General features: G+C 49.0%; 2 protein-coding genes and 1 long non-coding RNA gene across 8 annotated transcripts; 2 read left to right on the plus strand and 1 right to left on the minus strand.

Moving 5' to 3' along the window:
• The first annotated feature begins 3480 nt into the window (after nt 1-3480).
• On the plus strand, nt 3481-27454 carry BLCAP (BLCAP apoptosis inducing factor). Of its 5 annotated transcripts, none has more exons than XR_003427106.1 (6): nt 3490-3619; nt 11970-12088; nt 17527-18109; nt 18769-18966; nt 25779-25996; nt 27022-27454. XR_003427106.1 is itself a non-coding variant. In XM_027078333.1 (2 exons), the coding sequence occupies exon 2, from the start codon at nt 12146-12148 to the stop codon at nt 12407-12409; it is 264 nt and encodes an 87-aa protein (XP_026934134.1). In that variant the 5' UTR covers nt 3481-3619; nt 11970-12145; the 3' UTR covers nt 12410-15048. The 5 variants fall into 5 exon arrangements, 1 of the variants encoding a protein (XP_026934134.1); XR_003427108.1 differs by having other exon boundaries at nt 17527-17741; XR_003427107.1 differs by lacking the exon at nt 17527-18109.
• NNAT (neuronatin) lies at nt 7606-10173 on the minus strand. Of its 2 annotated transcripts, none has more exons than XM_027078336.1 (3): nt 9976-10173; nt 8969-9044; nt 7606-8734 (listed from the first exon to the last, which is right to left on the minus strand). In XM_027078336.1, the coding sequence occupies exons 1-3, from the start codon at nt 10045-10047 to the stop codon at nt 8505-8507; spliced, it is 378 nt and encodes a 125-aa protein (XP_026934137.1). In that variant the 5' UTR covers nt 10048-10173; the 3' UTR covers nt 7606-8504. The 2 variants fall into 2 exon arrangements, with proteins under 2 accessions (XP_026934137.1, XP_026934135.1); XM_027078334.1 differs by having other exon boundaries at nt 7721-8734; nt 8964-9044.
• A 2370-nt stretch (nt 27455-29824) lies between the features above and the next one.
• On the plus strand, nt 29825-31645 carry LOC113605218 (uncharacterized). Its single transcript, XR_003427110.1, has 2 exons — nt 29825-30089; nt 31485-31645. It is a non-coding gene; the product is annotated as an uncharacterized LOC113605218 (long non-coding RNA).
• The last annotated feature ends 38507 nt before the right edge of the window (nt 31646-70152 follow it).

Consider the following 70152-nt stretch of genomic DNA (forward strand, 5'->3'; position numbering starts at 1 on the left):
ACCTTCTGATTCTTCCTCAGCAGCACACATCACACGCCATGGATGGCAGGACCTCCTCCTTTCTTATTATATTTTATTTTTCTCGGGGTATAACATACATAAAGTACGTAAAGTCCTCTAATCTTAAGGTACAACTTGAATTTTTGCCCATGTAATTACCAACCAGACTAAGATATGGACCTTTTCCAGCACCCCAGAAAAGTCCCTATTGCTCTTCCCCCATCTCTATCTCCCCCTCCCCCAGCCCCCTCCGACCCAGGTGGCTTCTGATTTCTAGAACCATAGATTAGTTTTGCCTGCCCTTGAACCTTCTGTGAATGGAATCATACAATATGTACTGTTTCTGTGTCTGGACTCTTTTAGTCCACATACCATATGTGAGTATAATCTATAGTGTCATGTGTCAGCAATTTGTACTTTTTTTTCTTATGCCATGCCGGACGGCTTGCGGGTTCTCATTTCCCTGACCAGGGATTGAACCCGGACCACGGCAGTGAAAGCCCAGAATCTGAAACACTAGTCCACCAGGGAACTCCCAGCAATTTGTACTTTTATATGTAAAACATAGTAGTCCATTGGATGGACATGCCGTATTTTGTTTATCCATTCTCCTGTTGATGAACATTGGGCTATATCCATGTTGAGCTCTGAGTAAATCTGCTATGAAAATCCTTGCCCAAGTCTGCTTGTAATAGCCACTTATTTCTCCTGGAATGAAAAGCTAAGAGTGGAAATTCTAGTCACAGCGTAAGTGTCTGTTTACATTTAGTGGAAACTGCCAGTTTTCTGAAGTGGTTGTACCAGTTTCCTCTCATGGGCAGTGTGCAAGAATTTCCACATCCTTGCCAACGCCCAGCCTTTCTCTTTTCTAAACAAGAGTTTCCACTGTGAGACTCCTCTTTTCCTCCAGTGTTGGATATTGGGTGTGCCTGGTATGAGTGCGTAGATCCCTCAGCCCAGAAGCAGCAAGACAGAGGTCACATCTAGTTTGTTTGAGTCTCAGCTACAGGAGGAATGGTCATCTCCTTGATGTGGATGAGACCCCAGGAACTGGGGTGGCAATCTTATGACCACGAGCATGAAACCAACATGAGGACAGCACAGCAGAGATGAAATGAACCTAAGAGATGGAATGTTTGTGATGACGTGGTCAAGCCACTCAACTAACCTGCCACTGAGTGGCAGGGTATATTTATTTTTTTAAGCCAAGTGATTTAGGGTCTTGTTTTTGGAACTTGAATCATAAAGGATACAGTCCCTAAGCCCCCCCTTGTAACCAGACCGAATGGTGCCATTTCTGTCCTCCATAGCAGTCATCTCCACTGAGCATTCTTTCCTTCCTGAAACCTCCTCTCTGGGATCCCATGCTCACCTGGTCCTCCTCCTACCCCACGGGTCACTGCTTCTCAGCCTCCTTTCCTGGCTCTTCCTCTGCCTACTTATTAATCTACCTTCACTTTCTTAGGACCTCATCCAGCACCATGATGTGTGTACTGTGTGCTGATGTTACTGAAATATGTATCTCCAGCCCAGATCTCTCTTCTGAGCACCAGTCTCATATAAAGCGGCCTATTGACCCTCTCCACCCAACCATTGCCCAGGCTTTTCAAACTTACCTTCTTAGCCAAACTCTTGATCTTCCCCCTCAATTTGAGCCTGCTGCAGGCTTTACCACCTTAGTCAAGGGCTCTTTCATTCTTTCATACTCAAGGCAAAGATCTAGGTGTCTTTGCCAATGCCTCAACACCCACCCACATTCCATCTTACATTCTCTACTTCTCCACCTTCCAGGGTCACCATTCCTTTGCACTTGGAAACCTACAACAGCCTTCTGGCTGGTCTCCCCACACCCGCTCGAAAGTGCTTTCCAAGCCATGTAGGGTGGACTTTCAGAGACCCAAACCTGGTATCATTCCCCTGATGAAAATGATAAAAAGATAAAGATAAAATCCAAATTCATTAGGTAGCACTACCTGCCCTACTTGCTCCTTCCTCACCCTCAGCTGCTGCTTCCCACCTCCACATCTGGGACAAGTGGTTCTTTCTGCCTACAACATTTCCCCTCTCACTCTTGCCCTACAAAACTATCTTTGGTTTTTAAGCCTAAATGCCAGCTTCCCAAGGAGTTTCCACCCTTACCCTTCCCACTACATGAGGGTTCCATTAATTTTTTTTTTTGGCCAGACTGCGCAGCCTTCAAGATCTTAATTTCCCAACCAGGGATCGAACCCGCGCGTTCGGCAGTGAGAACATGGAGTCCTAACCACCAAACTGCCAGGGAATTCCCCTCCATTAATTTTTCATAGCACTCTTCATATTCCCCCACAGCATTTCCCATCATGCATAATTATATATTGATTTGATTTAAATTATTAACAGATAGTGATCATTTGATGATTAAAAAAATTTATTTTATTGACGTATAGTTGCTTTACAATGTTGTGTTAATTTCTGCTGTACAGCAAAGTGATTCAGTTATACCTATATATACATTTCTTTTTCATATTCTCTTCCATTACGGTGTATCACAGGATATTGAACACAGTTCCCTGTGCTATACAGTGGGACCTTGTTTATCCATTCTATATACAGTATAATAGTTTGCATCTGCTAATCCCCAGCTCCCAATCCATCCCTCCCCCACCCCCTCCGCCTTGGCAACCACAAGTCTGTTCTCTATGAGTCTGTTTCGTACATATGTTCATTTGTGTCATATTTTAGATTGCACATATAAGTAATCTGATGATTGCTTTTCCACCCCTCCCCCACTCTCCCCCAGTAGCCGGGCATCTCCTTGAATTAGAACAGCGCCTATTTCACGCTCCATTCTATCCTCTTGCCTTTAGCACTGCATTTACACACAGTAAGCGCTCAAGGAATGTGCTTATTTAGCTAATAAATCGATACATTGACTCATTTAATCCCTATAACAACCCTGTGAAGTAGGCATTTCATCAGATTCGGGGAAGCTAACAGTCGGGGTGGGCAAGTGGCTCGCCTAAAGTACAGGGCAAGAAGAAGAGTCAGGTCCTGACCCAAGTCAAATCCTAAATTCTGAGCCGGAATATTTCCGCTCCTGATCTTTGGCCTTGGTAAAGGGGCCAGGGAGGAGGCGGACTTTGAGCCACGGGAACGTTTTCACAGATTACACGGGTCATCCACGAGGACCAAAGCGAACAATCGTTCACCTACAGAGACTAGGATACGCCCCCTCTGCTCTAAATGTGTAAAGATCACAATCCACTGCATATGTATGAGGGGACCAAGGCGGGGGGGCGTGATTCGGAGCTGTCCTGGATGCGCCTGATCAAAAATTCTTCGGATTTGAAGACTTCAGAACCCCCAGATTTCTGAACACATTAGCAAAAAGTCTTCAGATGGTCATCTGTGGCACACGTTAGGAGGATATCGGGCATAGAAGACCCCCCCAATTTAGGTCGTATTATCAGGCATCTGCCGTAGGCAGCCCGACCCCAGAAGGGGTCCTCGGTCGGCTCGACTAGAAGACGAAGGGGGCGTCTCCCCTGCTTCCTGCGGCATCGGAGGCGAGTTGAGGTGGTGGCAGGCTGCGGCTACGAAGGCGTCAGCGGTGGCGGCGGCGCCATGGCAGGGCTCGCAGGTACCGTGGCGTCGGCCTCTTGGGGGCGGGATGAGAGGCCCTTAATGCGGCCGCGCCGCCATGTTGTCCCTTCGGGGTCACCTTAGGCGTCGTCCGGTCCCTCTCTGGGGTTTTCCTTCCGCGCACCCTGAGGGCCGCCCCTGTCCGGTGTCACGTGATTGCCCTGTTTGGCCCCCCAGCCTGGGCCTTGGGGGGTCTCTTCGTGGCCCGAGGGCAGGGCACTGGACTCCTGGGTTCTCGTTCAGGCCTCCAAGGTCAGCACTCGCCTGTCTGCTTCTGGGATGGGGCAGGCAGAGCTGGGGAGCTCGGGGCTGGGGGTGCGACAACCTTTTCTCCGGCCCCGGTGCACGTGGCAGGGGGCCCAGCTTCTGAGATGCCTGTCACTCTGTCCCCGCCACTTAAGTTACCTTTTTTTTTTTTTTTTTAAACCAGAAGGGGCGTGGGGGAGAGGAGAGAAAAGGGTCTCCCTCCCCGGGTCCCCGCCTTGGTGTCTGGGGTGATAGGTTGACGCTCTGCTTTGGGTCGCGGGTGCTTCTTACTCTCTCTAATTTTACACCAAGTCCGGACACCCATTCCCTTTCCTACAGTATATGTGGGGAGTGGCCCTCAAGGGCAGCTGAAGGAATGGGTTGCCTGGCACACTAATGGCCTGGAGAGAAGAATGGGGGATGGGGGACAGTTGCTTTTTCCTTCCCTCTTCCACACCTTATTTAATTTCCTTCCAGGCCTCCGTGTCCCTTTTCAACGCTAAATGTTGGGGCAGACTGGGGTCTGTCCTGGGAAAGAAACGGCCTTTCTGTTTATAGGTTCGGATCATGTTTTATCCCTTTCAGGGAACTGGTGTTTTGGGGACAGCTTCTGTTTGCCCTGCTTGACATGGTACAGCCATCCCCTCAGCCTTCTGGACGGCAACACTAAAGCCAGGAGAGACACACACACACACACACACACACACACACGTTCCAGCTTAAGTGCTAATGCCAAGTGTTAGATCTTGTTTGTTTGTTTGTTTGTTTGAAATCAGAGACTAATTAATGTCAGCGAATCTGTTGAAAGATTGCCGAGCCCTGGTCGGTTTCCAGTGACCAGATCACTTCCGTATCTGAAATTGGTCTTGTTAGAATTGCTGCCAAAAACAGTTTAACCTTTTATCTGTAACATGTTGTTTCAAAGAGGAATCTGGAAGGCTGGGTTTGGCTGTCTTTTTCTGTTGTTGTTCTCTTATCTTTGAAACATATGCATTCCATTTCAAGCCTGTCGCTGTATGATATACCAAGGACCATGTGTTGCCTGCCTCTCTGACTTCCTGTTCTGGGAATGCTCTGGAATCTGGATCCTGCTGGGGAATGGGCCCCGTGGGAGGGAGAAAAGGAGGCGGAGGGGAAGCAGGATCATAACCAGAGAAGATGGTGACATGTCTCTGGGGCATATAGAGGAAATCAGATGTCTCCAGGGAAAAAGAGGCTGTTGTTAGACTAATGTTTTGTATATATGTGCACGTTTAAATCTCTGGGGGAAAACTCACTGCAAATTCAGAATCTCACTGTAGGGTACTGGCTTCTGAGTAGATAGAAGTTTGAAAATAAATGTCTGGCAAATGACTCACAGCACACCTGCTCCCTCATCCAATCCTACCCAACCCACATGCAATAAGCTGTTGCTGTCCTGCAGCGGAAGCTCAAGAAACTTGTCCTTCATTCGCAATCCAGATATTCCACAGGTAGAGGTAACAGTGTCACATAGCACCACACACTTCCGACAGTCATGATACCTAGACCCCTCTGCGGTTTAACCTCAACTGGTTAGGCTAAGAAACTAACATCCTTTGGGGGCATTAGTCCCAAGAGTCTTGCCTGTTGCTGGAGTCTCACAAAGCCATTCCAGTTCCCTCATAACTCAACTGCTCGATCCTTGGCCTCGTGGGGGCAAAGTCTTGAGGATGTGGTAGAGAAAATTTAAGCGAAGGGGGGGCCTGTGGACTAAGGGCTTTGCAACAAAACTGTAGTCATTTTCAACTCTTTTTGTTGCTCTCTATCAGAATAAAATGTTTTAATGGTATTGCTTCTGGAAAAAATGTTATAAACAAGATGTGTTTGGACTAGATTTCTAAGCATTGCACAGGAATAGAAAGTGAACACATTCCTTCCATCTTCTCTGGTGGACTGTGTTTCCTGCCATAACATGAGGGTTTGGATGGGGCATGAAAGGGGGGAGTGGACATTGCACATTCAAGCCACCCATGCGGGTGCAGCCCATCAGGGCAGCCCTTGCCTGGAAGTCTGTCATTTCATCATGCCACACTCAGAGCCCTGCTGATGGATGGATGGAGAAAGCCCTGCAGTTGGGCTTTGCCAAGATCATCTGGAAAGCCCTAGGGCTGCCAGCAGCCTCCTGCCTTTTAAAAGGGGGCCTACAGTGTCGAGAGCAGCCAGACACTTCAATGCTGCTGCAGCCTGTCCCCCTGAACCCAGCTACCTTATAACTGGGCTGAGATTAGAGCATCTGGGGCATTGGGGCTGTGGGTACACCCCTTGAGGGCTCTGAGGGGAGGGGCACCCTTTATTGAGAACACATGTTGAAATATGTTCATGGTTCTCTGCATTTAGTGTGGAAAACCACAGAAACTCCCAGTCTTGAGGCTTGCCAAGATACAGGCTTCAGAAGGGAGGTGTGGGCATTGCCTGCTGCTGAGTCACCCTGGGGCAAGAGGAGACCTACCCCACCAATAGGCTACAGTAGGGGCTGGAACCACCCAGCCTGAGGAAGATGAGGCTCCGATCGCCCATCCGCACCCTAGTCCCATTGAGTCCTGATTGCCACTTTGATGGCAGAATGTTTCTAGTATGTTGGGGTTCACTGGATCTTAGCAGTCCTTTTACAGAGGAGAACCGAAGGTGGCTAGGAGTGACCTGACCAGGTTCCCTGGGCTGACTGATAGCAAAGCCAATACTGGAATTGAGGTCTACACCCTCCACCTCCATAATTCTCTTATCTTGAACTGAAGTTATAGGTGCCTCTAAAGGTGCTAGTGGTTGGGCTGAGAAACGCTAGGACCCTAGCGCAGGGGCGGGTAACATCAGGCTCAACGGATTGAGGTCCTTTGTGCTCCAGAATTGTTTGTGACAACTGTGACTAAGGGATTTGAGGAAGTGGCAGAAAGATTTATAGCCCTCCAACTCACGCCCTGGATGTTGACCCAGGAACAGGTGTGTGGTGACAGGGGCACACAAAGCCAGAGACAAGGCTGAACAGGCGGCAGGGCCATTTGGTGAAGCAGTCAGCTGACCCCACGTAAAAGAAGCCCTGACTCACTGAGGAGTGGGAGAGAGAACTTGGGAGCCGAGCAGGCAGCCCACCCTACCACCGTGGCATGATGGCAGGGGAGAGCCCAGGGCCCGGGACCTGGTAAGCACGCTTAAGGATATGGAGGCTCGTGCTGGGAGAAGCAGAGGACCCAGTAGTGGGGAGAGTGAGCTGGAGAGAGGTTCCTGAGGGTGGGGGAGGAGACCCTGGGAAAGTAGGCGGGCCTGGCAGGATGCCCTTGTAGTGGTTCTGGTAGAGGTGATAGGGCTGGGAGGGATGAGCTGGGTGGGGGAGGTGCCACACCACACCTTTTACCCCATAGTCATTGTCCAAACCAGTGCCCCCCCCCCCTCCCCCACCCGCCCTGCTCATTTCCTTGGGGATCTTGGATGGAGATAAGACTGTGTTCTGAATTCCTGATCACTCTCTTGGTCCCTAGTACCTCCGTTTTGAGGGCTCGTCCCACTTTCCCCCCTCCTATCTTTTCCCTCCTTCCATCTTTCCCACTGATTACTTGCCAGAGCCCCTTATTCCAGGAAAACTGAAGGCACCCACACCTTTGGGCAGGTATAAGTGGTCCCTTATTCCGAGACCACAAGTGAAGATGTCCACCTTTTTCTTTGGGTGTTGGTGCGGGCATGCGGTCCTTTATCTCAGGACAGTGTTGAGATGGAACTGGGTGTGTGAAGGTTTATTCCCATTTTGTTGCTTCCCCTCCGTCCCTCTCCCAAGTACAGTGCACATCAGCCCAGTCTTAGAAGTATGTGTTGAAGCCGGAAAAGAAGTCACAGGAGACAAAACTTTTTGGTGCGCCTCCACCGCCCCGCAGGGTCCTGGGACACTGTGCGAGACAGGGGAGGTACTTTTTTTAATTTTTTTGTAGAGGCGGTCCCTGTCCTCCAGGAGCTTACAATCTAGCCGGGGAGACACAACTAATGCACACTTATACAATCATTACAATTAGCAATTACCACAATATTGACCACAATTGCGTGAGACCTGGGGGATGCAAGATCAGTGAGGGGTTGGGGGCTTGGAGAAGGTGTTTTGGTAAAGATGGGATTCGTTTTCTTGTTCAGTAGGTCCAAATTGAGTGACACATTTCTTTTGGGTGGGAGTGGGGCGAAAGAGGAACTGAGGGAGCAAAGGCAGCAAGGCTGGAATGCACATGCTGTAGGCAAGGGACAGTGAGAGGGCCCCGCTCTGTTTCTTAACCCTCCTCCCTCACCCTCTGCCCTCCAGCCCCGCCACACAGGCACGCAGTTGTCACTTGTCTGCTGCACGGAGATTCAGGGCTTCGGCTGGTGAAGTTGGAATGTCCATTCTGCTGGCTGGTGTGGTTGTCTGGATCTCTGTGGTGCGGCCTGCTGGCATGGCCGTGGCTGTGGGGCTGGGATGGTGCTGTCCCGATTTGGTCCAGATCTGAATGCGTTGCCTGTGCCCAGATCTCAGGGGTCTGCTCCCCCCATTCCCCCCTCCTCCCTCTACCGCCACCCGCAGTAGGATGGGTGCAAAGGGGTGGGGAAGGGATCTGGTGTTGTCGTCATTGTCGGTGCTGCTTCTCCGGGAGCCTACCGGCCCCTCACTGACCTTGGCAAGTGCTCCTCTGGCGAGAGGGCACAGGGGACGCCCCATTCCTGCGCGGCACTGGCTCCCATGCTGGTGGAACTGCACAGGAGCACCTGGTGACAGGGCCGCCCAGGGGAGGGGGCTGGAGCCTCAGTTGGGGGCCCGCTGGCGGCGCTCTCCCAGCACCTGCCGTCCGGTTCTCGACACGGTGTACGCCAGCTTCTGCAGGGAGTACCTGAACACCTGTGGAGAGAGAGAGAGACCCAGGACCTGCCCTTAGAGGCGAGCACCCGCAGCGTGTCTGTAGTGCTGCCGTGCCCGCCCCCGCCCCGCCCCCTGCCCCGCCCGCCTGTCCAATGAGGAGAGGCGGGTGCGGGCGCAGCTTGTCCACGAGTCAGGGCAGCTGGAGCTTTTCCAACTGTGCTGAAGGCTGCATGGCCGCAAGCTGATTGGACCCACAACTTAGGTATACCTCACTTCTCGCAATGGGCTGTGTCCCTGGAGGATTTCGAAAAGCGAATCCTACCCAGTAAATGCAGCATTCCAGGAACACCTTGAAGGAAATATGCGATTCCTTTGGCAAAGGATTCCTTTAGCAGGGAATTCTTCCTGCAAGGGGTGCTTTTAGGGTAGATGATTTTATGGGCAAAGCAATTTCTTCTGATTTATTTCTTTTTACACAAAGCGCTTTGCCTCTATTTGATTTTTTTTTTTTAATAAAGCGAACTGTCCTTTTTCGGAAGCGCTTTTTTTCTGTTCTATTTTTCCTGCAAAGAACCTTTTCCTCTAATTGTTTTCTTCAAAGCGCTCTTATCGATTCATAGTTTGTTAGCTCCTTTGTCTAATATTTTTTCTGCAAGGCGCTTTTTATCTAATGCATTTTTTTCTGCCAAGTGCTTTTGTCTGATTTATTCTTCCTGCAATGCGCATTTTCTCTAATTCATTTTTTCCCGCGAATTTTTCTGATTTGTTATAATCTTGTTTGCGAAGTGCTGTTTTTGTTTTTCCCCTGAGAAGTGCCTTTTTCTAACTTATTTTTTGTCCCACCCCCGCAAGTACTATATTTTCTAAAGGAAAATTTCCCCGCAATGCGCAATTTTTTTAAGGCGGAAAAATTCCGCTGTGTGAGCGGTAAAGTCTCTTTTCGCAAAACAGAAGTGCCCCGCCTCCCTCCTGGGGTCGAGTCTCACGTAGCGGTATTTTCTTACCACGTTGGTCGCTAAGAGCCTCGGCGATCGTCCGCGGCTGGCGCCCGCCGCGCCCCAACTCTTTGTTCCCAGGCGGGCGCATTGGGAAGGGTCTACGCGAGGAGGAGGGCGCAGGGGACGGGCGGGGGCGTGCGGTGCCGGCCGCGGCACTTGGGTGGGCAGGGATCGCGGCAATCAGGACAGGACGGGTCGGGATGCGGCAATTGTGACGCGGGCTTGCCGGTTCAGGGGGCGCACATCGCGACCCTCTCCCACCCAGCACCCGGGCACACTTACCTGCAGCAGCACGCGGAAAATGTACCAGCCGATGATGAGCAGTTCAGCCGAGGCTGCTGCCACTGCTGCCATGGTTCCGAGAGTGGTGGGTGGGTGGTTGAGAGCGAGTGCTGCCGGTTCCGAGGTCCGTTCGCCTCTCGGAGTCCGCTGTTGGGCGCACTGCCGCAGCCGCGGTGGCCGCGCCTTAAGTATCCGCCCACCGCCCAAGTGCGCATGCGCGCTTGGGGGGGGGTCCGTGAGGAGGGGTGGCCGGGGGCGCTCCTCATTCGTCAGGAGAGGAAAAAAAATAATCCATCTGTTCTTTCCACACCGACCCCCGCCTCCTGAGTTCATCTTAGCCCCTTTCCAGAAGATTCCGCTGTGCCCGCGTTTGAATTTTAATGTAAAATGGAGGGGAAATGCAACTCTGAGTTAGCGCATAGGGTAAGAGTACTGGTGCGCACCCCTTAGTAGCGGAGCCCATCTCTCCAAGCCCGGGCCTGCAAATTCGAGCCCAGTGTCCGGTGCCACGCCAGATCACACCTGGGCAAGGATGGAAAAGCAGAGGGACCTAATTTAGAGAGGGATCATCTGCCCCGCGGAGCAAAAACAGGTGCCCCTTCCAGAAGCCTTGGCTTCACAGGCCCCCCCGCTCAGCACTCTTTTTCTAATATTCGTTGTATTAGAAGACCACGTCCTCTGCTTTGCGAGAGCCTCTGAGCGCGGAACCTTTCCCTGATGCCCGCATCCCGCTTCTTACGGTTGCTAGATCTACAGCGGTGGCAGCTGTAGGGAGCCGAGCCAGGGCACTGAGCCCTAGATGCAAAAGCGATAGTCATCGGGTGTCTACCCTGTAGGAGGGATGGCGCCTTTGTATGCACGGAAGGGATGGGATGAGCTCTCCAAAGAAGTGGTCTGAATGCGCTCTGGGATAGTTTTCTGCTAGGCGGGTAATTCAACCTCTGCTCCCCTACCCCCCAGGCGCTGGTAGGTCTTCCTCAGCCAGCGAGGTTCTTTGTACCCGTTGCGCTGGGCGTCTGGAGCTTGGAGGAGGGTTTTGCTACCGCCGCCAGAGGGTCGTGGCTGCTGCCGCTCCGATTCTTGGCGCGGCACGAAGACCGGAATGCGGTCTGCGAGCGCGGCCCTGGCGCACCGGTGGCCCGCTGCTCGAGAGCACCACTTCTCTCCAGCAAACTGCCTGGCACAGGGGCCAACTGGCATTTGCCCCTATGTGAATAGAAAATTAATTTTGATTAAAAGCTCATAGAAGTCAAGTTCTATACAGTGCCGGCAGCAGATGGAGAGCACAAGGCAACCCAGAGAGGTCAGTTTGGACTAAGTAGCATGGTGATTTTTTTCCCTCTACATTGACTTTCGAAGAAGTTGGCCGATTTTAATAAAATGACGCCGGATTATTTGAAAAAGGCAAGCTCATTCTAGGCTGCCATCTTAAAACAAAATATTCGGTGATGCTGCCGCGGCACCTTCCCAGAGCTTGCAAGGATCCATTGCCGGCAATCTCCCGCCGGCAGTGCGCCACTAACTACTTTAACTCTCCACTGAGCACCTGCTGTGAGAGATACTAGATACAGAATCCTTTTCTTATTCCTCAGGGGTCACAGCATGGAGCCCATGGCCGTCTGGTGGCAACCACAGGGCGGTATTGTGAGGTCTGGGTCCCTTGAGGACGGGCCGCAGCCCCAGGAGGCGATACATGATCTCTGCTGGGCAGGGCCCAGGCAAAGCCAGGCCACTGTGCGGGACCTGCCTAGAGCCCTCTGGCCTAGCCCCAAGAAGGGGAGACACCCAGGATGCTTCTGGAAAGGGTGACTTGGAGAGGAGTAGACTTCCATGGGTGGGCAGGGAGGAAGGGGCATTCACATTTGCTGTTGTTAACCATGATCCATTTTTCCAAATAAGTATACATTCTGTTCCTGTTTTTTTTTTTTTTTTTTTTTTTTGTCTGTCTGTCTGTTTCGTGTCTGTTTGTCTGTTGTGTTGACTTTTCTCTTCAGGATCCCTGCTGCCTTGGTGATCCCGGGCTGACAGCCAGAGACCACAGCGGCTCAGCTCCTGGAGAGCGAGGGTTGAAGAAAGCAGAGGGCAGCCGCCCGCGCCCGCTGGCTCCCATTAGGTCGGTTCCTGCAGCGGTGCCCGGTGGCCTTGGCGAAGGCCCTGTCCAGCAGAGATCATGTATTGCCTCCAGTGGCTGCTGCCCGTCCTCCTCATCCCCAAGCCCCTCAACCCCGCCCTGTGGTTCAGCCACTCCATGTTCATGGGCTTCTACCTGCTCAGCTTCCTCCTGGAACGGAAGCCTTGCACAATTTGTGCCTTGGTTTTCCTGGCAGCCCTGTTCCTCATCTGCTATAGCTGCTGGGGAAACTGTTTCCTGTACCACTGCTCCGATTCCCCGCTTCCGGAATCGGCACACGACCCCGGCGTTGTGGGCACCTAACAGCCAGCCCAGTTAGCTTTCCAAGGAAGCAGAAGACGGGAGGGGAGGCATTGACATAGGTCATAAAGCATTGGAGTTTCAAATCCCGCGGCCCTGTGGGGGCCACATTCCTGATGGCGCCTTTCTGGCCTGTGACGTTTTATCCTTATAATGTGAATAATAGCACTGACCGGTGCTTTTATCGTAGAGTCCTGTAGTCGTGGGTGGTCTCGTGGTTGTGTGTGTTCTGTCCCCATCTTGGACCCTGACTGGCAGGATGGCCACCCCCCTCGCCTCATTCCCACGAGGAGCCTGCACCCATCCTGGTCAACTGCCCCAGCATGATCCGGGCAGATAAAATGCCAGTCTCATTGTCACCTCTGTGACCCTTCCTTGTCAGAGTGTTACTGACTCCTCCGTCCCTCTCTTGGCTTCCTGTTAGTTCTCCTTAGCCCTTTCCTTTTTTGGGGAGCACCTGTCCAAGACAGGGCTCAGTTCTGCACTTATCTCGAATATAAAGAGATTGCTGATGCCCGAGAGCCTCGCTTTTTCATTCTTCTTCCCTGGCCGGCGGGCTAGACAGAATTGTGTCTTGACTGCTGTCCACAAATCTTCAGTATTTTCCCCACGTCATTTTGAAGGAAGAAGTAACAGATACATGTTGCTCTTTCACCTGGGGGTCTGGGCTCCTGCTCAGCAGCCCAGCTTCGTTTCCTCTGCCCTTCCTCCTGCCTGTCTCAACTGTCGCAAGGAGGGGGCCTCATTTTGTCTCCCATGCATGCTCTGCAGGATTGATGTGTGGTGTGTTTACGTAGATCTAGCAGTCCCCAGCCGAGTGAATGGGAGAGTACTTGTGTGTTGCATAACAGCCACGATCCCCTGATAGGTGTTTGGATATTTTTTGGTGTGGTGTGCCGTGCGTGCGCGTGTGTGTATACGTACGTGTACAAGTACATGTGTAAATCCTTTTTAAAGAAGCTTTATCGAACGTGTTGTGATTTTGAGGTGTAGCAATAGCTAGCTTGTAGGGGCCGCTACAGTTGGTATTTAGTATGGGGATTGCAGAGTGACCAGCACACTGGACTCCGAGGTGGTTCAGACGAGACAGAGGGGAGCGGTGGCCATCGTCCTCATGCCAGGAGCTTCTCCGGTCCTGCGCGTATAGACTGTATACGTTACGAAGAATACACGGGAAGACTTTGTGACTGTCACTTGCTTTTTTCTTTTTCTGCGCTTCAGTAAAAGTGTTGGCACATGACACTGTCTCCTGGCCCCTGCCCGCTGGGGATCAGCATGGTTGTCCTTCCAGTCTAAACCATCCATCTTTCTCTTGGCTGAAGGGGGAGGGAGGTGGGCCAGGCAGAGGACAGAACTGGAGGCAGTCCATCTAGGGGACGGGACTGCGGGGCCACACTTGTGGAACATTTGGACTGCTATTCTGGAGCTTTTATTTCTGGTGTGTTCGTTGCACAGCTGTTTGAAATGTTTAATAAAGCTTTATAAACTTTCCTCTGTGGTTTTATGTGGCTGCAGTCCCTGTGGGTCGTGGTGTTGGATTTCTGAGTTGGTGGGGGGCAGCGGGTAGCATGGAGGGGCTGAGGCCTTGGCGCCACAGTACCTTAGGCTGAAAATTTGATCTGCTCTCTGGAGAGCAGATGGTGGGATTGGGGGCGGGGGAGCAGGGGGCAGGCCAGGCGGTGAACAGGAGGGAGTCTGAAAGTTTTCAGAGATGAGACATTTGCGTTTCTCAGCTCCCATGGCTTCTCGCCTGAAACTGTTTCCCTCCGTAGGAGATTTGAGTAACCGATCCCTTGACAAACAACTTAAGACAGCTGGAGCTCTAATCATCAAGAATTTTTATGGTGCTGCTTTTGAAGTAAAAATAAAGTGAAACCCCTTATGGCATTTCAAGTGGAAAAATAAATAAGGTTGGCCGTCCACGTAGGGGGCTCCGGGCGATGGCTGGAAGTGCGGGAGTGGCGTGGTTCTGTGCCGTCAATGTGCACGTGCTCCCATGGCCGTGACCTTTGAGACAAAGCTGGGTGGCTTGCCAGGGCCCTGTGCTGGGTGTCCACCTCTCCATCTCTTCTCCTTCTAGAAAACATAACAGGAACACTGCCTGTCCAAGGCACAGGGCTGTTGTCAGAGTTTATTGTTGTAAAAGGGCTTGGGTGGTTTCATAAAAGGTCATCTGTTATACCTAGATTGGTAATTTATTGCTATGAAGTTTTGTGTAGTTTTCTCCTGCCCTTTGCAATCTCCGCATCGTCAGTGTATCCCTTTTTTCATTCCCACCATCGCCTATCAGTGCTTTTCCTTTTTTCGTCAAAACTTGCCAAAGGTTTGTTCATTTTGAAGGTGTTTTCAGAGAACCAAGCTTACTGATTATGTCTGCTGGGTATTTTCCCTATCTGATGCTTTTGTGTTTTTACCTCTGCATTCTTTTGTTTCCTGCGTTTCTGGATGTATTTTGTGGTTCAGCAAAGTCTTGACAAGTTGAGGAGTGTTACACGTGGAAAGGATGGTTTGTTCAGCAAACATTGAGCCCCTGTACTGGGCTTGCTGGGGATTTCAGGGGTAAGACCCAGGCCTGACTCTCCAGGAGCGCATGACTCTAGCCTAGTGGGAAGACTTAAGAAAATAGACACCTGCAAATTCCAGACACAAAACAAACAAACAAGGCTTTTGTGGCCACGCTCTCCTGTGGAGGCACCTGGATGATAAATGAAGCCAAGATTATTGCTTGCTTTGCTCTCCCTCAGAAAGCCGCTTTCTGTCATAGGTCAAGCTCGCTAAAGAGTCACAAACAGGCCTCCCTCTGAAAGATTTGTGGCCCTTTGCAGCAGGGAGCCTGCAGCCCACCCTTTCCAAGGTGATGCCACATCAGCGTTCTGTCTGCCCAGCACTGCTCTCCACCTGCCAAGGCAGCACCAGCAGCACCCTGCCCCCTCTGCCTGAAATGCCTTTCAGGAAAATGAGAAGTGGATACCTCTTCTGGAAAAGAGCAGGGTACCAGGTCTTAGAAAACCACACCCTGCAATTCTGCCAGTCGCCGCGGCTCCTAGTGTTGCTCGTGTGGTACCTGGTAACCACAAGATCCCATGAGGCCTAGGTCTGGGCTTCTTTAGGAACTGGTCTGTGCCCTGCTCTGCGCCTCAGTTTCCTTGTAGGTAAGATGTGGGCTTTGGAGCAAACACAGTCTTCCTACCCCTAATATACTGGGAATCCTTTCTCCGAGGATCTTCGGGTCCTCCTGGATGCATTTGAGGGAAGGTGATTGAGCTCTGGGAAGGTGGCACTGCCCTTGCAGGGCAGCCTGCATATGCCTTATGCTTTAATGATTGTACCACATGCGCCTAGATATGCCTCTGTCAGGAAGCCTTCCTGGACTCTTCCCTCTCCCTAGAGATCCAGTTGCCTAGATGACTTCACCCAGCCCTCTGTTGAGTGCTAGTGGTCATGCAGACTTTCTCTTTCGCAGTGATTGGGCTCCCCTGACCTCCCTAGGGGGCTTGCATTGTTATTTAATCTGAGGTACTTGTCAGAATCCTGTACAGGACCAGGCCTTGGGGTCACACAGTGGACAGGGTGGACCATCTCTGCCATCAGGGAGTCATCCAAGCTAATGGGAAAGGGGATGACCTTGGGCAGAAAATCCCACAGATAGATATAATATGGACTGTGGCAGGTGCCCTAAGAGCAGTCTAGGGGGCACCTGGTGTGGGCTGGGGAGGATTGATGTTCAGGCTGAGACCTGAGGACGAGTGTAAATGTTGGAGCAGTGAAATAACAAATGAGATGTTATTTCTCACCATCTAATCAAGCATCTCTGCTTACAGCTGAAGAGACTGGGCTGAAAGCAAAATGAAGGACCACCAGTATCTGGCTGCCCTGGAGGGCTGTATTGGGAGATAGTAAGGGGGGTTGAAGGTTGACGTGTTGGTGGCGGTCCCCCAAACCCAGTCCTGAGTGAGAAGTCTTCAGTTTCCAACTGACTGGAACCATCACAGACAAGGATCTGATGGGAGTAGGGGGTGACCCAATCAGAACAGCATTTAATTTAAGGTGGGATTTTTTTCAGTAGGGAACAGGATAGCATTTGAGCAGTAACAGCAGCAGGACTGTCAAGAAGGTCACTGCCCTGTCTAGATCATTGGGAATGGGGAGAAGTAGATCCAAGGAGCCATGGTGGGTGAGGAAGGGAAGGCAGGAGAAAGAGCGGGCTGGGGAGGAGGACAGAGAAAGATGAGAGACTCCCATTGAATAGCTGCAGGAAGTGAGGTCAGGGAGGGGTCATCCCTTGTGTTCAGTTGGCTGCGGGAGCCAGAACCCAGTCTCCTGGCGTCTATTGCAAAGCTCACCCCTCATCTCCCAGCCCCCTAAAGGGAGAAAGGGTCACTGCTCTGAAAAGAGGGAGGAACTAAGCAGTGCTGTCCTCAGCAAGCCAGGGAAGGTGATCCTGACTAAAAGCCAGAAGAGGGGCAGAGTTTGGTCTGCCAGGCTTCAGGGAGAGAATTCCACATCGCGAGAAAAACTTTGATTAGAGCGGGCTCAAGATGAAGGGGAGGAGCTGGCCGAGCAGCAGCTGGAGGCTTCAGACAGAAGCCCTGGGTCTCCCTCTCCGGCTCAGTGGGCGGGGACTTGGGGAACACTTTAGGACCGACAAACCTTGAGCGACAAGGTTTCAGGGAGCCCGGGCCCTATGCCCCCACCTCTTTGACCACACGTCCCTGAGCCTCAGTTTCCTCACTGGCAAAATAGAGATGGTAACACCCCCTGTAGCCTGGCTCAAGGCCAAGTCTTCACAAATGTTACTGCCTCTCTTCTCTGCCCTACCACCCTCCACCGACCCTTACTGGGCTCAGGCTTCATAGGGATGTGGTATGATCGTCCAGCTCTCCCGCTCATTCATTCCTGCAGGGAGCATTGCCAGGCCCTGCGCCCAGCCCAGAACCTGATAAGACCATGCCCTCCGTGAGGAGCTCCTGCGGCAGCAGCGGGGAGGGCATCGAGGCAGTCCTGCAGGCACATGATCACTGTGCTGTGTCATTGGGGCCGTGTGGAGTTAGGGAGAGACCTCATTTGCGAGGCCGGATGTCAGCACCTCAACATGAATTCCCTTAATTATTTTTTACAAGCCCCGAAATGACAAGATCCTAAAAGGGAAAGGAACACCTAGACGGTGCTCTTTCCTGAGAGGCCAGAACCCTGGCTTTGCATCCCTGCTTGGCCACCAGCTCGCCTAGGACCGTCCATGGATTTTTCCCTCTTGGAAAGAAATCACTGCCCATTCGGCCTCCTCCTCATGAGGAACTGGTGCGGGGATGTTTGAGAGTGCCCTGTCAGATACGGGGTAAGCACGAACCTTCTCCACAGACTAACCCTTTGAGCGGTTCTGGCCTCTCACCTCTTTTCCTGGACAACCTGTGGAGAGTCTACAGGGGGACGCCTCACTGCTTCTTCCGAAGCTAAACTCTGCCGATCCCCGCCCCACACTGCTAGTGGCCGCCCTCTAGGGCAGGGCGGGGAGCTGAGCCCTGGGCCTGATCCCCACCCCCTTGCCACGTGACCTTGCTCTCCTCTGCTCATTCTTCTCCAGGCACCGCCCCCCAACGCCCATCTGTTCACCTAGGAGGGGTTGGCCCAGGAAGTCTTTAACGTTCGAAAGCCATCTTCTGTGAAATATCAGTGAACTTTATCCTTGTTACTTCAGTCTTAAAGGTATTGGTTGAAAGAAAGTATGTTAAGACAAGCAAGCATTTAATCAAAGGGTTTTTTGCATTAAAGAATAAACTTTACATCTCTGGGGTGCAGAAGTGTCAAGAATCTTAGAGTCAAAGCAGACTCGGGAGGGTCTCTGAGGGAGGAAGACAAACATAACCCTTCCTTGGTTCCCTGTTGCTTGTGGTCCTGACTCAGCTTGGCTGTCAAAGCCCTGAACCACCCTTGAGGGTGGGGGCTTGATCTTTGTCCCTTGACCAGGCACAGCACCTGTCTGACCAGGCCTGGATAGAACCTGCTGGTTGGCTGGCCAGGGCCGTGGATGGCTGGAAGGCTCAGTCAATCTCCAGACCCCCTAAGGAGCTGAGTGGCCCTCACTCTCCTAGAAGTGAGGGAATTCAATGTGCCTCCCAAGGCTCCTCTTGGCAACTCTGAAGTGGCAGTATTTTCCAGCCTCTAGGGTCATATTTTACACACAGATATCACAGACACTAACATGTCACAAAAGATACGTGAGAAGAACCTTGTAAAAGGCTCTATAGCCTGGTATCCTTCCTGTGGCAACAGGTGGCTGTGAATCACCTCCCCTCCCTGGGCCTCAGTTTCCCCATGTGTAAAATGAAGCAGTTGGACTAGATAATCCTTGAGTTCCTTTCTAGCTCTAGCATCACCCTCAGATGCCCTGGTACCCAGAACAGTAATTGGACAAGGGGCATGGTGACCCCAGGATCTGGGTCAGTCCACATCTTGGAGCATGGCGGAACCGATGGCTGCAGCCCCCTGGAAGCTGAACGTGGCAGGAACTGGCTGAGAGATTTTTTTGCTGATGGTGAAATGTCCTGGCAGAGTCTATGCAGGTAGGTTGATACAGGTGAGGGGAGGGGTTGGGCTGTCCCTCCCTTGTGGTCCCCAAGTAACATATCCTTGCAGAGTCAGAAGCTTCCAGGACTGTTTGCTGGGTGCCAGCTAGATTCAGCCACTCATATTGGCAAAGTGGGTGAACCGTCTTTCCGCACACTGTCCTGGCAGGGCTTGCAGAAAGACTTTCTGCTGCCACCCTTAAATGCTTCCCTGCAATTCATCGTTATTGTGTCTAGAATCATACCTTCCTATAGCCTTTTGGTTCCCTGTCCAGGTGGCATATTCTCTGAGGATGTTGTGGTCCTGATGCCATAATCAGCCAGGAATAACTTAGCTCAGTGTCAGAGCCACAAGGGGAAGACTTGTCCAAAGTTGGAACTCTGACTATTGAAAGAAAAATAATAATCCATTTTCAACCTCACCTCAGAGCACACCCCCAAATTCAAAAACTTTTGATCAGAAAGGAGACATAAACCCATTAAAAACCAGAGAGAAAAAAAAAAAAAAACAGAGAGAAAAGGAATTGGATATTTAAAGTGTCTGAAAGGGGGAGCCCCTCTAAGCTAAAAAGCAACAAAATGCAAGAAGGCAAAGACCGACCAATTTGAATACATCAAAACTAAGTATTTCCAAAGTCAAACAATATCACAAGCAGAACCAAAAGGCAGAGTGGGTAAACTGTTTGCAGATCCATACTGTGTAGAAGATCACACGCAAAAGCTTAACAGTGAAAATGCAACAGATAGGTATGTAATTCATGTAAACAGCTCACAGAAGAGGAAATAGAACTGACAAAATTTTTTGAAAAAATATTCAATTTCACTAATAACAGAAGATCAAAGATAAAAAACAAAAAAGAAGCACTAGTTTTCACCAACAAATTAGGGGAAAAATGTTTAAGAATACTCAATGCTGATGAGGATACAGTGGAAGAGGCACTAGGTGCGAAGGGGAGTGTGAATTGGTGTAAGTTTTTGGAAAGTAATATGATAGTCAAAGAGAGGAGAGAGATGAAAGTTTCAAGAAAGGGCAAATGGCCTATATATTTATACAACATTTATTGAGTGTCTACTTTGTGTCAGCCATGGTGCTGGGTGTTAAAATGTGAAGATAAGATATATTGTCTGCTCTTGGGCACACAGTCAAAGAGGTAGAAAAACACAGATTCTAAAATGATATGTAGTAAGAAGGCCAGAGCTATGCTTGGGACACATGCAAAGCATGGAGCAGCTGGGGTGGGTGGTACAAGTGTGAAGCTTTATGGGAGTATCCAGGGAGGTTCCTAGAAGAGGTGCCTGGATGAGTAGGAGTTATTCAGGTAGAGGACAGAGACAGAAGTGAGAGGCATCATGGATGAACTCATAGACAGGGTTGCCAAAGTGTGAAATAAGAGGCAGGGGATGGAGAAGGCGGGACCGGATCACCTAGTGCCATGACTGTCTAATTGAAGAGTTTGGTCTTTTTCCTCTTGACAACAGGGAGTCACTGAAGCATTTTGAGTGGGCACGTGCCATGGTAAGATTTCTGTTTTAAGATGATGACTCTGGTTACTTGGAGACATTTGGAGGTGTGAGAACCAGTGAGGAGATGATTGCTTTGGTCCAGGTAGAGAGGGCAAGGCCTGAATTAGGGTGGGGGCCAAGAGGATGAAGAGAAGGTAAAGTTAGGAGAAGCTGCTGACTGACTGTTGCTGGGGTCAAAGAAAGAGAGTCAAGGATGCCTCCCCTGTTTGTGTCTTGGGCGGATAGGAGAATACCCAGGAGAAAGAGCAGGCTTGGGGGGGCTAGAAGAGGATCGTTGAGCTCCATTTTGGACAAGTTGAATGAAAGGTGGGCATCCAGGTGGAGATGGCCTGTGAGGAGCTAGGAGAGAGCTTGGATCCCAGCAGAGATTTGAATGAAAGATTTGGGTTGTGACTGATGGCAGTTGTAGCCATGGACTTTTGTGAGCTGCCCTAGGAGAATGGCAGCTGAGAAGAGAAAGGGGGTCTAAGACAGAGAACCTCTCCCCCATTTAAGGGTGGGCAGAGAGAAAGAAAAGCTCACAAAGGCAAAAGAGAAAGCAGAAAGATATGGAAAAAGCACCTGGAGCCTGTGTTGGCATGGAAACCCAGGGATGTGGAGCGTTTCCAAGAGAGAATAATCAGCCGACAAAAGAGAAAAGCCAGTTAAGTAAGGACTGAGGGCCTGGCTGGAGCAATTAGGGGCCCCTAGATCCTCACAGGGGCAGTTCCTGTGAGAGGTGGGTCAGAAGCCCCCACAAGGTGGGCAGAGGAAAGTGAAAGGGGGAGGCAAAGCAGGCAGCATGGCACCTGTCCTGGGGAGTTCGGAATATGGGGGAGAAGCTGCTAGGGCTATGATTTGAGTCAGGATGAAATTCTGGGCTGGGCTGAGAGGAAACAAGGATAGACATGATGGAAAAGAGGTTGAAAGGGCTGTCACCTAAAGTCCTCTTGTCTGTATAAATCAGAGGCAAGATCAAAGGGCATGGGTGGTAAGGAGGAATAATGGCTATTGGTGACCTTGACTAGAGCTGTTGTCAAGTAAGAAAGTCTACATGCCAGTTTGGAGCTCACAGAGGAAGTGTGGACATCTCCCTAGGGGGTAGATGGAGAACTAGGAGAAGGTGCAGAGTTCATGGAGCAGGGCCAGACTCAGCTGTGACTGACACTTCAGGGATGGATGCAGGAAGAGGATGCTGCTGCGGAGACTGAGAAGCAGTGGCCGGAGGAGAGGACCGAAAAAGTGGGGGCCCTAGAAGCCCAGGGAGGAGAGCGTTTCCAGAGGTCAGGGTGGCCATTTATGTGCCAGATGCACAGAAGTCAGGGGAGGTGAGAGCATCCCGTGGACCTGGTCTTTGGGGACCCCTGCCATAGCAACTCTGGGGGAGGGGGAGAAGCCCAACTGGGTGGGGGTGATCTGGAGACTGGCTGAGAAAGCAGGAGGGAAAAGGGAGACCTGAGAGGACAGAAGTTTCTAGAAGGTGCTGTTTCTTACACACTGACATTTGGAGGGAGGAGGGCTATGCGAGGACAGAAGAGCAGGGACAGGTAATGAACGGGGCCCCGGGAGCAGTGGGATTAAGTGTATAGGTGAAGGGATTAGTTGTGTTCGTGGAAAGGGGAAAAATTAAATCATGTACATTTTACCAAGTAACCTGATCTCTGTGTTTTTCTGGAGGTTGTTTTTATGCCCTCCCAGTACTGACTACAGCTCTAATTAGCAGTAGTTTCATCCTGCCTGATGTCTGGGGCTGTGTCTTATTCATTTTTGTACCTTTCGGTACCTAGCAACAGGCAGCGAGCTAGGTAGAGACAGAATAATTGTTTTCTGCTTGAAATCAAATGTCTGAAATGGAGGTTCAGAATTTTTTAACCACAAAGATTTTGTGACAAATACCAAGGAATTAACAGACAGGGAAATAAGAGTCAAGCTGTCTGTATGTGAGGCTGTCTGGGTCTCAGGAAATGCACTCTGCGCTCTGGTGCGGGCACAGCTCTTTATAGTTTTTATGGTGAGGTTGTGACCATTGTCTCATCTGGTCATGGCAAACCCACTTTTCTTCCCCTAGTGAGGCAGACAGCTACCGTTAGTCCCATTTCACAGGTTAGGAAGCTGAGGCCCAGAGAGGCAGGATAGAGGGAAGGAATGATGGGCATTGAAGTCGGTGGGGATAGGGCACAATCTTGAATGCTTCATTCAGGGTCTTCACCACCACTACCTGGTGGTATCTCCTAGACATTGAGGAATTCTATTTCTTCCAAAGTCAAGAGGGAGCCTTGGTCTAACTGGCGGAGCTCGGGCCTCATTCCATCCTCTGACAGGACTCGGGTGGTGAGAGGCAAGACCTGAAGGAGAGGCCTCTGTGGCTTCTGTGTGAGAGAGCATCCCATGTCCCACCACAGCCACGTAAAATAGGGAACAGGAAATCTCCCTAAACAAGCGTTGTTAGGGTGGAATAAGGGATGCTAGAAAGCCCAACGCCACCGCCCCCCCCCCAGACATCCATTATAGGAAGTAACCAGGCAGAGGCAGGGAGACCTGTTAGGAGGCCAGGGTCCAGATAAGAGAGGGAGAGGCCTGAACTAGACCAGTGGATATGGAAATAGATCCAAAACTTGGAGATAAGAACCAGAAATGATGGATCATTAGCTATTAGGGGGAGAGAGAGGGTGAAGACAAAGACTCCCATGTGTCTCTGGGGTCTTGACGGTGGAGAGACCTCTGGGAAGGGGACCACAGCATGGGGAGCCAATGTGAGGGGCAAGACAGTGGTCTCAGATACAGCCAAGGGGTCAGGGTCATAGCCAAGTGGAGCCCAGCAGGCACTTGGATCAAGGGTCTGGGGCTCAGGAAGAGATTCTACTGGAAGTACTGGCCCAGGGCCATGACCGCTCGAGTAATGGGAACCCGGAGAATGAGTGAGATCACCAGAGAATGGGGCGGGGCCCAGGGCAGAATCATGAGTTACAGTGACATTTGAAGAACCAATCAAGGTGTGGGTAGGCGACAAAGGAGAAAGAAAAGGAAAGGCCTGAGACGCGCGGCAACCAACCAGAAGAGTGGGTTGCCATGGAAACCAAGGTAGTGAAGAGTTTCAAGGAGAAAGTAATCAACACTGTCAAATGCAGCAGAGAATTCCAGTAAGATAAAGACAGGATTTTTTTTCTTTAGATTTGATGATGAGTAAGCTTTTGATGACCTTAATAAGAGCATTTTGGAAGAGTGATGGGGCATAAGCTTAAATAATGTTGAGATGTGAGGGAGAGGTGAATCTGTCGCCAAGAGTCCTTTGAGGAATCTGGAAAGAAGACTTGGAGATATGAAGGACAGGGGTGGGAAAGTTGAGCGTAGGAAAGGCAGGAGCAAGTTCATAGGCAGATGTCAACGCTCAAATGTGACGTGTTGTTTAGTGACGACGAAAGTTTATTCATTCTACATATTCTAGTTTATCACCTATTTTGTGCCTGGCATTGTGCCTAGCACTGTGGATTCTGTGGTGAATGAGTTAAAATAGGCAGATTTCCTGTTCTCATGGAGCTTGTATGGTAGTAGGGGAGAAAGACGTGAATCAGATAATCACACACATAAATGTATAACTTTTGACAGGCACTCCAAAAGAAAGGTGCCAAGTGCTGGAGGGTGCACAACAAGGGGACCTGCCCTAGGCCAACTCCAGGAGGCTTCCCTGAGGAGGTGACACTTGAACCAAGTTAAGGAGACAGAGTTAACTGGACAGAACAAATTGGAGAAGAGCATTCGGGGCAGAGGGAACAGTGTGTGCAAGGCAAGGTGCTGTGAGGCCAGAGAGGCAGGCAGTGCTGGCTGGGCGGAGCTTTAGAGGCCGGGGCTGAGCTCCTGTGTCCATCATGAGAGTGAGGGACACGTGCCTGAGGCCTGCCCTAGTATCTCCTGTGATCTGAGACTCTGGCTGGTCCATGGAGAAGTCATTAGAGGAATCACTTAGGGAGACCAGGTAGGAAGCTTCTGTCTGGACACAACACATTCTGGTCAGTCTTGGTGCTGGATGGATTGAAGAGGGGGAGGGAGAGGGGGAGGTATTCCAGAAGTCCCCTGAGTTTCTGGCTTGCCTTACTGGTGCGTGGCAGTGCTTTTCTACAAAGAAACTAGGCCTGTGAGGCAGACCCCAAGTCTGGTGGTAGACAGCTGAGGCACCCAAGCTGGGACATGGGGAGGAGGTGGCTGAATGCATGGACCTGGAACACAGAGTGAGACCGGTTCAGAACTCCTGAGGGGTCCTGAGTGGAAATGTAAATTGAAGTGGTATCAGGTTTCTGGAGCATTCTGAGGGGATGAGGGAGGCTGAGGAAGAAGAGGCCAGGCACCAACGACTGGGGCCTGTAAAAGGAAAGAACGACCCTCCTAAGGTACAGAAAAGAAAGGGCCAGAGAGGTCTTTCCCCAGAAAGATGGAGTGGTCATCAGTGGGTATGTGCAGAAAGGTCAGGGGTCAAGGGCACATCCACAAGCCCCTCCGATGTGCAACTGCACAATCACCATAGTGCCCCTGGAATTGGGCAGCCTGGGGTCCCTGCTGATTGCCACCCCCAGGGCCCATGGGAGACCTCTGGGGACCTTAACGGAGGCAGCTTTTGCCGAGGGGGGGGGGGATGATTAAGGAGAGGAAGGAGAGAGGCAGCAAAGTCTAGGCCCTTTAAATTAAATTTTAGTCTTCAAGGAAAGAGCAGTGCTGGCATATGAATATTCTGAGGGAACGGAGCCTGAGTAATGGAGTGATTAAGGATGGAGACAATTAGTGAAATGAGTTCCCACGGGGGTTGGGTTCAAGTGTGGTGATGGATAGATTAGTTTGGGGCAATAATGTGTATTTGACTGAATGGGCAAAATTTAATTATTTACCTTTTAGAGGGTAACTTGATCTCCATGTTCTTTTGGGAGCTTTTATCTGACCTATGTACCAACTACAGCTCTAATTAGCACCATTTTTATCCTGTCTCATGGCTGGGATCCTGTCTTCTTATTTTTTGTGTTTCTCAGCACCTAGCAACAGGCAGTAAGCTCTTTGGGTGCTGAATCAATATTATCTGCCTTGGAATGAAAAATCTGAAGTCAACATTCACACTTTTTGACCAGAAAGAATCTGTGACGATTCTCCGGAATTATGATGCAGGAGAGAACTGGGGTATTAAGTCATGGTGGCAGGGGTTTGCATGGGTGGGTAGGTGGAGAAAAAGTAAAGAAGTCGGCTCTCCTCGTCCTTATAAGCTCTGTGCCATTTATGCATGTTCACATTCATCATCTCATGTGAACTTCACCTTCCCCCACAAGCAACAGAGCATCACCCTACATCACAGAGGAGGGAACAGAAACTGGAGAAGCAAGTGCCTTTCTGACATAGAGCACAAGTAGCAGGAGCTGGATTCAACCTCAGTCCATCCAGGATCACAGTCCTTCTTCCCAGGACCAGGTTGAGCTGAGAGGAAGAAGAAGAGGGGTCTGTGAGGTCCAAGTGGAGACGCTCCGCAGGCACGTGCGGAAGGTTGGAGGTACGGTCCGACTGGAAACAGGATATTAAAGCATCGTATCAAACTGCGGTGATAACATCTGCAGCGCTAGCACTAGGGCAGGTAGCACTCTTGTCTAAGAAACCTCCCCCCCACATGAATGATATTTACATTGAAGCCCTCTGTATTTTTTTTTTAATGTTTTTCTTTAACCCATCTGAAACGGATTTCCGTGTGTGGTGTGACACAGAGATCTAATTTGATCTTTTTCCAAATGGATAACCAGTTGGCTAAGCACCATTTATTGTCCCAACAGTATCTTTTCTCCCAGTTCCCTACGTCTACACTCTGTTCAGGTCTGTTGAGCTGTTTGTCTACTTCTGGGCCAATACCAGATTTTAATGAGCAAAAGCTTTATCTTACTACCCAGTAAGTTGAGCACCCCTCCCTTCCTTGCCCTTTATTCTTTTTTAAAATTATCTTGGTCGTATTGCACATTTACTTTTTCATATACACTTTCGAATCAGCTTGTCAAAGTTCCATGAGAAAAATCCTGTGGGAATTTTGTGTGGGATTTCATTGAAGGGAGAAATAACATCTTTAGGATATCAGTTCTTCCCATCCGTGAACATGGTATCTGTCTCCATTTAATCAAAGTCTTATTTGTTTGGTTTGATTTTTAATGTCTTTTAATAAAGGTTGGTTGCTTTTGTCATAAAGGTTTTTCACATTTCTTATTAGGTTTATTCCTGAGTACCTTATCAGTGTTGCTCCTTTTGTGAGTGTAAAAGGTTTTGCTTTTTGCTTTCCAAATTTTAATCAATTTGCTAATCACGATGCTTCATTCGCAGACACACACTCGGAGTAAATGTGCTTTGTCCCTGGGCACACAAATGAGAGCACAGCACACATATAAAGTAGAACTAATTGGCTGGAAATGAATTAGAATTTTTGAATTAGAATTTAATTATATAAGTAATACATGAATACATTTTGCTGTTCATCCAAAATGTTTTCCGATGCCCATTGAAACACATCTTCTGTTCTCTTTTCGTGTGTTTGCACAGACGTGATGTGTACAAGCTGGAGGTGTTGCTCTCAGCTTAGTGCGCACTGTGGGACTCCTGGTGTAGCCGACGTGCTCTGCCGCAGTGTTCCTTGCAGCTGGCGACTGGCGGCCTTAGGATTACACCATGTTTGATTTTCTTGTTTCCTATTGATTGACTATTAAAATGTTTCCAGTGTCGTTCCATTAAGACAAACCTGTAAGAGCATCTTATAATTGTTCATTTTGCACATGTACAAGTATTTCTCTGGGATAGATACTTAGAAATGGAACTGATGGGTCATAAGGTATTCATATCTTAAATTCTAATAGAAATTTCTGAAGTGTTCTCCAAATTGCCTTCTAATGTAATCTCCTGCTAGCAGCGTGTGTGTGTCCATTTCCCCAGACCACGTCCAAGTTTTCCATTTTTAACCAGTCTGATGAGTGAGAAATAGTATCTTGCTTTAGTTGGCATTTTTCTGAATTACCTGCAAGACTGAAGTCTTCATGTGTTTACTGTCCATTTTCATTTCCTCCTCTGGATTGCTTGTGCATATCCTTTGCCTGTTTCTTTTTTTTTTTAAGGTTTTTTTTGTCTTTTTGCTATTGATTTTTAAGAGTTTTTTATTTGAATATTAATACTTTGTCATGTATATTGCAGATGTTTTCTACATTGTGATTTGTGTCATTTAATTGTGTAGTATCTTTTTGTCTTAGAGAAATTTTAACTTTGATACGATCAAATTTGTCAATCTTACTTTTAGGCCATTTTTACAGTCTTATTTAAGAAAGTATTCCCTGTATCAAGGTCATAAGTATTTACTGTATTTCCTTCTCTAAAATTTATAGTTTCTGTATACATACATATTTAAGCCTTTATACTATATACAAAAAATAAATTCCATATGTACAAATCTTAGGATCTAACTTTAATTCCTCCCCATTCCCCCCAAATGGATAGGTAATTGTCCCAACACCATTTATGGAATAATATATCATTTCTCCGCTGATTTAGAACTGCCTCCTCTGCCTGACACTGAATTCCAATGCGGGTCTGTGTCAGAGCTCTTTCTGGTCCACTGATCTATTTGTCTACTCCTGAGCTTGCTAATATGCTTTGCTAACTGGCAGGACAAATCCCACCCTCTCTGTTGTTTTTGTAAAATTGCCTTGATCATCCTTGCATACTTGTCCCACCACATGAATTTTAAAATAGCCTGTCGAGTCTCAGGAAAAATTCTGCTGGGATTTTAATTGGGATCACATTGAGTTTTAGGTAAGTTTGAAGAAAATTGGCACCTTTATCATATTTGAGTCTTCTGCCAGTGCTCGTTGCTATTATCTCTCAGTTCCGGTCACTCTCATGTCTTTCAGGGAAGTTTTATGGTTTTCTCTAAAGTCTTGCATATTTCTTGATAAATTTATTCCTAGGTTTATTACAGGTTTTGTTGTCAACTGTGAATAGGGTCTCCTCTCCCTTTATTTGTTTGGCCCTTGTTTTTCCATATTTCATTTCAACCTGTTTACCGATCAGTGGGCTTGACTTGCAGACACACACGCAAAGTGAACATTCTTCCTCCGGGGGCACAAATATGCAAGCACCACCAAACACAGAGAGCCGGCGTAATTGGCTGGAAACAAATTAGAGTATTTTCAGATTATACTTTAATTAACGAAGTAAAGCATGAATACATTTTCCTTTTGAAAGTCGGACAATATGAATGTAACTAAAGTTTCCTTTGGCCACCCTCTGAAATCCTAGTTTCCCTCCCTCACCCGCAGTTTTATGTGTCTCCTTCCATAGAAATGTAAGTATCAATGGAGGTATTTTGAATGAATCATCCCACTCTGTAGAGATTTTACTGTAAGCTGTGTTTTTTCACTCCATCTTATATTTCTAAGATATATTGATACAAATAGCTCTTGCCAGTTCCTTTTAGTAGCTGTGTTATATTCATTCCCATGAATGTGCTACATTTTTCCTTCCTAAGATCCATGGACATTTAGTTGCATCCTTTTCTTTCCTCCATCATAAGCAGCGCCACAGAAAATAGCCTTACACGTGCCTCTTCTGTAATGTTTCTCTAGGATGGTGATTGAGAAGTGGAATTTGTGTTCTCAGGGTTTCCACATTTTTAGTTTTAGATGTTACCAAAGTGTCCTCCATAATTTCTGTACCATTTAAACTTCTAGCCAGAGGATATGGGAGGACTCCTCACACCATAAGTGATTGTTTTAAATGTTTGCCAATTTGCTGGGTGAAAAATTGAATAATTTTTTAAAGTTTATACATACCTGTTTGCTAGTGAGATTTTCATATGTGTTTTAGGCATTTGTATTTTCTCTTTTCTGAATGATCTGTTTATTTTTGCTCATTTAAAAAATTAGGTTGTTTGTCTTTATCTTATTGATTTTTGAGTTTCCTAGTGTAATCTGGATATTAATCTTTTGTGTGTGTGTGTGTGTGTGTGTGTGTGTGTGTGTGTGTGTGTATGTATATATATATATGGCACATGTTTTCTTCCAGCTTGTCTGTTGCCTTCAAATTTTGTAGGGGCTTTTGTTAGACAGAAGTTATCAATTTTGACATAATCAAATTTCCATCTTTTCCTTTATTCCTTGTATTTATATATCATGTTTAGGCCTTTCTTACTCCTAAGGTTTAAGTATACTCTGTATTCCTTTCTAGTAATTTTGTTTTTATTTGGGTCTTTTTTTTTGTCGGGGGGTATGCGGGCCCCTCACTGTTGTGGCCTCTCCCGTTGCGGAGCACAGGCTCCGGACACGCAGGCTCAGCGGCCATGGCTCACGGGCCCAGGCGCTCCGTGGCATGTGGGATCTTCCTGGGCCGGGGCATGAACCCGTGTCCCCTGCATCGGCAGGTGGACTCTCAACCACTGCGCCACCAGGGAAGCCCTATTTGGGTCTTTAATGCAGCTGGAGTGTATGTTTATGATTGAAATGAGATATGATCTAATCTTTCTGCAAACATACAGCTGATTATTGCAACATGACGGACTGTCTAGTTCCTTCTCTCTCCACTGATCTGAAGTGAAACTCCCTCATATACTGAATTGCCATGTCTAGGTAGGTCTGAGGCGCTGGTTCTTTTTCACCAGTCTATATATTTCTGTCTGCATCAGACTGTTTTATCCACTCTAGCTTGAGACCACCTTTTGATATCTGTTAAGTAAAATGTTCCATTTCATTGTGCTTCCTGTTCAATTAACTCCGCTAACTATTACTGCACGTTAACTCCTCCACATGAATTTTAAAACCTGCTTGTCAGGTTCTGTGAATTTAAAGATTAATTTGGGGAAAATCAACATCAGTACAATCCTGAGTCTTTCAGTCCATGAACACAGTATAGCCCTGCACTCATTCTGATCATCTAAAGGGCAGCCTTTAGTCCTATTTTATGGTTTTCTCCATAACGAACCTACCAATTTCCCGATGGGTTTATTCCTGTAGTTTTTATTGTTGTTGTGAATGAGTTCTCTCTGCACCCCCTGTTTTGTTTTTCTTTTGCTTGCTACATTTTTTTTTTAATCCACTAATCACTGTACTTCATTCATAGACACACACAAAGTAAACGTTCTTCCTTCCTGGACACAGACGTGCAAGCACTGCCAAACACAGAGCTGCCATAATTGGCTGAAAATGAAAGGGAACTTTTCAAATGAAAGTTCAATGACATAAGCGCAACATGAATATATTCTCCTTTTTGAGAAATAGAACATTGCAGATGAACCTAAAGTCCCTTTTGGGCACCACTGCCATCCCATTTCCTTCTTACCCAGAGGTTGCTACTGTAATGGGCCCAATGTACACTTTTCTAGACTTTCTAAAAATTTGTAAATACGTAGGTAGGTACCCACAGGAAGTTACATGGTATAGTTGTCTCAAGTAATGAGAATTTTATCTTTTCCTTTTCACTTTTCATTGATACTCAATTTTTGTATTGACCTGGATTTTATTATGGTTACAGAACAGAATGTCAGTATTATCACCCATCACGATGTGATGACCAGTGACCTTCTGTAGCCAAACCATAGGCAGATGTGAAAGTACAGATGTAGAAGCTGGGAGATAGCAGTGGAGGGAAGGGGTCAGAGGACTGACAGGGACGGTAACGGGAGGCACAGGAGCGTCTGTGGACACACAGTGGAGTCAGGAGTGAAGGGGCAAGTAGGTTTCTTAAAAACCAACAGAGGTACTTGACAACTGTGGTGGGAGAAGCAGGGATGGTGGGGAGTAGTTTCCAAGTGACCCAAAGCCTAATCTGCCACATGGGACATCAGTGGGTCTTATGAACTATTTAGAAATAGGGTATCATAGATGCTGGTCAGAAAACTCTCATGACCCGATTTTGACTAGGATCTTGTGAATATTGTCAGGCAGCTTCAAGGAAGCACTTTCCTCCCTGGTTAAAGGGATGCATCTGGAGAGCTTTATTGGTCCTGCCCCTTCCTTTCTGCCTAGGTGCTGTTGGGTAAAAACGTGATACTTGGAGCTCTGACAGCCATCTTGTGACCACGAGGGGAAGGCCAGGAGATGCAACTCTGTGCTGACTCAATTCGGACACCTGGCACCACTGACTTCTGGACTTTCTTTGAAATAAATAAAATGGTCTTACTGTTTAAGCCACGCTCGGGTGTTTTGTTAGATGCTGGTGAAAGCATCCTTCCTAATGCAAGGGATCTAATTGTTTCTTAGAGCTGAGAGATGACCTCAAGGAACAGATCACATACTCTGGGGTGAGAGTTTGGGGATGGGGAGAAGGCAGAGAAGGCTGCTCTTCTATCCTCTTGGATTTTTTTTTTTTTAACAATGTGTATGTATTACATGGAAAGAAACAGAAGACTTGTTTTAAAACAGTTATGATAAGAAGTGTTTCAAGATGTGAACAGTGGTTGCCTCTGGGTGCTTTGGGTACTTAGCAATTTTCTAAGATGTCCACAAATTATTTTTGCAATTAAAAAAATGCAAAGACCCAAGTTCTTAGGAGATAAAACATGAGAGAGGTAAGTTTTTTGGGGTTTTTTTGTTTTTTTATTAATAAATTTTTTTTTGGCTGCATTGGGTCTTCGTTGCTGCTCACGGGCTTTCTCTAGTTGCAGCGAGCGTGGGCTACTTTTTGTTGCAGTGGGCGGGCCTCTCGTTGCGGTGGCTTCTCTTGTTGCGGAGCACAGGCTCTAGGCGCGCGGGTTTCAGTAGTTGTGGTGCATGGGCTCAGTAGTTGCGGCTCAGGGGCTCCAGAGCACAGGCTCAGCAGCTGTGGCGCACGGGCCCAGCTGCTCCGCAGCATGTGGGGTCTTCCCGGACCAGGGCTCCATCCCACATCCCCTGCATTGGCAGGCGGGCTGTCAACCACTGCGCCACCAGGGAAGCCCGAGAGAGGTAAGTTTTGATATAGGAAAAGGAAGGGCCCAGAGTTTAGAAGAGACTGCCCAGGTGAAATCCTAGATAAAGACTTGGATTCAAAAGACTTGAGAGCTGCGAGATTGGGGGGAGGCGAGGGGAGCAGGCAGAGTAGGCGTGGATCTCATCTCTTACCTGGTCCCCATGAGGCCAGCAACCTCCATGGGATACACCAAGGACAGAAATGAGTCCAGCATGTGTGGGGCACACAGGTTTGGGGCCTGGATGCAACACGAGGGAGAGCAGTGACCTGTGTGTCATGCCGAGGAATTTGGGCTTTTATCCCAAGGGTAGTGAGGAACCAGTGAACGTGCTTAAGCAGAGAGACCAATGTGATCACGTTTTCATTTAGTCATGTTTCTTTGCCAGTGAAAAAAAACTCACACCAGCTCAGACAGAAACAGAACTTGATTGGCTTCTGTAGCCAAACCATAGGCAGGCTAGTTGGGCGTCCAGGTCCCCTGAAGCCAGAGACTTGACTGTCAGACCCTTCCTCTCCCATCTCCATGTCTCCATGTCTCGCCGCATGCCAGCCCCACCCTCCCAGAGCTGCCTCTCCACATGCTGGCATTCATGGCTACCGCTGTTTTCCATCCCTCAGGTTCGTGACCAAAATAGCCCGAGGTGAGAATGCAGGAATTTGGTTAAAAGGCAATCAGCGATGGCCAATAAGGTGGGTAGTGTAATAAGAAGGTGAACTTTGTTCAAAACGGGACAGCAAAATGATTTTCCAGGAGAGTTTGCATTGGTTTAGGTAAAGAAAACAATAAGTCCTGTCACCCCTCTGGCTGCCTGCAGAAAAGGGTTTGAAGGGGCCCCCCACAAGCCTGGAGGCAGGGAGAATATCTAAGAGGCCGCCACAGCTGTCCAGGTGAGAAGGGATGCAGTGCTGAGCTAAACAACGCGGCCGGTGGCGAGGAGGTGGATTGAAGAGACGATTAGAAGTAGAAATAGGAGCCCCGGGGCCAACCAAGCACGAGAGATGAGAGAAGATGGAAAGTTGAAGATGGCCCCAGTTTGCTGGCCCAGAAACAGCCCCAAACAGATACAACTGTATTGCCAAAATACAGTTTCTTTATTTCTCCGTGACTCAAGGTCACTCTTACCCCCGCTCCTTTTCTGTTCAGTAGCACAAACTTAGTCGGTTTGAGGTAAATGCAGTCACATCTGGACGTTCCCTGAGTCTCTCTTAAGTAGAGTCTTGGTCCACTTCCAGCTTCTCCACTTTCCACTGCTGCTTCCCTTCTCCTTGCGGGTGGTCCATGTTCTGGGCTCTCCTAATTTGCCCTGGCCCCAGGGTGTACATCTGATTCTGGATCCCAGGCTCTATCTACTGCCATCCACTGAACCAAGACGTCCCCACTGAACACTTGTCCTGACCACAAAGCATTTCCAAGTCCACCAGCTACACTCACGCTCTACCCTATACCCTCATCGTGATCACCTTGCTACAGGGACACAGAGGACTGTGGAGGACACCCCCAGGCCCATCTGTCAAACACCTGCTCCCATCAGGGCTGTCAGCCTCTCCAGCCCTTGCTAGGAGGTGTTGGTCTCCTGGCAAACACCATGAGGAACCAGGCAATATCCCCTTCTACTCTGGGATAGCCCCAAATTTCTTTTTGGAGATCTAGCATCTACTGTTAGTTCTATCTCCATGTGATTCCCCTCCTCCCTCTAGCTGGTCAAATTTTATCCCTTACAGGCAGAAAGACAGCTTCTGCATTCTTCCCTATTTACTGTTCATGGCATCAATTTCAAGTTCTGAGTCTCTTGGGTTCTTTTGTCTTTACAAAAAATCAGTGACCACAACCAAACACCGTGTCTCTGTTGTAGGTTTCAAGAGACTATTTGAAATCACTGACTGTCTTTCTCATTGCCTTCATGCTGTAACAACCCAAATCCTCCCCCAAAGCTCTGACTGAATGGGGAGAGAGTGACCATGGTAGCTAGTCTCCAAAGATGGCCACCATCAATTCCTGCCCTCCCTGTATGCACATACTACTCCTCACATCAAGAGGTAGAGTCTCTTATCCTTTCCCTCCCTGTGAATCTGGGCTGCCCTTAGTGTTTACTTGGCCAATAGAACATAGGGCCAATAACAGAAAAGATGTTCTGGGACTTGGGAAACTAGGTCATTGGGAGCCTTGTAGCTTCCGCACAGGCCTCTTGAAACACTTGGTCTTGGGACATTCCCTCTTGCAACCCAGCTGCCAGGTTGTGGGAAGTCCAACCCCTATGGTGAATCCACATGTGAGTGCTCCGATCAACAGCCCCGGCTGCCAGCTGTGTGAATGAGCCATCTTGCACAGTAAGCCCAGTTGAGCCTTCGATGACTCAAGCCCCAGCTGCCTTCTGACCGTAAGTCCATGAGTAACTTTAAGCAAGAACCACCCAGCTGAGCCCTGTCAACACCCAGAACCATGAGAAATAATAAATTGTGTTTTCAGGTCACTAAAGTTTGGACCTGTTTGTTACGCATTAAAACAGTGACAGGCAAGGAAGTGGGGGTGGTGATGGTGGGAAACACATGGAGAAACATACAGAATAGTGTCCTACTACACAGCCTGTAAGTGGACCATTATAATACAGTGTGGTAAGTGCGATCATGAAACATAGATATGTACAGAACTTTCCAGAGCAGGTGACCACTGGTCTGATTTCTTAAAGATGAGTAGGAATAAGCAAGGTAGAAGGCACTGGAAGGACATTCCAAGCAAAGGAAGCAGCACAAGCTAAGCCCCAGAAGTGAGGAGTAGCAAGAGTGAGCTTCAGGGCATTTGGGGTTCCTGGAAAACTAGAGAAGAAAGATGGAATGAGAAGAGTGGATTGCAGAACGGACAGAGGTCAGACCCTTCGGGGCCTTGCATGCCCTGGAGTTTGGACACCATCCTGCAGTCAGTGGGTGCTATTTTTACACGAGCGATGTGTTTGGATTTGTGGTGTGGGAAAATCACTGTGGGAGCCAGTTTGAAGGCTAGATTTGGCAAGTGACGGTCTCTGGGAAGGGAGATCAACTAAGAGACTCTGGTTATGGTCCAGGTAAGATAGGATGAGACCTGACCTGGAGCAACGGCAAGAGGGATGGACGGAACCCAAAAACCTTTAGAAAATAAGGTCAGAAATGCATGGTGGTTTTTGGCTGTTGGGATGAAAGAACCAACGGTGATTCCCATGTGTCTTGGGTGGGGCCCTCAGTGGATGGCGGGGAGGTGCTTGGGAGGGGAAGCACAGCATGAGGGGCAGTTTGAGGGGGGCAACAATGGGCTCAGTCTCAGGTAGAGCTGGGCTGGGGGCACAGCCAGGTGGGCCCCAGCAGGCAGCTGGATCCCAGTCCAGGAAGAGATTTGACTGGAGGGGCTGACCCAGGGACAGAGGATAACAGGAACTCTAGGAGTGAGTAATATCGTCATGGAGAGAATGAGAGAGGACCCAGGGCACAACTGTGAATTATGGTGACATTTGAGGGGCTGACTGAGGCGTGGGCGGTCGACAAAGGAGAGAGAGAAGGAAGGACCTGAGGGATGAGAGAAACAACTAGGAGAGGGGGTTGCCAAGGCAACCAAGGTAGTGAAGAGTTTCAAGGAGAAAGTAATCAACAGTCTGATATGGCCCAAATCTCAGAAAAATAAGAAGCAAAGCCCTTTGAATTTAGCAATCAGGGGGCTATTATGAACGTCAGCAAGTACCGTTTTGGGGGGTGAAGGGGTAAAAGCTAGTTTACAGGGGCAATGGAGTGAATGGGTGGAGGAGACGCAGACCTCTCCTGAGGCTGGATGACTAGGGGAGGAGTTGGGTGGGAGCAAGAAAAATGCGAGTGATCAATGGAGGAGTTTTGAAAATGAGAGACCCTGGAATTTTCTCTTCTTGAAAAAGGGCATCAGCAGAGAGGGAGAGGATGAAAAGAGGAATGATTTGTGAGCCAGGATCCATCTTCTGAACCCAGCTGAAAGGAAACAAGTGGGTATGATTGGAGATGCCTCAGGGAGGAGAGGAAGCCATGGAGAAGACTCCCTGTGATGCCCTTTCTGATCCTGAAAAACTTGATGGCAAGGTTGTCTACACTGTCAAATTCTGCAGGGTGGGTAAGACTGATAACAAAGGGAAAAGGTGCACTGAACTGAGTAGCTAGAGGGTCATTTGGTGACTGTTCTCGATACTCTACACTGACCCCTCCAGAGCCATTCTCTTTTTGCATCCTGTTCCGTGCCCTGGATGACCAACCTTTATACCACCCATGCTTTCTGCCCTCTGGTTTCTAGTTGAGTTTGACCAATGGAGGAACCAGTGGGAGAGTCGAGGGGGAAGGAGAGTGAGGTTCTCCTGGCTGCCTTCCTATGGGCTGTGGGTTGGCAGCGACTACCATCCTTTACTCATGGCCACAGGTGGGGTCCCTTTCTTAAAGCCACAGCTTTCTCTCCAGGTTCTGAAATCCCACACCCTTCTCTCATCTCTTTAGGCCTAGAGGTACTGAAGGCTTCCAACTGTTGCTTATCTCTGGGTCCTTTGTCATCTCTTGGAACCCTTAATCCTGCCACACTTTGTGAATAGTCCTTTCATTAAAATAATTTCAGTTAAATCCTTTGGGTGCACCACCCTACCAGAATCTTGACTGAATCAGTGGTTCATCTAAGCACTGGGACAGATGCGTGGGAAGGTACACGATGCTGAGCAAAGACGGACCTTGTCTCTCCCCACGTAGAACTGCCAGTCCAGCGATGAAGCCGGATATTAATCAAGACAATAAAGAAATCCCTAATTTTAAACTCTGATAGGTGCCATGGAGAAATCGTCCTAGATCAGAGAAGTAACATTTGATCAGAGGAGTGGACGTTAACTAGAAATGAGAAGAGCTTTGCATATAAGGATACAGCATGTGTGAAGCCCTGTGCTAGGAGGGTGGTACGTTCCAGAAACCGGAGGCCATCATGGCTGCAGCACTTATCAGGAAGAACGATTTTGACACAAGTGACAGAAAAGCCAACTCAAAAATGGTTAAACTATAAAAGATTTATTATCACACATAATGAGGAATCCCAAGGGAGGCAGCTCTAATGTCATCAAGGACCCAGTTTCTGTCCATCTTTCAGTTCTCCCATCCTCTGCTTATGGGCTCCTGTCCCCATGGTCACAAGATGGCTGCAGCCACTCCAGGCATTGTATCCACCATACCAACATCCAGAGATGGATGAAAGAAAGTGGTTCTTCCTTAAATTGATACTTCTTTTTGAGGACTAAGAAACCCTTCCCAGAAGACTCTACCACCAACAACTCTTATTGATTAGATTTGCACCACATGTCCACTCAGAAGCCAGTCACTGATGAGAGGAATAGACCTGCCCTTCGTGACTCTCATAGATCAGTCTATGTCACCTGGAGTGGTTTCTGTTAGCAAGAACCAAAAAGAAATGACTGTCTGGTAGGAACAGTGTCAGAGAGCGAGGGACCGTGGTGTATGGTGAAGCTGGAGAAATCAAAGTCGATCTTTCTCAAAGAGCCATTGAATGATTTCAAGTAGGAGGTGGGCATGAAAAAGGTGTGTATTCTTAAAGGACCCCTCTGGCTGCTCTGTGAAGATTGGATCATTGGAAGGAAAGGTGGATTTGAGGAGACCGATTAGCAGGCAACTGCAGTGGACCAAATGAGAGATGATGGCTTGGACTAAGCTACTGGTGATGACGATGGAAACAGTTAGGAGGTAAGATCCACCGGCCTCACGATGGGATGTCTCAGGTGAAGTAGGAGGAGATTCTAGGTGACTGCCAAGTGTCTCCTACCACAGCGGCGTTGTCATTCTCCAAAATAGGTGGACTTCCCTGGTGGCGCAGTGGTTGGGAATCCGCCTGCCAATGCAGGGCACACCGGTTCGATCCCTGCTCTGGGAAGATCCCACATGCCGCGGAGCAACTAAGCCCGTGAGCCGCAACTACTGAAGCCTGCACGCCTGGAGCCTATGCTCCACAACAAGAGAGGCCGCTGCAATGAGAAGCCCCTGCGCCACAACAAAGAGTGACCCCCGCTCACCGCAACTAGAGAAAGCCCACACGCAGCAACAAAGACCCAATGCCACCCAAAAAAATCTTTTTTAAATTAAAAATTAATTAATTAATTTTTTAAAAAGTAGGAAACAGCAAATGAGGTTAACTGGGGGGAAGAAGGATTAGGAATTTGAACTAAAAAAGGGTAATCAAGTGATCCAAAACAGACCAGGAGTTTCATTTCGGTCACAGGGTTGAGATGTCTGAGATGTTGGTAGATGTTTGGCTTTCGGGTTCTGGAGCTCAGGGTAGAGCTCTGCACTGCACGTGGGAGGGTGGTCATTAAAGAGAAGGATGGATGTGTTGGTCTAGAGCTCAAAGGAGGCTTGGACTGGACAGTCAGTTTGGAGAATCAGCTCCCAGGAGGTCTCCAAAGCATTAGGGATGCATGAGATTGAGGGGAAAGGTGCTCAGTGAAAGAGAAGACCGAGCCCTGGACAACACTGACATTGGACGGGGCTGGTCTGGACGTGGAAGTGGAGTGTAAGAAAGAGAAGATAAGGAAAGATGGGTTTCAGAAGCCAATGAAGAAGAGTTTCCGGGACAGAGTAGCCACTGGTGGGCCAGGTGCACAGACATCAGGGGAGGTGAGGGCATGCCCTGGACCTGGACATTGGAGACCTCTGCCACCGCAACTTTGGGGGAGGAGGCAAAGCCCAGCTGGGTGGAAGATGATCTGGAGACTGGCTGAGAAAGCAGGAGGGAAAAGAGGGACCTTGCGGGGGGTGGGGGGAGAAGGTTCTAGAAGGTGCTGTTTCTTTCAAGTTGACATTTGGAGAGAGGAGGGCTGTATGAGCCTGAGTTTGAAAAGCAGGGACAGGTAAAAGGGGTCCCAGAACAGTGGGATTAAGTGTATAGGTGAAGGGATTAGTTGTGTTTGTGGAAAGGGGCAAATTAAATCATGTACATTTTACCAAGTAACCTGATCTCCATGTTTTTCTGGAGGCTTTGTCTCTGCCCTCTGAGTAGTACTACAGCTCTAATTAGCAGTGGTTTCATCCTGCCTCATGTCTGGGGCCATGTCTTTATTCGTTTTTTTTGTGCCTTTTGGTACTTAGCAACAGGCAGCGAGCTAGGTAGAGGCAGGATAATTATTTTCTGCTTGAAATCAAAAGTCTGAAATGGAGGTTCAGAATTTTTTCTTTTTACCAAAAAGACATTGGGAGAACTTCTGAGGGAGTGAGATTAAAGGCAAAAGAAGCTGTTAGTGTAGGTGGGGGTGGAAGGGTTGGGGGTTGGAAATGTCACCAGGTTAGTTCCATGGCTGGACGCTGGGAGAGGCTCTCAGAGGATGTGCACAGGAGGAAGGGCTGGGACTTCTCCTCCCAACATGGACCCAGCTCTTCACAGGTGATGGCATTGCCCACTGGCCAGGTGTCATCCCCACCTGTTCTTTTCAACAACTCCCATTGCCCGATCCAGCTTTTCTCTCCTTACATCACTCGGCCTCGGGGCAGCAACTGACCCAGCTGATACCCCCTCCTGAAAACACCTTTCCCTGGCCTTCATGACACCAAGACCCCCCAGTTAACTTACCCCCTCACTGTCTATTCTTTGGCTTCGTCCACACACCACCTAAGTGTTGGGTTCCCTCAAGACTCACATCTGGGCCCTCTCCATCTTTCTCTATCTTCTCACCCTGGGTGGGCACTAATGACCCCAGCCCTGCCCTTTTAAGACTGGCCTGCCCAACTACCTGGCTGACATCTCTACTCGGATGTCCTTCACCAACACCCCAAACTTGCCACAGCCAATCAGGATGCTAACTTCTTCTCCCCAAAACTTTCTCTCCCCACTTGCCTTCCCCTTCTCTGCCAAAGACCCGGGCTTCAACCCAGTTCCCCAAACCCGGCCCTTCGAGTCAGCCTCGAGTCTCCCCTGCCCTCACCCCTCCCATGGAGTCCCAGGAAATCCTGGCCGTTCCGTCTCCAGAATCATCCCCAGTCTGACCCTTACCTCCGCCCGCCCCCTCCACCTGCTTCCCGCCACCTCCCGCCTCCCATCTCCTTGGCTGCAAGGGCCTCACGGCTTCTTTCTTGCCCCTCACCTATCCACTTATCACACAGCAGTAAAAGCAGACGCTTAAAAAGTAAAAGAGACCACGTCATCTTCCTCCCCATCAGCAGCCCGCAGTGACGTGCCCGCGCCCTTTCTCGAGGCCAGCAAGGCCCGATCTGCCCACCCGTCTCCTCAATCCCCGTGGCTGCTCCAACTTACTGTCCTCAGGCTACAGCGAATTCCTCCAGTGCCTCTCTTGGAGGCTTTGCTCCCTTTGTCCCTGGTCCCAGGAAAGCTCTCCCCTACCTCCTCTCAGCCTTTTGGGCTTAAATGTCCCCTCGGAGGAAGCCCTCTCTGGCCACCTGTCCAGGCAGGATCCCTGCCCCACTTCCTTCCTCTACGTTCCATTCATTTCCCTCATGGCCCTGGTAACCATTTCTTCAGTAGTTGCCTTTTTCCTCTGTTTTGAAAGGCTCTCCGCTGAAAGAGTCCTTACTCTTCCTTATTCTCCTGAAAGCTCCCTGAAGGCCATTTCTTCCCATTCTGGTATTCCTGCTCCTCAAACACATTTGTTGAGTGGAGAATGAAGCTATGTTGATGTTCTCCACCTCATTTGGTTATGGCAAGCCCATTTTACAGACAAGGAAACTGAGGCATCCAGAGTCACAGTGCCTGACTGGCAGGGGCAGTGCTAAATCCAGCTCTCCTGGCCCCGCCTCCAGATTTCAGGACCGTACCCGCCACTGGCCTACCCCTATGGAGCACAAGGATACGATTTGACTTCCAGGGAGAAGAAATAGCTAGAAAAACATGTATATGTGTGGACAAGTGGTGTTTTGGGAAACCCAAGATGAGACACCCAGAAGGAAGTTGGACGTGGGGGTTGGATGCTTGGAACTGATCTGATAATAAATAGAGATTTCAAGGCTTCTAACCCGAACAGATGCTGCAGTATAAAACAAAATAATATTTGTTTCAAAAATAGAAAAACATCTCAATGGAATAGAATAGAAAACCCAGATGGCGCTCCCTAGAATATCACTGTGCCTTCTGAGAAGAGCAGAGGCATCACAAATTAATGGAGAATGGAAGGATTTGTCACTAAGTGGGGCAGCAAAATGATCTTTATTCTATTTAGGAAACCCAAAGCAATTTTTACCTCCCTCTGTCCTAACGATCAAAATCAACGTCAGGTGATTTAAAGGGTTCAATGCAAAAAAAAAAAAAAAAGGGAAAAATTATACTACTAACTAGAAAAAAAAATAGAAATGATTCATTATCTAAACTGTGATTGAGAGAGGCCATTGTAGCCTTCACAGCCATAGAGAGAATTATAAAGGAAAATACAAATATAATTGACTATAGGAAATGTTAGGTTCTGCGTGTTGAAAATTCTCATTAATAAAACATTCACAGAGCAGTAAGAATTTTCATAATGAAATGTTGGGGCAATGAAAGGCAGCAAGAGTCCATTTATGAAAGATGAAGTTCAAAAGGCAAATTCAGTTGAAAATGTTGAACTTAGTCATACTAAAATAAATGTAAATTAGGATGGAGAGATACCACTTTGGGCCCATTGAAGGAGCACTACAGAACGAGAGGCTGTCAGTGCTGGCTCGGTCCTAGTGGCATGGGACCTCTTATGCACAGCTGGCAGGACTGTGAAGTGGCAAAACCATTCTAGAAGGCAATTTGCTTAAGACGTGTGAAGAGCCTCAAAAAGGTTCATACTGTTTGGCTCAGGAATTCCACTTACAGGAAGCTCATCCCAAGAAAATCATCTAAAGGAAAGAAAGATTAGTGCAGAAAGATTCACACTGTGGCTTTATTTATGAGAGGGAAAATACAAAGGAAAAAAAAAAGAAGCTATCAAAATTTCCAACCCCAGGGGAATGGTTAACCAAATTATGTTTCATTCATTGAATAGATTATTAGGCAGCCATTAAACATAATAATTACAAAGAATGTTGACTAACACAGAGAAGTGCTTAGCATATAATCGGTGTAAGAGGATGGTGCAAAATTATATATATAATAAAAGTATTTATTGTAAACGAACGCATAAAAAGGCTAAGAAAAGATGTGTTTTTCAGATGCATTTTCACAGAACATGACTGTGGGTGCTGGGACTCGAGATGTTTCTGTTCTTCGTGCTTTAGCCACTGTACACATTTTCTGCAATGATCAGGTATCACTGTTCTTATGATAATAGATTTCAAAACTACAGGCGAGAATAAGAGTAGCTAACGAACACAGTATACAATATACTCACCCTCCAAGATCATATATTACTTTTATAATAGGAAAACCGAGAAAAAGAAAACAAGTCTTAAGGGAATGGTACCTGCACCAGACAAGTTTTGAAGGTAGGGAGGAGGGATGATCAGAAAAGGAAAGAAAATGGTCCAGCTTGAGGGAGGCTGCTTGGGAGGGCCCCTTTCAAAGAGTTGAGGAATGGGGGCTTCGTGCTCCTGGAAACCAATGCCCATCATTTGAAATGCCCATCCTAGAATATGGTAAGAATTCTTCAGTTCTATAGATCAATGTGTCTGTTCCCGGCCACACTGTTTAATCACTGCTGCTTTATCCTATGCTTCCTAGTAGGGCAAACTCAATCCTTTTCCTCCTACTGTGTCCCCACCACTTGTTTTTCTTTCTCAAAATTATCTGGGCTATTCTTGCCCATCTCCTCTCCCTTATGACCTTTAGAATCAGCTTATTAAGTTCCCATTAGAAAACCCTGGTGGGATTTTGATTAGGAAGGCATTGAATTTGTACCTTAATTTGGAGAAAATTGACATCTTCACAATATCGAGTCTTCAAGACCCTAACATTTCAAGGGTGGTTGAGTCAGAGGCTCTGATTAATGAGACTGGGAAGGAAAAGGCGTCATAGAGACGGGTTAAAAACAAGGAGAGGGTGTTGTCATGGAAACCAAGAGAGCCGAGCATTTCAAGAAGGCGAGGGTGATCAACAATATTAGACCCTGCAGAGAATTCCAATAAGACAGGGCTGGAAAAACACCCACTGAAGTTGGTAATTAGGAGGTTATCGGAGCCCTCAGCAAGAGTGGTTTCAGGGGTGAGATGGAGCAGAACCCTGACTGCAGCGCCGGAGGATAATAGATAGTTGGCCAAGACGCCCCTTTTGCCAAAGTTTAGATAATTAAGTTTAGATAATTAGAAAAGTCTCAAGGATTATTTGGGAGCTAGAAAGTGAAGTGTGGACTCAGGGGAAAGTTTTCGACTCAGGTCAACAAATATTTTCTGAGTATCTCCTTCCTATGTGCTGGCTGGCTGTTGGGGAGATGGTGTGAACAGGGCAGACACATGCCTGCCCACGTGGAGCTGATGGTCTGAACGGGGAAACAGACATGAATCAAGCAGTCATAGGAGTAAGTGGATAATAACAAAAATGATAATCACAAAGAGGAGGTGCCTGGTGCCGAGAGCAGCCCGGGGGCCCGAAATCAGGGATGGGAGGGTCAGCTGATGTTTCCTAGAGACATCTGAAAGATGAACAGGTATCACCACTAAGGGGAATCAGAATGAGTGTTCCAGGTAAAGGCCCTGCAGTGGGAGGGGCAGGACTCGTGGGAAGGGAAGGAAAAGAAGGCGGGTGAGTGACGGTGAAGAGGGTGAGAAATCCGCTGGAGAATTCAGCAGGCTGGGAAGGTTTGAGCCCAAGAGTGACGGAGGGGGTTTTGGAGGAATTCTTTTATTTATTTATTTATTTTTTGGCAACGCCACGCGGCTTGTGGGATTTTAGTTCCCCGACCAGGGATAGAGCTCGGCCCTTAGCAGTGAGAGCGCGGTGTCCTAACCACTGGATGGAGGAGTTTTAAAATAGTGGTGACATGTTCCCACTTGCATGTTGAAGATATCACTCTGGCTTCTAGTGAGGAAAGGATTGCAGGGGTGCAGGGAAACCTGGTAGAGGGCAGCTTCCCGTCCATGATCCAGACCAGGGCTGTGGCTTGGACTAACACGTTGGCAGTAGACTTGAAGAGAGCTGGAAGGATTCAGGAGCCATTGGGAGGTCAAGTCTCCAAGGCACGAGGCAGCCTGTAGATGGGGGACAAGTTCAAGTAAGCGGGGGAGGAAGAGCCCAGGTGTCTGTTTGGTGGTGTCTTTCCATGAGACGCAGGACTCTAGTGAAGGATCAGATTTTGGACAAACAGAGTTGTCTGTTGAGTGTGTGGAGTGTGAGGTGCCTTTGGACTGCTGGATTCTGGAGGTTGGGCTGGAGAAGAGGACTAGCAGGGGGCTTCTGGCATGGGGGGTTGCAGGGGTACTGCAGCAGCTCGGGCAATGGGTGAAATTAAAGACTAGAGTATGGAGGCAATGAGCAGAGGACAGAAGCTGAGCCCAAGCGAGCATCAGCATCTAGGGGGCTGGATATAGATAAAAGACGCTGAGAAGGAGGGACGGAGGGGGAAAAGCACGATGGGGAGAGTCCCCAGAAGCCCAGGGAGAAGAGTTTCTGGAAGGACAGAGTGGCTACTCACGGGCCACGGACAGAGGGTCAGGGGAGGTAAAGGCTGATTGGCTACTCTGGATTTGGCCTTTGGGGCCCTTTGCCAGTTTTCTTTGGGGGGGTCAGGGGTGAGGGTGATCCAGGGTCTACCTGTGAAGGAGGAAGGGTAGATAAAGTGTGCAGGCTTTTTCATTTGGCTTTTGTTTTAATAGAAGAGCCATATGCACCTATTAATTTTCCCAGAGGAAGGCACCTGTGGGATGTGAGCCATTGCAGAACAGGGCAATTAGCTACATGAGGCCAAGTGGACAAGAGGGACCCATCCTGAGCAATAATGTGCCTCCAACCCCCGGGAGAGAATTCAATACTCAGCCTTTTACCTGCATCCCGCTTTCTTTCAGGGAATTTGTATGGGACCTTTGTGACTTCATAGTGTCTCACATTAGCAGGAATTTTTCATCCTGCCCATGGCCGGGTCTCTGTCTCATCCATTTTGGAATCACCCACAGCCTGGGGGCTGGGGGCTGCTGAATACATTATTTTCTGACTTGAAATAAAATGTCTAAAATGGAGGATCCAAACCTTTTAGCCAAAAAGAGTTGGTGATCAATGGAACAATCAGAAAAACATTGTGTGTGTGCTGAGTTCTGCATGGGAGAGTGAATGAGAGGTTAGGAGAGGGTTTTTGGCAGGGGGCGGGGGAGGGGGGAAGAGATGGCTGGCACAGGTCTTTACAGTTTACACAGCGGGGTCATAGCCATCCTGTGGTTGCTACAGACGCTGTGAGGCAGATAGAGAAGGAAGCTGAGACCAACATGGGACATTTGCTGTGGAAAACCTCAGAATGTGTTGGTGGCCGGCTGTCCCTGCCTCTGATTCCAGCATCCCAGCCTCTCTCTGTCCCAGGATGAGCTCCGACAGGAGCTGCTGTTCCAAAGCTGACTGCTAGCAGAAATCAAGTCCAGAATCAGAAGGAAAAGTTACGAAAGATGAACAGAGAGTTTGTGGATCATCAGGAGAAGACATTCAACAGAAGGCTTCCTGAAGCTCGAGATTTCACCAGCCCTCCTGGACACCAAAACATAACTCAAAACCACATCAGTGAGACTGCGGTGGCCAAGTGCGGGTCCAGGCCCTAGTCTCAGGGAATGTCACGTGATCGCAGGCCGGCCAAATAGGCAGTGCAGCTTTACCCGGCAGGACCTCACCTCTCCTGGGCCCGTCCTCACATGCTGGCAGCCACAGGCCATTGTCTCCACGAGTTCTGCATCTTCCCCAGCTCTCCCCAACTCCCCCAGGCCCACCAGCTCACTCGGCCCCTCTAGTCCCTTTGTGGGCACCCCAGACACTCTCAGATGCCCCCACGAGGCTGCACCAGGCGCTCTGCCAGTGTTCTCTGTGATGTAAGCACCATGTTGGACTTAAGACTTCTGCTCTGGGATCCCCAGACTTGTCTGGGACCCCATCTTATTCCTCCTTGGGACTCAGCTTAGGGGCTGAGCCTCTCCTGGGGCCAAAGTTCTGGTCAATCCCCTTGGATTTCTCTCCTGCCCACAGGTTCAACCCTTCGTCCCCCTCGTGGGGCCCAAGCACAACCTTGTGAATTGTCTTTTCAATCTACCATCTATGCATAAACTTTTGCCTCTTCCGTTAGCCGTTTTTTTTTTTTAATTGAAGTATAGTTGATTTACAATGTTGTGTTAATTTCTGCTGTACAGCAAAGTGACTCAGTTATACCTATATATACATTCTTTTTTATATTCTTTTCCATTATGATTTATCCCAGGATGCCTCTTGCATTAGCGTTGACTCCAAATCTTCTAAGCTGTGTGGAATCCAGAGCCTTTCCTTTCTCAAGCCTCAGCTCTCACCCTGCAAAGCTCTCACCTCACCTCTGGTTCTGCAGGCTCCCTTGTAGACAAAAGTCTGCACAACCATTTTCTGTGCTATGGGCTTACAAAAACCCACAGCACAGAAGCCAAAAGCCATGTCAGAGACTCTATATAATGTCACCCAGGACCCCCACAAGCAGTGCACCCAGGAAGCTTGGACAGTGGGGTGGGTGGTGAGGTAGAGGGACTTCTACACACACACAGTACAAGAGAAAAGTATTACCATACACCACACAGGTAAAAACGGGCACCCCGAAACAGTGAACAAAGAAGGGCTTAGTCAATAAAAGGTGCTGGAATGATTGCTAAGCTCTTTGGAAAAGCAAATCCACCTTATTCTCCACTTCATGTCATACATCAATATCAAGTTCAGATGGATTAAAGATTTAAATTAAAAATCACACTGGAATAAAGTAGAAGTGAATATTCATCCAAAACTCTGGATAAGTGCTAGGTTTAAAAGCAAGAGAAGCATTCACAAAGAAAAGAAAGAGAAAACAGGTTTGAAATTTTAGACAAGTATAGGAACACTGAAAGCAACTTTTAAAGATGTCACGTTGAGGGTTAATATCCTTGGTGTTTAAGGATCCATACAAATTGAGTTTTAAAAATTCACATCACTGCTGGATAAATGTGAAGGGAGAGGGACACTCAATTAACAGAAGATTAATTTTTTATGGCTCATAGGTTGAACCTATTTTCCAATATCTAATTATTTTTTAAAAAGTAAATTGAAACAACAGTGAAATAACACTTTTTGCCCATCATAGAGTAAAGAAAAAAATTTTAATGAGAATACCCCATGCTGGCAAGGGTGTGATGAAACCAACAATACTGCTCTTGGGAATGTAAATTACTACAGCCTTTGACCCAGTAATTACACTTACAGCACTCCATCAGAAGAAAATAATCTCAAACTGACAAAGATTTATGTACAAAGAGATGTAGTATGCCCTTGTTCATGACAAAAAAAAAAAAAAAATTGAAACAACAAAAATAATCAACTTGGGGAAATGTTAAGCAAATTATTTTATATTCACTCAATGGACTATTATTCAATTAATCATGATTTTTACCAAAAGATCTGGAAAATTCTTATGATATGAAAGTGGAGCAGCAAGTGAGAAACCAGAGTGCAAAATGTATGCCAGATATGACCTCAGCTATGGAAACAAACGAATAACAGAAAAACATTTTTAAAAGACTAAAAGGAAACGTGCTGGGACCCTGAACACAAAGGCATGGGACTCAGGACAATTTTGATGGAGGACAGGGAAATAAATAGTTGAGCCATAGAGCATGGCAGAGTGGGGTCCTGGTTGTCTTCTCATATTCAAAGAACTTTGTATCTGGAGAAGCAGGAAAGTGGAGTCTTGCTTCAGCCTGGTTATCTGGTTCAGCCTGCCCTAAAGCTCAAAGAAAGGGTTGCACTGGCCACTGAGCTCAAGATATTGCCATTTGGGGCTGGGGTGGGGGAGAGATGGACTGGGAGTTTGGGGTTAGCAGAAGCAAACTATTAAATATAGAACGGATAAACAACAAGGTCCTACTGTATAGCACGAGGAACTATATTTGATATCCTGAGATAAGCCATAATGGAAAAGAATATTTTTAAATGCATATATATATATATCTGAATCACTTTGCTGTACAGCAGAAATTAACACACCATTGTAAATCAACTGTACTTCAATAAAAAAAATTTTAATAAAAAAATAAATCACAATTTGTTCAGTACATCTAGAGCAAAGGACCAAGTTCAGTGGTAGGAAATCACCACTGAGCCATACCAGAGGGGTTAGGATATTATCCTAAAAACAATGAGGACCCTTTGAAGATTTTTAAGCTTTTCCTTCTAGACAGATTACATTAGCAGGGATTCTGTTCTTTGCAATATCAAACACCCAACATAAACTAACTCAGGCATAAAAGTAAAAATTAAAAGAGTAAAATCTAAAACTATAAAACTTCTAGAATAAAACATCTGAGAAAACCTTTGTGACCTTGGGTTAGGCAAGATTTCTTAGATATGATGCCAAAAGCATGATCGTAAAAGAATAAACTGATAAGTTGGACTTCATCAAAATTAAAAACTTATGTTCTTTGAAAGACACTGATGAGAGAATGAAATAACCAACCTCAGACTGGGAGAAAATATTTGCAAGTCATATATCCGACAAAGGACTTGTATCTAGAATATATAAAGAAGTCTCAAAATCAATTTTCGAAACCCAATTAAAAATAAGCAAAAGATTTGAACAGACACTTCACCGAAGAAAATTTACAGATGACAAATAAACACAGGAAAAGATGCTCAACATTATTAGTCATTAGGGAAATGCAAATTAAAACCACAATGGGATGCCACTGCATGCCTATTAGAATATCTAAAATGAAAAAGACTGATCGTACCAAGTGTTGGTGAGGATGCAGAGCAACTGGAACTCTCATACATCGTGGGTGGAAATGCTAAATGGTACAAACACTTCGGAAAATAAGTCACTTTCTTAAAAAGTTAAACACAGGGCTTCCCTGGTGGCGCAGTGGTTGAGAGTCCGCCTGCCGATGCGGGGGACGCGGGTTCGTGCCCCGGTCCGGGAAGATCCCACGTGCCGCGGAGCGGCTGGGCCCGTGAGCCATGGCCGCTGAGCCTGCGCGTCCGGAGCCTGTGCTCCGCGACGGGAGAGGCCCCAACAGTGAGAGGCCACGTACCGCAAAAAAAAAAAAAAGGTAAACACACACCTATCGTATGATCCAGCCATTCTTCTCCTTGATATTTACCCCAAAGTAATGAAAGCGTGTATCTATACAAAGCACGGTACATGAATGTTCATGGCAGTTTTATTTGTAAAGCCACAAACTGGAAAGAGTCTGAATATCCATCAGTAGACGAATGGATAAACAGTCTGTGGTCCACCCATACGATGGAACACTGCTCAGCATTAAAACGGAATCAACTATCATACACAACAAATTGGATGAATCTAAAATAATTATGCTGAGTGAAATAAGCCAGACAAAGCAAGAGTATATTTGTCTCCATTTATATAAAATTCTGGGAATTGCAAATTAACACATAGTGACAGGAAGCAGATCAGTGGTTACCTGGAGAATAAAGGGAGAGGATTAGATTGGAAGGGAAGAAGAGATGACAAAAGAACACAAGAAATCTTTTGTGGTGATGGTTATGTTCATTATCTTGAGTGGTGATGGTTTCATGGGTATATACATAGGTAAAACTTTCCAAACTGTACACGTTAAGTAGTATTTGTATGTCAATTATACTTCAATAAAGCTATTAAATAAATAAATAAGAAAATAGGACTTGTATTGAATGCAACTTGGTATCAGGGACTTTTCCCCAGTCTCTCACCTCTGCGTTCAATTTCCCTGGAACCCAGATGAACCTTTGCCCTTCCTGAGCTAACAAATTCCCTTTTTGCCTGAGTTGTTTCAAGCTTGGTTTCTGTTGCTTACAACCAAAGTGTTCTGAATAGCATGGAGATAAGCCTGGAATGTTATAAGAACAGATGAAGGGGACTGTGACCCTCATTTGGGGACCCAGAATTGGGAGGTGGTCACGAAAAAGATGCCTAAAGAAGGTGACACTTCAGTTGATTTCTCAAGGATTCGGGACCAGGGTAAAAGAGACTGCAAAAGTTTTTAGGCAGAGGGAGAAGCTCTGCCTAAAAACTCCATGGAGGACAGAAACTGTGAGGTGTGTGCTTGGGGGAAGTTGGGTGTCCCAGGAGTTGGGGATGATAGAAGCACTGCTGGAAAACGAGACTGGAAAATTCAACAGGGAATAGCTTGTGCCGGGTTTTTGTTTTGCAGAGATCTCTCTGGGACTTGGAGAAGCAGGTGGACTAGGGAGGGGTCATTGCCATAGTTCAGAGTTGACCTTGAGGAACCTGTGGACACCTAGGGGAGATGACCAGCAGGGAGTCAGGGCTAGAAGTCTGGTTCTCAGGTGGACATCTCACCTGGAGGCGCAGAGCAAAGGCGGTCACCATGTCAATGGCTGTGGCTTGGGAAGACTGAGAGGTAAAGAGAGCCCACCAGAGTCTGAGGACCCCCAACCCGCCATTTCAGGGGCTGACAGAACCCGGGGCGCCTACAAAAGCAGTGGAGGGAAGGAAATGTCAGAGCCACGTGGCCACATGAGCAGAGCCAAGAGCAGGTTGTCATGGAAACTGAGCCAGTGAAGCATTTCTAGGAAAGAGGGATCAGCAGGACCAAATGTAGCAGAAAATTCCAAACCAATGAAGGCTTAAAATTTTCTTTTGATTTGGCAATTAGTAGGACACTGATGAGCTTAAAAAGAACAACTTCAGGGGATCGTGGGCCAGTGAAGGGGTGGAGATGGTAAGAGATTTAGGAGGTAAAATGGACCAGAGTTGGTGATGCGGTGCACACTGGAGGAGCAGGGGGCAGTGTCAGGCAAGACCCCCCCCAGGATTCTGGCTTTCTGAAGGGACTGGACAGCCGTGGAGAACACTGAAAGAGGAAGATCAGGCATTCTGGCTGGGGCATTTTTCTCTAACAAACACATTTTGGCTTTGACAACGTGCTGGACACTTTTCTAAGAGTTTTACTTATATTAATTCATTTATCCTTATAACTATCCTATAAGGTAGCTACTAACTCATTTATATCGCCATTTACACATGAAGAATCAGACACAAGAGGTTGAGAAAGTTGCCCATGGCAAGAAAAGGCAGAGTATGGATTTGAAGCCAGGCAAACTGGACAAGTTGGTGTGAGCACCCTGCCCCTTCCCCAAGATAAACAAATGGGGATCAAGAGGCCAGTGGATCTAGGCTGGGGGGTAGGGTGGGGGTCTGGGTGGGGAGGTGTAGAAGCAGCCGCAGGCAGGGAAGTGCCCTGACTTGCCTCAACCCGGTGCCCGTGGAGGGTGCACCCTGGGGATCACCGGGTCCAGAAGGGGGTTGGAGTTTTAGGGACGGGTGATACTGTGGCCCAGACCACGCCAGCATTAAGAGGGGCCCACCAGGGAGATTGAAAAGGCAGGGCCGGGGACTTCCCTGGTGGTCCAGTAGTTAGGACTCCATGTTTCCACTTGCGGGGGTGGGGGTGCCCGGGTTCCATTCCTGGTCGGGGAACTAAGATCCTGCAAGCCACGAGGCAAAGCCAAGAGGGCCAGAGGGCAGGTGAGGAGAGGAGTGTCACTCCCAAAGGTGGAGTGGCCGACAGTGGGCCCTGTCCCTAGGGGTGAGGGAAGGTGACTTCACCGTGGGGATCTTTGCCAAGCAGCCTCAGGGGAAGGCATGGGAACCCAAAAAAAGGAGGCAATCAAGCAAGGGTCTCCCCGTGAAGGAAGGAGGGACGAGGGGAGCTAGGAAGACATGCAGAGTCCAGAAAAGTATTATTTTTTAATGGAAATTGGGTTTTTTTTTTAAATAAATTTATTTTTATTTTTGGCTGTGTTCGGTCTTCATTGCTGCATGCGGGCTTTCTCTAGTTGCAGTGAGCGGGGGCTACTCTTCACTGCGGTGCGTGGGCGTGGGCTTCTCATTGCAGTGGCTTCTCTTGTTGCGGAGCATGGGCTCTAGGTGCGCGGGCTTCAGTAGCTGTGGCTCGCGGGCTCAGCAGTTGTGGCTCGTGGGCTCTAGAGCACAGGCTCAGTAGTTGTGGTGCACAGGCTTAGTGCTCCGAGGCATGTGGGATCTCCCCGGACCAGGGATCGAACCTGCGTCCCCTGCAATTGGCAGGCGGATTCTTAACCACTGCACCATAAGGGAAGTCCCCAAATTGGTTTTTTTTAAATTAGAAAATGAATTCACATGGTTCAAAATTCAAAACCTACAAAAGGATGCCAGGTGAAAAGTCTCCCTTGGGTCCCTCTCCCCCTGTCCCCCCAGGTCACCTCCGTAAAGGTAACCAGCATATCCTTCCAGAGATAGAAGAGAAAAAGTCACTATGTGGAATTCTGGAATGCTGTAGATACACAGAAAAAAGAAATTTCAGAGTATTGAAGCTCTTAGGGGAAGGATGCCTTGCAGAGTGAGTGATGGAACAGAGGGACACAGGAGCTGGGGGCTCGTGGGGTGTAGGGAAATTAGTTTTGAATGCGAATGTGTGTTTCATTGAATGGAACAAAATTAAATCGTCCTCCTGCTGCCAAGTACCCTGAGCTCGGCCTTCTCCTGGGCCCTCTGGGCGCCCGGGCCGGGTGGCAGCTCCCGCTCTCCGGAGTCTATCCAGCCCCGCAGCTGGATCCCTGGCCCTGCCTTTGAAACACTCCACACCTGGCTGCTGAATTAATCCCGCCAGCTGCTCGAGAAACGTTTTCTGACATGAAATGAAATGTCTGAAATGCAGCTCAATCTTCTTTTTTAATTACTGAAACCAATTGGAGTGTCAAGGGGACGTGAAGGGAACCTCTAGGGCTGAGGGAGAGGAGGCAGAGGGGGAGGCAGAGGGGGAGGGGGAGGCAGAGAGGGAAGGGGGGAGGCAGAGGGGAGGGGGGAGGGGAGGCAGAGGGGGAGGGGGGAGGCGAGGCAGGGCAGAGACCAGGCTGCCTACCAGAAAGTTCCTGAATCTCTGGCTGCCTGTGGCCTCAGAAAGTGAGGCTGCAGCAGCAGGGCCATCATTCCCAAGGCCGCCAGACCCCTCTCACAGTTGGTGGGGGGCGTTTGCTCCCCTCACCTTAGCAGCGCCCCTCCCCCATTTAGCAGAGGCAGGGGCTGCACTGAGAGGAGGCCCAAGGGGTTATGAGATGGGCTCAGGGTCAGGGGTCACTGTGTCCCCCAGTGCCTTCCCCCAGCCTCATTCTGTGACTCCAGGCAGGTGGCCCCTCTCGCTGGGCCTCAGTCCCTCTGGTTGTAGAAACAGCGGGTAGGGTTTTGAGGAGAGCTTGCACTGGTTGACCTCTCCTTGTTTCCACCATTTTCGGCCCTGACCACGTTGGACTCTCAGGATCCATGGGCCACCTTCTCTATCTATAGTGATGCCCGGGAGGCCACCAGGACCCAGGTCGCTGTCCATAGGACCCCATCGTCAAATACACAACAGCATTATGGAACCAGAGCAAGGGGGCTTTTGGGGTCAGTGGGCATCCTCAAAGACAAGCTTCTGGTAGGTTGGAGAGCTGAGGACTGAGCCCAGGGTTCCTCCTGAACCGGGGGTGGTGCATCCTTGGGGAGCCAGGTAGAGTCCATGGGTTCAGGGGTTCACGGGGGGGCCTTACACCACCTCACGGTATGATGGGAGCCCTGCCGCCCTCATGATGCCGGTCCCCCTTTCCTGCTGCCTCGGAAAGTGGCTTTCGAGGGCCTCACTAAGTGCCATGGCCCCTGAAAAGGAGGAACCTGGGAAAATGCTCTGAGACACTAACACTCTTTACGTACATTTTAGTATTTGTAGTTGAAAATGAATATATCTACGGGGTGAGAGCCCCAGGCTCCTTCCCCAGAGGCCACCCTGTCACCTGGCTCTTATGAATCTTTGAGGCCCTCATGGGGCTGATGTCAGGTTGAAGGGGAGGGACTGGAGGTGTACCAGACGAGTTGGCCCATCCGAGATAGGGGTACAGGAGGGAGAGCATTGGGGTGCTCCCACCTGGGAGACCTGGTGGGTGTCTTCGGTGTTCCCTGCGAGGACCATTTATAAAGAGCGGTTCTCACTGGAAGACAATGGATTCGATGTAGGACATCTTGGGCTTCAGGAGGCCCGAGGAACAGGAGCGTCAGGTGGGGGCCATTGCCTGACCCAGCAGACTGGCCCCATCTCACCAGGAGCAAATGGCCTTTCACCCTTCCCTGTCCCTCTAGAAGCTTCCCCTCCGTGTTCCCAGCCACTATTTCATACACTCTCCACTTTCCACAAAACACTGACCTTCCTCCCCACTCTGCTCCCTTCCCACCGGGTGGTCCTGCCCCTGCTCCAGGGTGGGCACCACCTTGCCTCTGAACCCTTTTCCACCCGATGTCAGCAGGTCTTCCCCAGGCTCACCCCTCCCTCCGGGATCTCCAAGCCGTCACTCCCTGGGCAAAGGACCCCCAACCCCATCCAAACATGCTTGTGTAGCTGCTCCCTGGACTCCACGCCCCTCCGGCTCCTGCCTCTCTCAACATCGTGGCAAATCTCCAATTTTCTTCCACCCTGCAAGCCGGGTCTACTCCCACTAAGACCCTGAAACCCTTCCCATCCAGGTCCCGGCAAATCCACAGCCACCTCTCAGCCTTCACCTTACTTGGCTTCTCAATGCCTTTGGTACCATCAACCGTTGTCCCTTCTACAGCCTTGTCTGGGGTCCCTGGTGCCACCCTCTCCTGGCTCTCCCCTCACTCTCCACGTCCCTTGCCAAGACTTCTTCTCCCCTCAGCACCGCAGTGTTGAGTCCTTCACGGTGACCCAGAGCCCTTTGCTCACTCGCACCCCCTCCACACATCACTGTAAAGACCATCTATACACTGCTGCCGATTCCCAAATATCCAGCCCACCCAGCCGGGTGCTGGGCTCCAGACCCAGGTAACATCACCCACCTGATCTCACCTGTCTCGCTTGCCCTGAAATGTAGGGGTCGTCGCCGCCCCCACTCCTCTCACACCTCTCCCGACCGTCAGAACCAAATCCAACCTGTTCAGTCTTGCTAATATTTCTTAGACCCACCCCCTCATTTCCATCCCCACTGCCTGGTCCAAGTGTTATTCTCACTCTGCCCGTGACTGTGATAACCCCTGACCTCTTCCCCCAGGTCCACTCTTGCTTAAAACAATCTCCACTGCTTTGGACAATCAGTGGCTCCTCACTGCTCTTAGCATAAAATCCATACTGCATGATTCTGACCTCTGACCTCTTTTCCAACCTCATCACCCACCACTCTGCCCTTCACTCACTACACTCCCACCACAAGGGCCCATTAACCCCTCACACATTATCCTCTTCTTCCTGCCTCAGGGCTTTTGCACATGCTCTTTCTACTGTTTGAACAAACCTCCCTTTGTACATGTCTCCCTCTGCTTCAGCCAGCTAACACCCATGATGGTTCTGCCTCAGCCCAAACATCACTTCTCTTGGGGAGCCTTCCTTGAAGTCCACAGCAAGCACCTGGTCTGTCTCCTTCATATCTTAGTTTTTGTAAGATTGCTTGTTAATATGGATCTTTTCACCTGCACATGGGGTGCTCCATGAGGACTGGGACTGGGGCTGTCCTGTTCCCCGGCGTAGATTTTCATTAAGTATTTTCTTTTCTTTTTTTTTTTTTTTTTTTCTTTTGGCCATGCCTTGTGGCATGTGGTATCTTAGTTCCCCAACCAGGAATTGAACCCATGCCTCCTGCAGTGGAAGCTCGGAGTCTTAACCATTGGACCACCAGGGAAGTCCCTCTCACTAAGTATTTTCTGATTGGCTAAATGTATCCAAGTGGAGCTATTAACCGGCAGCACCCACATGCCAGGCAAAGATGCAAGAGGTACACATGAAGATGCCAAAAGCCCTTAACTGCATAGAGCTCATAAGCAAGTAGAGGAGACAGGCAACAGACAGGTGCACAAATAACTACATCCTTGGCCTTCAGTGATCATAGGTGTGATGATGAAATGAAGGATGAGGGCAAAATGCTGAAAGTGGCCAGAGATCTTCCTTGCTGGTGAGGTGGGGGAAGGGTCAGGCTATCTAGATGGGATAAGCAGGGAAGGCCTCTCTGAGGAGGTGGCATTCGGTCAGAGATCTAAATGACACAAGGGAGTGAGTCATGTGAGGACCGGGGGAAGGAGGCATGCCAGAAGGAGGGAGTGTATTAGTTTGCTAGGGCTGCTGTAACAAGCAGAACAAATTTAAACAAAAGGAATTCATTGGCTCACAGTTCTGGGGGCTAGAGGTCCAAGACCAGGGTGTTGGCAGGCTTGGTTCCATCCAAGGGCTCTGAGGGAGAATCTATCCCACGCTTTCCTCCTAGCTTCTGGAGGTTTGCTGGCAATCTTTGGTGTTCCTTGGCTTGTAGACAGACATATCCCCCCAATCTCCACTTTCATCTTCACATGGTTTTTTTCCTGTCTGCATATCTGTGTCCAAATTTCTTATAAGGACATCAGTTACATTGTGTTAGGGGCCCACCCTAGTCCAGTGTGACCTCATCGTAATTAATTACATCTTCAGTGACCTTATTTCCAAATAAGGCCACATTCAGAGATAATGGTGCTTATGACTTCAATATATGAATTTGTGGGGACACAGTTCAACCCATAAGAGAGGGCCTCCAGAGCAAGGGCCCTGCAGTAGGACAAGCTTGGTGTGTTCCCAGAACACACAGCAAAGAGGCCAGGGTGGCTGCAACAGAGAGCAAGGATGATGCGGGGACAGGCAAGTACCTCAAGCTTGTTGAGCTTCTTATTTATTCTAAGTGCAGTGGGGAGCATCGTGGGTCTGAGATATGACTTCCATTTGTAAAGATCCTTCTGGCTGCCTTGTAGAGAATGACTGGCACAGAGTTGAATCTGTTGGTGGGAGCCCTTGCAACAAGAGAGGGGGTGAGAAGGCCCAACAAGAGTGCAATGGGAGACAAGACAATGTTACAGAAAGGACAGGCTCCAAACGTGAGCTGGAGGAGCCAGAAGGCCAGCAGGATTTCTGGAGTCAGTGGCTCTGGGGACCAAGGAAGAGATGAACAGGAAGGCCTGAGCCATCTGTGTACACCCAAGCAGGGAGGAGACCGAGAGGTGTCCGGCACAGTTGGCATCCAGGGAGCTTTAGGTGTCCGGGTCTACAGCTCAGAGACCAAATCTAACCCAGAGCTCAGGCGGGGAAGGAGGAGACAGTCCATGAAGGTGAGGACACAGTCCACGAAACTGAGGACACACTGTGGAGAGGAATCCAGGGGCCTTTCCCTGCGCCTTGCTAGAACAGGGTGCTGGATGCAGGGAGAGAAGCCCAGCAAGGGGACTGGGGAAGGTCTAGATGGGGTCAGGGAGACAGGAGAGGATGATGTGCCAAGGGAAGGAGGAGGGCGTTTCAGGAAGGTGGGAGCTGTCACCCGTGGGCTGTGAGCAGAAAGGTTGAAATGGAGGAGATGAGGAAAGAATGGTGACCCTTGGGCTTGGCAGCGGGGAAGCTTTGGGGAACCACTGTGAGAAGAGCTGGTCAGGAGAGGGAGTCGGGGAGACAACTGGTTGGGAATCCCCCTGCCACCCCAAGAGGGGAAAGGCAGGAAAGGGAGAGGTGGGGAGGTAGGGGCCAGTGGGAACCTGATCTCTGGAAAGGGAAATTTGATATGCTAGTTTTCCGAGAAGACACATCAGGGACATTGAGCAAGTAGGGATGTGACAACTAGGGACCAGATGGGGCCAAGGGTGTAGGTAGGGGGATTATCATTGGACATGTGTTAAGTCCAACACCTAATTAAACCGCCTCTCTTCCTGGAAAGCTTGATCTCTTCTGTGTTCCTCTCCATGGTGATGGGGCCCCACGTAGGTACCAGTTCCGTCTAGCATCATGGCTGGGGTCATGTGTTCCCACCTTCTGTCACCCTTGCCCACTTGCAACAGTCAGTAAAACCGATGAGTGCTGAATATATTTAGTTTTGTATTAAAGCTTAGCACACAAGTAGTACAGCGGGCAAATCTGAAGTGTGCAGCTCAATGATTTTTAAATTATGAACACATCCATGAAACCACCACTCAGATCAAGACAAAAACAATTTCATCCTCCTAGAAGTCTCCCAGTTAGCACCCACCATCCAGAAGTAATTATTATCCTGACTTCTATCACCCAACAGTGGTTTTGCTCATTCTTGAACTTCACATGAATGGAACCGGTGTATACAGTTTTGACAAATGCATATAGTTGCATAACTGCCACCATTTCATCCCCCACCCCTCAAATTCCCTCAAGCACCACCAGCCCCTAGCCACCCCTGATCTGTTCTCTTCCTGCCTTTTCTGGAATATCCTATAAATGGAATCACAGAGGGTGTAGCTTTTCTGGGTCTGGCTCTTTTGCTTATCATAATGCATTGGAGATTCATCCATGTTGTTGTGTGTTTCAGTATTTGTTCTCTTTTATTGCTGAGAACTGTTCCATTGGATGGATGTATCATAGTTTTTGTTGTTATCTTTTTAATCTCTTTACCAGTTGAAGGATATTTAGGTTGTTTCTAGTTTGGGACAATTGTGGACAAACTTGCTATAAACATCTATGTAGAGGTGTTTATGTAGAAAAAAGTTTTCATTTCTCTAGGGCAGACGCCCAGGAGGGGATTGCTATGTTATATGGTAAAGTATATGTGTAACTTACAAGAAACTGTAAACAGTTTTCAAAGGCTGTGCCATTTTGCATTGACCCCAGGAATGTATGAGAGTTCCAGTTGCTCCTCATCCCTGACAGCACTTCATATCATTAAGTTTTGTTTTCTTTTGTTTTGTTTTCATTTTAGCCATCCCTGTGGGTATGTAGTGGTTCATGTCTTTTGTCCATGTCCTTACTGGGTTGACTGGGAGGGTTTTGAGTGGAGGAAGGGTATGATCAGATGTCAGATGTGTGTTCGAGGGCTGGCTGGAGGGGACCAGAATGGATGAGCCTGTATCCTGGGATATGGGAGGAGTGGGTGCACTGTCTGGCCACAACAGGGGTGACCCTGAGGATGCAGAGAGCGAAAGAATCTGAAAGGGGCTGCAAACGTGTTCAGGAGGAGCTGGTAAGCCTTGGCTGTTGGGTTTTTTTTTTTTTTTAATAAATTTATTTATTTTTGGCTGCAGTGAGTCTTCGTTGTTGCACACGCTTTCTCTGGTTGCAGCGAGCGGGGGCTACTCTTCGTTGCGGTGCACGGGCTTCTCACTGCGGTGGCTTCTCTTGTTGCAGAACACGGGCTCTAGGCGTGTGAACTTCGGTAGTTGTGGCTTGCGGGCTCCAGAGTGCGGGCTCAGTAGTTGTGGTTCACGGGCTTAGTTGCTCCGCGGCATGTGGGATCTTCCCGGATCAGGGATCGAACCATTGTCCCCTGCATTGGCAGGCGGATTCTTAACCACTGCACCATCAGGGAAGTCCCTGGGCAGTTTTAATTAAGGATCTGGTGCTCAGAGCTGGGCACAGAAACTGGGCACGGAGAAAGGAGGTGGAAGGAAGAAGACTTAGAGGCTTGGAGCCCAGGGAAGGGGAGCCACAGAGGGTGGAGAGAAGGTGGCCAGAGATGGGGAGGGAAACCAGGAGACAGGTAGGTGCTGAGGAGACCCAGGGACAACATATTTGAGGAAGAAAAGGTGGTTGGCGATCTCGGATGTTGCCGAGTTAAGCTGCTGACTGTGACCTCGCCGAACAGGCTGATGAAATTGGCCAGGAAGGTTTCAATTGCCGGAGGACCTGGAGCAAGACCGGAAGGGGCAGCCCGAGGAGGCGGACTGGGGGCAGACGGGGCGGGAGGAGAGAGGGAGGCTGTTGTCAGAGGGAAGAAACAGGCTGGGAGCAGTGAGGGCGTGGGGAGGGGCATGTTGACGGGATCCAGGCCAGGTGGCAGGATTAGTTTTAAACAATACCTCAGTGTTGGGCTGAGCTGCCTGAGGTGAATTAATTAAGTTCTCAGCGGGAAACTTTATCCCTCTGTCCTGGGTGAACCTCCTGGGGTCCCGAATGCTCCCCGGGAAGGGCAGGTTGCATCCTGCCTGGGGCCCCCGCTAGCTGTCCCGCGTAACTGTGGCCCACATCGAAAGCCCCCAAGAGGGCGAGTGGGCAAGCAAGCCCCTGGGAGCCCTTGGGAGCACCAACTTGGGGGTAGAAGGTGAGGATGGCAGGCAGGGATGGAGGCAGCTTGGTGGAGATGCTTGTCCAGGAAGGTGAGGAGAGGGATCTACTGAAGGCAGAGGCGGTGGGATGGGAGCCGCTGAGAATTTTTATGGGCAGAGAGAAAAAAGCCGGTAGAGTGGGAGAAATCGGAGGAAGAAGAAGAAAGGGGGTGTGAGGCCCAAGAGGAGATGGGCAAGGGACAGCGGGCCTTAGACATACGAAAGTGCTGGCAGATGGCTCCAGAGACGTTTGGGATGGGAGTAGGGGGAGCCGGTGCCCCCGCAAAGGCCTCTGTTTCCTCCATGGAGCGGGAACCCAGGTTGACTGTTGAGTCTGGGGGAATATGGGGCACGGGGCTGGGGGGGCTCAGGCAGAACAGCTGTGGCAAGGTTGGAAAGGGAAAGAGTTTGGGGACCACTTGAGGGGTTGCTGAGCTGCATTTAAGACCCAGCTGAGGTTGGAGAAAATTAATCTCTGTTGGCGCCAATCAGCATGGTGATGTGATTTTCGCCTGCTGAACTTGGCAGCCCAGAGGTGGAATGGAGAAAACAGATGGTTTTCTTAGCTTCTGCTCATCCACCTTCTAGTTTAATCTGCCGGCAACCCTGGCCACCTCTGATTTACAGATGGGGAAACTAAGGCCCAGGGAGAGGAGACCACGTGCCCGGAGTGTTGCAACATGGAAGTAAGGTGGGGCCGAGCCCAGGGACCTGAACCCTGCTTGGGGCAACCCCCATGGCCCTACTACCTTCTGCTGGCTTGCAGCTCCCTGCCTCCCAACCCAAATACTCACTGAACCCACTCCATTGTGTGCCCAGAACTGCTCAGCTCAGCTTTGCCTGCTCACTAAAACCTCTCCCCCAGGGACCAGGAGGAAACAGAGGCTCAGAGATGACACGTGATTGGTCCAGGGTCACACAGCATGTGAATCAACATTGTTAAGATGTCAGTTCTCTCCAAACTGGTGTATAGATTCAACACAATTGCAGTCAAAATACTAGTAGGCTTTTTGTAGACATTGACAAACTAATTCTAAAACAAATATAGAAATGCAAAGGACCTAGAATAGTCTAAACAATTTTGAGAAAAAAAGAACGAAGTAGGAGGACTTGCACTACTTAGTTTCCAGACTTACTATGAACCTATAGTAATCAAGACAATGTGGTATTGGCCTATGGATAAATGGCATAGAACCACATATATATAGTCTATTGGTGTTTGGACAAGAGCGCTGCGGCAATCAATGGGGAAAGGATGATTTTTCTCAAATGGTACGGGAACAATCGGAAACCCATATGAAAAAAAATTGACTTCAACTCTTACCTCACACCATAGCCCGAACACATAAAGAACTTTTACAATTCAATAATAAGATAGTCAAGCTGTTTTTGTTTTTAATTGGCAAAGATTTGGACAGATATTTCACCAAAGAAGATATATGAGTGGCAGATAAGCACGAGAAAAGATGCTCAACATCATTAGTTATTCCAAAGATGCAAATTAAAACCACAGTGAGATACCACTACACAGCCACTAGAATGGCTAAAATGAAAAAGACTGACAATATCAAATGTTGACAAGAATGTGGAGCAACTGGAACTCTCATACACAGCTAGTGGGAGTACAACCACCTTGGAAAGCATTTTGGCAGTTTCTCATAAAGTTAAACATGCACTAACCATTCAGTCCAGCAATTCCACTCCTATATGTTCACCCAAGAGAAATGAAAAACATGTGAATAAAATGAAACACACAAAGACCAGCTCTCAAACATCATAGTAGATTTATTTGTAATGGCCTAAAACTAGAGGGAAAAAAAACAAATGTTCATCAACATGCAAAAGGTTAAGTAAATTTCTATATATTTACGCAAAGGACTACTACTCAGCAATAAAAAAGAAAAACAATTATTGATACATCCAACAACATGGATAAAATCTCAAAAACATTATGCTGAGCAAAGTCAGATGCAAAATAGAATACACTCCATGATTCTATTTACATGAAACTCAGGAAACTGCAAATCTAATCTATAATGATGGAAAAGAGATGATTGGTTACTTGGGGTGGGGAATGGTAGGAGACTGACTGTCAAGGGGCATTGAGAGGAATCTCTGGGGGGATGGAAAATTCTATATCTTGATTGTAGTGGTGGTTACATTGCTGTAATAGTTTCAAAACTCATCAAAATGTACACTTAAAATGGATACATTTCATTGCATGTAAATTATACCTCAGTAATTTTATTATACCTCAGAAATATTATTTAAATTGTCAACATGAGAAAAATTAGAACTCTGTGGACCTCCCTTATACTTACTTTATGATTTACCAATTGGTTTTATTTATTGTTGGGGTAGAGGAGCCATAATCTTGAAGCCTCTGACGGTCTTAATCCAGCCCTGGAAGGCTTGTGAGGACCAGATACCTGGAACTGGGCCAGCATTCCCACCTCTTCCCCACCCTAGCCTAGAACAACCCCAGCAGTTGGTCCAAGATGTATTGGACATCTACAGAATACCACCTCAACTTAAATCCACCATGAACCCCATAGTTGTGCTGGCCCATCCCCACTGGGGGTGCAGAAGTGAACAAGCAGGCAAAATTCCCTGCCCTCATCAAGTTTTTATGTTGGTGGAAGGAGACAGGCGACAAGCAAAACAAAAAAGTAAATATAGGGGCTTCCATGGTGGCGCAGTGGTTGAGAGTCCGCCTGCCGATGCAGGGGACACGGGTTCGTGCCCCGGTCCGGGAGGATCCCACGTGCCGTGGAGCGGCTGGGCCCGTGAGCCATGGCCGCTGAGCCTGTGCGTCTGGAGCCTGTGCTCCGCAACGGGAGGGGCCACAGCAGTGAGAGGCCCGAGTACCGCAAAAAAAAAAAAAAAAGTAAATATATCACAGAGAGAAATGTACACGGTAATGAGGATTACAAGTTGTGACTCTAAGTAGGCGCCATCCACTTAGAATTCACTGAGAAGATAAAATTTGAACAAACACCTGTGAAGTGAGCGAGTTAGCCACATTGATATCAGTCTTCCAGTCGAAGACTGAAAACAGTCTTGCAGGCAAAGTGAACGGCCAGTGCAAAGGCCCTGTGGACAGATCATGACTATCAGCACCTCACTAACCAATAAAGAGCCTTCATGCAAATTAGAAAAAGGCATCCTGAATGAGGAACAAGGACTTGATTCACCCTTCTGCCAGGATCTAGACAAAATTTTAGAAAAAAATGATTTTCAGATATTGGACAAAAAGCAACATAAGACAGTGATCCCTGAGAAAAAGTTAAGCAAATAAGGTGAGCCCTACAACCGAGCCAGCTCTCTACCTGGACACATCTTGAGTGTAGAGGAGGGAAACCCAAATAGAGCCCGGGGTACTGCTGAGCTGGTCTTTGAGACAGAGATCAAAGTTCAGGTAGCCTGAGTTAATTTGTAAATTGAAGCTCAGGGTACCTGACGGAAGGAAGCTATGCAGAAAAATAGCTCCAGCAATCTACCTAGGGGTCCCCTTGAATCATTACTAAGTGCGAGGTTTGCATATGTAGAGTGAAACTCCATGAGGCCAGGCAAAGAAAGACAGGGGAATTTTAAGCTGAACAAGGCCCAGATCTCATACAGGGTGGGGGGACCTTCATGTGTAGACCAGCCAGGGATTGAGTCCTCAATGAGCTGATGAAGCATTCGATCGTGCCTTAGTAGAAGGGATAAACTATCCCAAGAGTGAAGGCTACCCGCCCTGAAAGAGCTTAACAATGAACCTCAAGATGATCAAAGTAATTAACAGGTAATGTAATCGCATGGCACGTCTTAAAGGAAGACAACAAAAACCCAGACCGTCAACAGTGCAACATTCACAGTGTTCGGCATCCAATCAAACATTCTCAGACGGGCCAAGAAACTGAACATGTGACCCGTAACTAGGAGTAAATCAGTAAATAGAAATAGATCCAAAAATAACACAGATGGTGGAAGAGCAGGCAAGAATGTTACAGGGGCTTTTGTATCTATGTCTTTAAAAGAAAAAGGCAACCTTCCTTCTAGGCAAAGGGAACCCCAAAGCAGAGCTCACGGCTTGGAGAACAGAACAAGGCATGGACACCCTCAGCCAGGTGCCCTCATGAAGGGTGCATCTTAACCTCAGGTGACAGCCCTGGCGTCTCTCTGTTCAGGGGACACCAAGGAGGCTGGCGTGGCTGCAGCAACATGAGCGAGGGGGAGGGGAGGAGGGGAGGAGGGCAGAGGTAAAGGGCAGATAGACTAGGCAAGGCCTGTGGGCCACCACGAGGATATCGGCTTTTACTCAAGGGACACGGGAGCTATGCGAGGACTTGAGCAAAGAAGACTCGCGATCTCTCTGGAAGTTAATGGGGGATGAAGAGGAGGGGGTGACAGTGGGGGCTGGAGGACCACGGAGGAGGCCTCTTCAGTGAACCCGATACAAGTTACTGGAGCCTGGCCAGAGCTGGGGGCTAAAGGGGTTGGGATTCAAGGGGTCTTGGAGCAGCCCCGAGGAAGGAGACTCCACGGGAAGAGGGGACGGACAGCTCTGGGCAACCAAAGGGGGAGGAGCCAGAGACGACTTGGGCTCCTGGTTGCTGGCGCAGAGACGAAGAGAAGTACCTCCCAGGGGTGAAGCTGATGCAGTGGGTTTGCAGCACCTGGGGCAGGTCCAGCCAACGCTGGCTCCAAGTCTATGGCTTGAGAGATAGGGAACAAAGGATGAGGATCTTGGCTGCAGGAGCAGGTGGGAGATGTCAGCACAGAGGGCAGGGGGTCAGCTCCCCCGGGGAGTGTGCAGGGGTGAGAGGAGGGGGAGGGAAGGAAGAGACAGGACAGAGAGACAGACAGACCCTACCCGGAGCTAACACGCGTGCTGTTGGCAGATGGATGGATGGATGGATGGGCAGACAGATGAAATGACTGTGACAGTGACAGCGAGGGTGGGAGCCAATCCCAACCAGGCCTTGGAGAGATGTGACCCACTGGCAGGTGCACACATGTAAACACACAGAGACACACGCACAGTGAAACACACACACACAGCAAAACTCTACAAACTCCAGAAAGAGAGAAGGAGTGAAGGAAGGGCCGCAGACGCGCGCGCGCATACACGCACACGCACGCACACACGCACAGCAGGAATGACTTACAAACAGCAAAATTCAATAAGGTTCCTCTGGAGAGCAGGAAGGAGAGAGTGTGGCTGAGTGAGGTGAAGCCAGAGGCAGTGAAAGGAAGGGGCAGAGGGAAAGGGGCTCAGAGAGACAGACACACAGACAGGCAAGACACTGACACAGCCCAGGGGGAGGGCACACACACAGACCCACATATGCAAGCCCTCCCAGGCTCCAACACCTGGAAGACGCTCGGTGTCCAAGCTGGTGGATGATTTGATGGGAGGGTGAGTGAGTTTGAAGTCACTCAGCAAATTAGAATTAGAATGAGAAAAATGGTAAAGAGGAACCCACAAGCGTGCCCTGTGGTGAGAGACATGGACACAATTGTGACACAGTGCGAGGACCAAATCTAGAAGGACAATGCAACAATAAGAGAGACAATGGGAAAAGGAAACTCAGAGTCAGAGATCCAGAGAGGAAGAGGTGTGCACACAGAGACGGATAGAACAGGCGCTCCACAGCCTGACGCAGGACCCCAGACAAGCGAGAGGCAGACAGACGCTGTGCATGGAAGCCGTCCTGCTTTCCTCCCTCCCTTCCCTCCATCCATCTACCTGAATAACGCACACCAATCTAACAGTGTGGAGCCATGTGGGAGAATAAGTTAGGAACCAGGATTGAGGGTAACTTTAGTCCTTCCTGGAATGTTTTACTTTTTCCAAGTTGACTGTATTTACACTATCACTTGGATAATTAAAAGTTAATTTTCCAAAGGAAGAGAACGAAAGAGGCAACAGAAAAGGGGATAAGAGACAGAGAGTAGGAGAAAGAGAAGATACCCACAGACAGACATGTCTTCTGTGTCTCCATCCATCCTCGCCTCCAGCTACAAACATTCCTCAGCCCCTTCTCTGCACCAAGAGCCAGAGAGAACTCGGATTCAGTCCCTGCACTCAAGGTGCTCGTGGTCTGGTGGAAAAGAACCCCATCACCACCGCACCCATGTACCTTGTTCCCAGAGGCTCCTACGTTACCATGGAGGCTCTCAGGGGAGAGGGGCCACTGGGCTTCCTCAAGAAGGATTAGATGCCTGAGCCAGCTTTGCTGGGTGTCTGACAGACCAGGAGAAAGGTCGTTTGTGCAGAGGGCCAGCTTGAGCAAAGATGGGGACAACCCGTGCTTTCCTGCCACTGCAAGAGTTTCAGTGTGGCTGCAGATGGGGCAGAAGGAGGAGTCACCAAGAATGAGAGGGTTGAGTCTGATCCAGAAAAGCCTTGAAGCACGACCAATCAACTTGAACCTGACCAGGAGGGCGGTGGGGTACCAGCCGAGCAGGGGTCAGGCCAGTAAAGGGTGAGTTGCCGAGTGGGAGATTTAGTAGAAAGGTGGCTTGGGCAGCCGCACCAGGTGTGAATGGGAGGGGCAAGACTGGAGGCTGGCCGTCAGATAAGACAGGGGTGGTCTGCCAGAGGAGGGTCCCTAGTTGTTATGGAGGGGATCCGACAGCCCTATGGCAGTACTGGGTGTGGCCAGAAGGACTCAAGAAGATGGCTGTGACTTACACAGGGGTGAGGAAGTTGGTAGAGAAAACCAGTGTGGGAATGGCGGGGTAGAGTCTTCGGATGTCCATAGGAAGCCCCTGTCTCCTACTTCCCTGCTCGGGTACATGGATGAGCAGGTCCCAGCTCGGGAGAACTGAGTTCTGGAGAACATCAGTACTGGGGGGGTGGGAGGATGGGGGTAGATGGAGGAGAAGTGGCCCAAGGGATGGGAGGAAAGCCAGGAGCATCCAGTGTCCTGAGGGAGGAGAGAGGGTCTGGAAGCAAAGATGGGCATCGCAGTCAGGGCCCCTGATGGGCCACTGGAGGTGAGCAGACAAAAGGGCCCACAGGATTTGTCAAGCAGGAGGTCTATGGAGGGCTCACTTGAGAATCACGATGGACTAGAGGCAGCTGTGGTCATGTGCAAAGGCTCAGGTGGGGTGGGGCTGGAATGGAGGCAATCAGATCTGAGGGTTCCTTTCCCAGCCCTTGTGTAGATGGAGACAGAGGATGGAGTAAGAGGGAGAAACAATGGATCACTGGAGAACGTCTCTCCTAGTGTTGGAGAAAAGTGGACCCCAAAAGAGGAGAAAGGATGACTGCTTCCAGGGCAAACGTACTGGCCATGGGGAGGAAACGGAGCCAAGGAAAGATGAGAAATTTTGGAGGAAAAAGCAGCACAAACTTGAAGGATGGAGTCAGGGAGAGAGTGATGCTTGGATTCTTGTTCCTGGAGGTGGAGGCGGGGGAGTGTAGATGAGGGGTGGACAGCATAAAGTTTGGTCTAGCTTGGTGAGTCTGTGATGCTGGTGGTATGACGAAGTGGGGCTGAGCAGGGAACAGCAGACGCACAGGGCTGGAGCTGAAGGATCTGGGAGAGGGGGAGGCCGGCACAGAAACAAGGGCATCGGTGTGGAAGGAGTCTCTGGAGTCCTGGTGTGGAGAGTGTGGTGAATGAGAGCATGTGGAGGAGAAGGCACAGCCCTGGGGAGCACTGACAGGGAAGACCGGGAGGAGAGAGATGAGTCTGAAGAGGTGGCCAAGGCAGACCACACACTCGCATGCACACACACACACACACATACAGCGATGCTGAGAGTGACTTGGAGACTTTAGAAGTCCCCATCGCTCCGTATTCTAGTGGGTGATAACTGGTTTTTCTTCCCCCTGGACTCCTTAGAACTCAGCCTGGGGCTTCAGAACTCCCATCCTCAGAGCGCCCAGGTGCCTGATGGATGTCTGCTGGTGGATGGATGGATGGATGGATGGATGGATGGATGGATGGATGGGTGGGTGGTACAGTCATCCACTCATCCATCCACATGACGCCTCAGCAGTGGCTGAGAGGATGGGGGTCTCAAGCAGTCCCTTAGAGGGAGAGTCGGCAGGGAGGGGGAACTAAACCGGCCATGGGTGGCTAAACAGGAGTATTCAGAGACAACTCAGGGCTCCTGGCTGCAGGATGACACCGGAGAAGCAGCGGCATTCTACGTTGATGAGAACAGGAAAGGGGCTGGGTGGGGGCGCGGCGACGATGGGATGAGTTTGAGGCATCTGTGGAGGGGACCAGTCCACACTGGCTCCAGTCTGTGGCTCCAGAGAGAATGGGGGTGGGCCGGTTCTGAAGCGCAGGAGGAGACTGAAGTGTCCTCACAGAGGGCAGTGGGTAAGTTTGTGCACAGAGCAGGTGGTGTGAGAGGAGAGGCATCACGGAAAGAGAAGAGAGACAGGACAGACAGAAGGACCCTGGTCCAGAGCTCACCAGACATTCTGTGGACAGATGGATGGATGAGCCATCAGACGAAGAGGCCACGAGAGTGATGGAGAGGGTGGGAACCAGCCTTGACCACGCCCCGGAGAGACGTGGTCACATATGTGTACACACAGGTACACACACACTCAGAGAAACACAGAGAAAGAGCAAAACTCCACAATTTTCCAGAAAGAGACAGAAGGAGCAGACACACACGCACACACACAGGCACACACACACACAGAGCAGGGGTGACGCGCACACTCGCAGCGAAACTCAATAAGGCTCCTCGGGAGAGCGGAGCGAGATGAAGACAGAGGCGGGGGTGGTGGGCACATCAATAATAAAGTCAAAAAATAAAATGAAGAGGACGAGGTAGGAGCCTCAGGGAGACACAGGCAGGCAGACGCAGGTACACGTCTCGTGCACACGCGCGCACACACACACACAGAAGAGTGGGCGGGGGTGGGGGGTGGAGTGGGAAGGAAAGCCTGCTGTGGAGCCTCCGAAAGAGGGGCCCCCCTGTGACCCACAGTCCACACTGAAGCAGACACCGCTTGTGACCCTCAGGGCAAGGGCCAAATCTGGAGGGAAAAAACATGAGGCAGAAAGAAGGAGGGAAGGAGAGAGGCAGCCCCACAGACCTCTGCACAGGCAGCCATGTGAACACTCAAGGCAGACAGACAGAAAAGAACCACATACTTGGGTTACAGGGACACATTCTGGAGGCCAACCCCGAACCCAGAAGAAGAGAAAAAGGCAGGAAGGGACGTCTGAGCACGGACGTTTGTGGCAATTCTATCTGTCATAGTGAAAAAGAGAAAACAGCCTCCGTGTACATCCACAGAAGGAGCGCTAATCGACCGCATGTATTCTGGAATGCGCTCCGGAGCAGACTTCTAAAACAGGGCGCGTCCTGGGCCTGGCTGGCAGGCTGGCTCTTTGGGGCGGATATTCCCAATTTGTAGCTTTTGTTGATTTCTGTGGTGTAAATACAACCACCAAGGTCCATTTCAAGCTATCAACGCGCCATCGCTGGACAGAGTTGGGAAGAGGTGGCTGCCGTTGGCTCCTGCAGCTGGAACAAGCCGGCTTCAGCACAGTGACGGTGGGTCGGCGTGTTCACCAAAGAGCTCGAAGACTTGCCACTGGGAAGAAAGCTTGTTGGCAAAATC

This window comes from Aethalodelphis obliquidens, unplaced genomic scaffold (assembly GCF_003676395.1).
Source record: "Aethalodelphis obliquidens isolate GAN/ISIS:26980383/991018 unplaced genomic scaffold, ASM367639v1 scaffold42, whole genome shotgun sequence".
Classification (NCBI taxonomy): Eukaryota; Metazoa; Chordata; class Mammalia; order Artiodactyla; family Delphinidae; genus Aethalodelphis; species Aethalodelphis obliquidens.

Bases quoted from the DNA above. Each gene is read 5' to 3' on its own strand.
- NNAT (XM_027078336.1), bottom strand. From the start codon at position 10,047: ATGGCAGCAGTGGCAGCAGCCTCGGCTGAACTGCTCATCATCGGCTGG. The intron at 9,045-9,975 runs GTAAGTGTGCCC...ATTTCCTTCAAG, and splicing joins TTTTCCGCGTGCTGCTGCAG to GTGTTCCTGGAATGCTGCAT. The intron at 8,735-8,968 runs GTGAGGTATACC...CTCTCTCCACAG, and splicing joins GACACAGCCCATTGCGAGAA to GTGTTCAGGTACTCCCTGCA.
- BLCAP (XM_027078333.1), top strand. From the start codon at position 12,146: ATGTATTGCCTCCAGTGGCTGCTGCCCGTCCTCCTCATCCCCAAGCCC.